The 72,089-nt window shown below is 42.2% G+C and overlaps 1 protein-coding gene and 3 pseudogenes across 1 annotated transcript; 2 read left to right on the plus strand and 2 right to left on the minus strand.

Moving 5' to 3' along the window:
* Window positions 1–6,954, minus strand: part of LOC117508965 — a 14,280-nt pseudogene extending 7,326 nt beyond the window's left edge.
* An 8,512-nt stretch (window positions 6,955–15,466) lies between these two features.
* LOC117508967 lies at window positions 15,467–17,745 on the plus strand (annotated as a pseudogene).
* Window positions 17,746–20,654: 2,909 nt separating this feature from the next.
* LOC117508968 lies at window positions 20,655–34,700 on the minus strand (annotated as a pseudogene).
* An 8,562-nt stretch (window positions 34,701–43,262) lies between these two features.
* On the plus strand, window positions 43,263–45,594 carry LOC117508969 (uncharacterized protein K02A2.6-like). The gene is given in 3 exon segments (XM_034168797.1): window positions 43,263–43,966; window positions 43,968–44,745; window positions 44,809–45,594. Coding segments are annotated over 3 exon segments (2,268 nt in total).
* The last annotated feature ends 26,495 nt before the right edge of the window (window positions 45,595–72,089 follow it).

The raw sequence follows: 72,089 nt of genomic DNA on the forward strand, positions 1-72,089 counted from the left end.
CAGCAAACTTTGAGCAAAGCTATCCAGTGGCAGGCGCATGCACGTGCACCCGGGGACGCACACATAATGGCCCATGCAACGTTTATCCATACATACACGTGTGCCACGCGCACTGCGCACTTGCGCACACATGCGTGTGAGGAAGACCGTGCTCCATGCGTCTGTGTTTGCCATCCATACATTTGGAGTTCAGGCAGTCTTCAGAGCCTTTCATGGCCATCTGACAGCAGTTTGTGTCGTCTACATACGCTCTGGATGTGATCTGACAGGTGTGGACGAGGCACTCTGTCTGCGCGCCGACACTGCTGGCCACGCCTCTTTTCTTCCTGACTGCATCGGATTATGGCAATATTTGCCGTGTCATGCATGCTTCTGGCAAATTCTTGCTGTGTGTGATGGGGCATAATACACAGCTGTAATGCATGTACGTGTACATGAATGCACTAATTCAATTTAAATAGGAAACAAATCTATTTTAGTCACATATTTCAACAGTGCGCATCAGTCTTGTTCTGTTTCATTGTGTGGTACTGATGCAGGAAAACAGCCAGTGAACCAGCGGTGCAAATTTGAAAAGGACCTTAATTCCTTACCCTTAAATATGCAAAGTCTATTTTATTCATGAAGATTATCAACACTGTGTCATGAATGTACAGCTTGCAGATAAACAATAGCAGATGATATAAACAATGCACATCCAACGTGAGCTTGCACCGCCACTTGACAATACTCATAGTTTTATATATTCGTATTTTGGATATGTAAAGACTAGAGCTGGGCAATGATTAAAAATTTTAATCGCGATTAATCTCATGATTTCCATCATTAATTGCGCTTAATCGCATTGTTATTCACAAAATCCAAAAATGAATTCAAAAGTAGTGTATAGCACAATTTTATTTTAAATGTTTTTGCCATATGAACGAAAGTGCCATCATGTTTGTTCTCTAAGCACTTAACATAATTTTTTATGCAGTTGCAGTTCAATAAAAATAAATTATGGTAACCCAATGATGTCCACTAGTCCCCAGTGAGAGCAACAGCACTTTCACGTTGTAAAGTCCTCTCCTTTATGGTGCATTGTGAGGGAATCTCATATGTGTCGTCATTTGTTGCAATTCTCAGAATGTCTCTCAGCCTGACATCCTCCACAACACTAAACTGGCCTGCAGTCTGGAGCAATCCATTCCGCTGTTGCATTTGCGAGCCTCTCTTGCCTTTGTTTATCTATTGTCCTGCACGCTGCATCTAATGTAGTCTGCCGTAGCCTTGTGCCGCCGTTTGTTTTGTTGAATGATTTGCTGGTATCAGCTGTGTGTGCTGAATTTAGGTGATATTTAAGACTCAAAGTACTCTGCTGATAAGAAAATTCAGCTTTGCAGTGGCTGCAAATAACTTTGGTTCTGTCAACAACGCTGTATGGAAGCACTTTAAAATGAAAACGGTCATGTAAAAGTTCCTTTCCCTACTCCATGTTGATTGGTTTATATGTCAATTTTTTTTCTTTTCCGGTGTCGGGGACTCGTCACACCGGTTCCTGTGAGTGCAGCAGCAGCCAGCGACCGAATTGCAAAGCAAAAGCCTGTGAGCAACAGACTTGTACAATAAAAAACAAACAAACAAAAAACAACGGCATTAACGTACGATAAAAAATTTTTTTGACGTAAATTAATCCGTTAACGCACTAATAACTCGTTAGCTTGCCCAGCCCTAGTAAGAAATAATGTTTTACATGCATAATTATATAATTTAATCACATAAACATCAGACCTTCCATGGCTCAAGGCTGTTTAAACTGGCACAGCTTTTCCCACTGAAGGGTCCTCTTCCTGGCACACACTTCAACATGTCATCAAGGGCATATGCCAGTGCATACACGGCCTTGTACACATTGTACTCTGCCCTGAGATTTGAAACATCCAACAACTCACTCTCTACTTTCTGTAGATCTTCATATCCAGTGCATAGTGCTCCACTACCTTCCACCCAACCTGCTGGAAATGGGGCAAATCTACACTGGAATGTGAATTCCCAAAACTGCTTGACCTGAAATGTTTCAAAACATAACAGAAATACAGAACAAACGAAATGTCATATTACAGTTTAATACTGCACTGTAATTTTCATGTCTCACCACATTATGTCCATAGCTGCTGTTGTGTTGTTGGCCAGGATGTATTTTTATCAGGAAACTCCTTCAGACTGGAATTTCTCCACGTCGGATGTCAATGCCCAGTGTTCCACTCAAGTATGGGCTGAGTTCAGGGGTCTGGAGCACCGCATATGATGTCCATGCTTCACTGGCTATCCACTGCAGACCTGTCACATTCTGGTTTATCACCTGTACATTGTTACACCAAAAAGAAGAAATAAAATTATCAAATGATGAAAAAAAACTATTTCACAACATATTCAGAACTTTCGGAACTTTGGAATAAAATAAACAAAACAAAATAAAACAAATCTGATTTCTCAGCCAGTCAACCCATGCAACCGAAAGGGTGTAGGTAGAAGCAAACTTATATACTCCTACCCCTTTTACCTCAGGAACTTTACTAATCACAACAATACCAAAACAAAACAAATTGAGCAAAACAGCAAACACAGACATCTTAAATAATTCATAAACTTAAATTCCTCATCATATCCACACCAATAACAGCACACATCACTATAACCAAAAAAAAAAAAAAAAATTAATAACTCAATTGTCCATACTTTAACCAACAGATATATCGCTTCAACCATGAATGAATTTTCAGAGAATTTAGACAGTTTTCACATAGTCAGAAAACATCTGTTTCCTTATATTGGCGTTTAAACTGAGTGACATTTGGACATCGCTTATGTTCCTTTGCAGATTATTCCATATTTTAGGGACACAAGTAGAAGAAACACAAAAGCCTTTCCTGGTCATCCTTGTGCCAGCAATTTTAAAATGATACCACCCCCTTAAATTATATGATTCCTGTCTCTCCATAAAAAAATTCACTTCTGAGGGGGCAGTTGCTTATTTTTTCACTTTATACATTTAATTGCAGCAGTTTTAAATGTAATTCATATCGTAAAGTTTTAATATTTTAGATTTACTAAACAATGAACTGGTGTGATCTCAATAACCCACATTGTGAACAGTTCTTAATGCTCTTTTTTTGAAGAATGAATAATGATTGCAATGTAGTTTATAATTATTGCCCCAAACATCAGCACAGTAAGTCAAGTAGGGAACAACCAATGAACAATACAGAGTATGAAGTGCTTTGCAATCAAGAACATGTCTTACCTTATTTAGTACTGCAATACTTTTTGACACTTTCTTTTCAATATGTTGAATATAAGCTTTCCAGTTAATTATTTCATCAGTGATAACACCTAACAACTTATTTTCTTTGACACGCTCTATGATTACCCCTTGTACATTTAACCAAATTTGTATGTCTTTGTTGTAATTCCCAAATAACATTATTTTAGTTTTAGACAAATTTAGTGATAATTTATTAATATCAAACCATCTCTTTAACTTTATCATTCCAATATGTAAATTGGACGGTAACTGCTGCAGATTTTCTCCTGAACAAAACAGGTTTGCATCATCTGCAAACAGAACTGCCTTAAACAGATTGAAACTTAATTAATCATTAATGTACAAAATAAATCCTTTTCGTCCCCACACAGAACCCTGAGGAACCCCACAAACCATGTCAAGATAAGAAGAGCAGCAAATCCCTGAGTTTAACAAACTGTTTCCTGTTGTGTAAGTAACTTTTATTCAGTTCAAGCACCACTCTGATCCCAGTACAGTTCCATATATTTTGAAATAATATGTTGTGATCTATGTATCAAAAGCCTTTCTCAGGTCAATAAATAAACTATTACCATTTCCCTTTGGCCATATGACTGCTGCTATCTCTTACTGAATCAAGCATAGCCAGTGCAGTGGACCAACCTGCTCTAAAACCATATTGACTTTCGTCCAGCAAGTTATGTCAGTCTATAAATTTATCCAATCTGCTATTGTAAAGCTTTTCCAATATCTTAGAAAATTGTGACAATAGCCTTTTATTTGTAAAGATGTTTACTACCAGATTTAAATAAAGGTATCACTTTTGCCACTTCCATACTGTTTGGAACAATTCCAGCTGAATGTGAAGTTATTCTTGAAGGCCTTGTGATTTTTAGATATAAATTTAAACTGTACATAGCATTAATGAAATCCTCTGTCACTTTATGCTGATGCCGATATAAAAGATCAATATTTATACTGTATCTCCACAAACAAATACTTGCTTGTTATACATCTGTGAAAAGTATTTCTCAATCCATTTTTGAAACGCTTCAATTTTAGACCCCGGAGTTCTACATATGCAAGTAATAATGATATTTTTACCTTTTTCCCATGAATATTCAAGTGTCATGCCTTCCAACAGATTTTCCACTGCCATTGTCAAATGATCTTTAATTTTGTATTTAAGCCTTTTGTCAACATACAATGCAACTCCTCCTCCTCTATTTTGCCTATTCAAATGATTGAATTCATAACCTTCCAATTCGTAATTCCTATCAACGTCTGCAAGCCAAGTTTCCGATATGGCAATTATATCAAAAGGATGACAAAATTGTTTTAAATAATCCTTGATATTCACAAAATTTTTGTACATACTCCTGCTGTTAAAGTGGATGATTGATAGTTTCCTGTCATTTGAAATGCAGTTGTTGTGTTGTTCATCTGTAATACTAACAATTACTATTTCTAAAGGAATAGAAATTATTATCTTGATCTAGCTCAGATTCCATATCCTGTATATGGTGCACAGTATACTGAAAAGGTCGTAATTCCTGCACAGAAGTAAAATCAAAGGAATCAGCTGTCATCATATAATAAAAAGTCCACAAACCAACCCCCCCCCCCCCCCCCCAAAAAAAACCCCAACAACAACAAAAAAAAAACAGTCAAATTAGGTCTCACTACATAACACACATAATATGCAGACACTTACATGCAGACACTGTGGTTAAGAAAGCCCGGCAGAGACTCTACTTCCTGAGAAGGCTGAAGAAGTTTGGCTACTTATACTGACTATTTTTTTTTTTTACATATGCTTATATTTTCTGTATTTATATTGCATACTATTAGTACTTCCTGCGAGTTTGAACAGTCCTTCTCATCCTAAGCATTTCATTACACTGTTGACTCTGTGTTAACCTGCATATGATCAATAAATTATCTTGTATATGAGTCATTTTCCAAAATTGCTTATACCAAAGTTCATTTGACAGCACAAATATAACCCTAAATAAACAAACAACACAATATAAAGTAAATTTATCAGCAACACAAGTTTTTTTTTTCATTAAAATTTAATTACTGTGGATCATGCTTTTTTAGTGACTCTCCCAAATTAAGATGTATTTCTAACCTCATCCATGATTTGAATCATTTGACTCTGATGTGCAAATGCAATCACCACACGAGCTGTCGATTTCTTTATTAGTTCCACGATTCTCTTAATTCAGCTGGATTCTTGCTAAAAGGCAAAACTCCTAAGTAAGCAGACAACCTTCACCAGACTCAACCAAGTCTGACTGGAAAGCTCGGGCAGCATGGAGTCCATAGTCATCATCATGACCAACAGGCCAACCCAGGTCCAGCACAAGTGTTTTAAAATATTAATTATGGCAGCACCTAATTACACAGAGAAATTAGAGATTAGTTTGCAGACCTCAGTGTTATTTTCAAAACTAGATCTGTATAAAGATGTGTTCTTTGTGTTTTTTTATTTAGTTTAATGTGTCCATTATGTACAGATCAAGCTTTGTTTCACTGCATCAACATGCCATACTGTCTGTTTTGCATTTTCCTTGAGCAGATTAACATTACTTGGAAAGCATCACTTGGGTAGTCCGGAAGGAAGGACGGAAACTTTTTTCGGTCACTCAAGCAGGAACAAGTTGAAAAGCTAACTCACCCTGCACAAGATAAAGACTGTAACCCCTACAAAAGCTGAAAGCATTCAGAAATAATATTTTTGTTTCAGTTTTTAAATGTTCTTTATTCCTATATTAGTCTGAAGAAATTCAAAGAGAATAATAAAACTGCAGTGAAATGATGATGATGCAGAAAACTTACCATTGGCACTCTGTACAAACCTAAGACAGATGAGATGGCAATAGAATGTGTAGAGAAAGTATCACCCACAATTCCCAACACTGGAGGGTTCCTACCACCTGTTTCATTGAATATAAACTCTTTATCTTGACCACTGACTAAAGACAAGGCCAGCACGGAATCCAACTCCAAGTTCAACACAGTTATCGTAAAGCTTGTATCCCAGAGTCACATTAGGAAGCAGGTTGGAATTTTTGTTATCTCCTCAATAGCAAAAGCCATGGTCTGAGCCTGTCTGAATCCTCGACATTAAAACTGAGAGAAATATATCATCATCAGTTTTGTCATTTTTCTGTTCAAACATTTATCTCTCATCAACAACAAAAGTAAAAAAAATCCTCAGGGCTATTTCAGCTTGCACATTGCAGGAATTAAAGCAATTGTTAGTGTTTATATAACAGCCACAGTGGTTCACTTCAAATTATAAACAAGAATGCATAATCTGGTGAATGTTTTTTAAACCAGATATGCTATTCAATAACAACAATTCTACTACTACTACATTAATAATAATCATCATCATCATTTATACCATTTTTGAAATGTGAAATATTGAATGCTGTGCCATGCCACACTCACCTGTAGCACATTGATTGTGGGGTTCAAATTTAAATGAAAGGTCAGGAACAACTGAGAATAAATTAATATAAACACCCACCAAGAACCACATCTCCAGACTTGTGCATCGTATTCAGGTGCAAGTATCCCTGTAACTGACAGGAGGAAGCAGAAAGAGACCCAGCAGAGCAAAAGTTGCAAAACAACACGTTGTACATGAATAACATCACAATTACAGACAAATAACCCATTGTGTCTGTTCTCCTGTTTATCCCTTGTCTAAGATAAGCCATCAAATGTTTTTTTTACTGGGTCATGCATGCCCTTTTATTGACCTGCATTATTCCTGAAATGTCATCCACAGGGGCAGGACCCAAGATCCAATTAATTTCACACAGATTTTCTATTGATGTGCATAATGTATGCAAATCAGATAACATCTGACAAAGGTCATGTCACAAACTCTGTTAACTAGCCAAAATTTGAGGTCTTTTGAAAATGGCCAGGCACATCCCCATGCAACCAGAGGAAGAACTCCAACCTGAAACGAACTTTTCAATAATTTTTATACGTAGCTAAAATGTTCCTTCTTGAATGAACAACATTGAATAATAACTCTACATTTCTATTCAGTAACACCGTTGGTCCCCATAGAACATCTAGTAATTAATAAAATTACAAAAAAAAAAAAAAAAACAGATCATTCTCAATGTTTGTGTTTTATTCATAGTCAGTTTTATTTCGATTTCATTTTAAATTTTATTCTATTTTAATAAATGACTTAAATCCATCCAATCAATTTTCCACCTACTCCAACCAAGGGTCAGGGCGGGGTGTGAGGTGGGGTAAGCCCTGGACAGGACATTGACTTAAATGTCACACTAAATTCTACATCATTCTGCTGAAATGGAAACTGTGAAGCACGTTAAAAGAAATATTCAATGTAAGAACAGATCGGAGACCCGTCAAATAGGGATGAGTGAGTACATTACTATCTGTATCTGTTCAACCATCTAAATTATCTGTATCTGTACTCGTAGTGGGCGGGGCCTAAAGCGGAAGTGGGCGTGGTTTAACCCAAAATGTCTGGGGCTTAAGTCAGTACATTATTTTAAATCTGAAATTGATATGGAGTGATCAGAAGTTGCAATATTTATTGTTTTTGAAAACTATTTACAGAACACCCCCAAAAGTGAGATTCAAATCAATGTTTCTGATCACAAAAGTAAGAGAACTATTTTTTATGAACTCAGAACATGAATATTCTGAAGTGTTTGAATGAATATTTACAGAACATCCTCAGAATTGAGATTCAATGTTTTTGATCACAATGCCAAAGGAACTATTTTACAGAATGTTTTTTTATAAACTCAGAGCATGAATATTCTTAAGTGTAAGTGTTATGTATGAACCTAGAGATGTCCTACTAATACTTACCACCAGAGGGCAGACTGCCATTAGGGCATATAGGAAGGAACCCTGAATGTAACCATAGCTACCAGTTAGGTCAATAAAAGGAAGTGAATGAACCAGCAGGAAGTTGTCCTCCGTGCTCTGTGTGTCGAGTAATAATGTTTACTTAGTTACACTTTAAGGGAGCAACATAATATAAATTGGCGATGAGTCGTGTTTCGGAATACTTTCATCGACTGGCTGTGAAAGTTAGTCAGCTTGGTGCAAGTTTTGGACCGAAATGAACACCCGCAATTTTGGATAGCTAATGTGCTAATCAACTATGAGCCAGCCATCATCGGATGACCCGAGTACAGCTAGTGCTACGTCAACGATTCAAGGGCATCGAGTGCTTCAAGTTCATCTACAGTGCAAATAATCCCAGGAACACGTATGATGGCTGGAATATATGGACATATGGACGTTTTCGATGAGTCTGGGGAGCAATGGGCAACATATATTGAATGTTTTGAGCATTATGTGGGCTAATGACATTCACGAGACTAAGAAAGTTTCAGTACTGTTCAGTGTGGGACCTAAAATGTATGGAGTGCTTCGTAGCTTAGTAGCTCCCGTGGCACCTGGTACAAAGACTTACGAACAGGTAGTGACTGTGCTTAAAGATCACTTCACACCGAAACCGCTTGTTATAGCCAAAAGGTTCAGGTTCCACAAGCGAACTCAGGGGAAGGAGAAACGGTAGTGCAGTATGTAGCAGTGCTCAAGAAGCTATCGGAACACTGCGAGTTCGGGGCTGTTTTGAAACAAGGTTCGGTCAGATCGGCACACAGAAATGATCACACAGACTGCATTTTGCTAGAACAAACAGGCGTATGTTTATTCCCCACAAAAGCAGTTACATCAAACACAAGTGGTTGCAGCGCATAAAATATCTCTTTCTCTCTTACCGTAACGCCTTTAAGGTGGAGAGCCAACACCTTCGGCAGAGTGCGCTTGTCAACCAGCTGGGCGTTCCCCACGTAACCCGCAGCAGACTCTATCGGAGCATGGCTCTGCCCCCTTTTCTAGTGTGTGCGCGAAGGGAGGGTGAGTGGCCATCTCAAACTCCCAGGTGCACATAATTCCTTTAATCAACAGGCATCTGAAAGTTATTTCCTCTTGCAAAAACATAATGACCCCAGCTCTTCACTCCCAGTTCAGAATGACCCCAGTATGCTTCACTCCCAGTCGTTAGTGGATATAAAAACAAATTAACAAGTACATCATTAGGGTTATTTTAAGACAGGGGCAAAACAACATAATCTTTTCTCCACACATTCCACTCTTGGTGTTTTGCACCAGTCAATTTATGTAACCACTAGCAGATTCAGGTAATGCTGGGCTCCAGCCTATTCCAACGATTATGTCCTGCCATAGCATTTCCCACATTTCTTCTAGTGATTCACAAACAAAATTTTGAGTAATATAGTCTTGATTATACCTGTTCCAAACAATATACTCATATACAAAACCCGATGTTGTGGGGTCTAATGTGACATTATATTGGTTTACTCCAAAGGGATCATGACATAGCAAAGATAACTTCATCTCATACGCTGAAATATTACCCATTCCACCTCTCGCCGTAAACGTATAACATAAACACATGTAAAAATATTACAAAAAGTCATAAAACATATTGCTATAATTAATAAATTAAGGGCGGCACTATGGTACTCCTGGCAGTGATGGACATCCCTGAAAAGATATCCCACCAATGGTGTGCTGACGCTTGCTGTACTAATTTTGCCACATGTTTTACCCGTTCGCTAGCTATCAATGTAGACACCATGAGACTGGAGACATTGGACGTATGTGACTATTAATTACTGAATTTCCGTAGATTGTTCCAATGCGCATTTGAAACGCTCCAGGGAAAGACTCCATGGGGAATGCAATACATCCCATTGTACCGAAGTCAGCCGACTTGATACAGAATAATTAGTCAAACGATATGTCCGGTCTCCCCAATGCCATAAGTGCACATTATTCAAACAGCCAGTGTACGGAACCGAAGGTACCTGTGAATTGTTTGTCATTGTTGCAACACACAGAGCATGTGGGCCGATCTGCCACAACATTTCTCTTGGTGTTTCCCTAGTCCAGTCACAAAGTACAACCTCTGAGTCGGTTAGACATGGATTAGCATATCCAGTTTGCAGCACACAGGCCATACCCTTATCCGTTATATCACACAGTTTAGTATCAAAAGTCGTATTGGTTTTTGGTTCTAACCACTCTCCATATGCAAAAACCAATAACCAGTAGCCGTTATTACAGGTAATACCTGATATTTACAAACAACCTTTGGTTGTGTCACATTGTACTGGGTCCAATGCCCAGTACACACTGTTTCATTGCATTGTGTAAATTCTGGATGTAACTTTAGCCATAAAGCATTAGTTATGTTCCAAATCCGTCTCCAATCATAGTAGTTCCCTGCAGTAACTATACGCTGGAATCGTTCTTTTTGAGCTTCTGCATGGATTGTTTGCATTGCACATGCTGTCCAATTACTTATATGTGACAAGTTTTTCAGTGAATCATAAGTTTCATTCCATATAGTTTCATTTGCCATTGAAAGCTTTTCTGCCACAAATCTGCATTTTGCAATTGTCCTACCAATGCTGTTGGTAACCACTCTCCTATCTGATGTAATACTTGATATGAATACTGACCTGTGTTTGACAGCATGGTTCTAGTTACTTCATTGTCCACAGTATTTGATACTCCTAGGACAGTTCCTGTTCCTCCTAATAAAGTGTCATATCACGCTCTTCGGCGTCTTTTACAGGTTGGAATTTTTGGAAAGGTAACTTGCCAATATACCTTTGTCTTTACTGTTGCTTGTGCCAAATAGGTGCAGGTATCAATTAAAGGTGCAACCTGGGTTTGTGTTGCCTTAGCCTCTGTTGGTAGTACCCACAGCATGTACAGGAATGATCTCCTCCCTTTAATTTCAGTACTATTACTGATCATTACTTTACTCCACGGTTTAATAGTCCAGGTGGTTCCATTGACATTACTACATGAATAACTTGTCATATTAAAAACACACATGTTCACCCTAGCACGAAGAGTGACATTACATCCCATAGTAAATACTGGTATATGGTGTCTGGCAAAACAGTTCACACATCGCCATAGTTTGCAATCACTAGTGAGATTAGCCACTCTACATGATTGGTTTGCTGAGCAGGTGTAATCATCTTGCGTTCTGTTGTTGGCAGAGTTCTTCCATCCTGTTTGGCAAGTTCGTTTCCTTCTGTCATCCCCCAACAACTGGAGACCATGGCACCACCTACAAGGAGGAGTATGACCCAGCAACCGACACCTCCAATTCCGGGACTTCCACTGGTTGCCATGGCGGCGCCCACCTCCTGTGGTTCTTGATCGCTCCGATCAGCAACTCCCACCAGGGCATCAAGCCTAGAACACAAGGGTAACTACGGGTAGAATGACGACGATTAGTCTTCTCTTACATAACACTTTGATACACGCACATTTACCCATTTTTCTTCACCCTGACAGAGTATATAACAGTTGCATCATTCCCTTGAGCTATAATTTCTGCCGCTTTAGGCGGTCCGTTAGGTTGTTTAACCCAAACTTTGGCACCTGCTTGATCTGAGGAACCAAAGCCTTGCGTTCCTTGTGTAGTTATTACTACAGGTTTTGGTATCTCTTGTACCATCCCCATTTCACAGGGTTTAATTATCAATTGAGCAATTTTGTCCCCTTTGTTTAATATTAGGGGTTGTTCTCCAAATAATCTACAAACCACTCCAATTTCACCTTGATAATCTGCATCTATCACTCCAGCTTGAATAGTCAGCCCTTTGAGTGATAGACCACTTCGTGGCAGGACGTGCCCATATGTACCTTTCGGACATTGTAGGCCTAGCCCTGTTTTTACCACTTGAATTTGATCAGGTATCAATGTAACGGTTGTCAATGTCCTTAAATCTAATCCTGCTGAGCCCGGAGTTGCCCTAACAGGTAACTCCGCTTGTGGATCAATTTTCCACATTTTGATGCTTTCTGTATTACTTCTCCTGAAATCATTCTTATCAAAGGCGTGGATCCCGACCCTATAGGTCGATTGTTCAACTGATCCACAGCAGTAGTCAAGTCTTGTTTCCATTGTCGCATAGTGCGATCTTTTGACAGCTTCAATAGGGTCTCTTTAAGGAGCCCATTCATTCGTTCTACTAGTCCCGCCGCTTGCGGGTAATAGGGAATATGATAAATCCATTCATTAATTGGAGTTACTACCACCATATAGGTTTTAATGGGCATGTTTCCAATTTTAAGTGGTATCTTTATACTTTTTCCATAAACCATTTATCCTCCTAACCCAGTTAGCGGAACTACTGGTCCCTTCATTTTTTCTGGATTGCCATGAATTAATGAGGCCTCCGCTCCTGTGTCCACTAAAGCCGAAGTAACTTGAACTGATTTAATCCAATAAATTTCCAATCGAACATAGGGCCTAATATCACTTGTGGACCATTGTGTTAAATCTCGGCGGGCCACAAGAGCTTGACCATTTTCCTAATCCTCATCATAACAATCAAGACTCCGGGAACGCCTTCCCTCATTCTTTCCTTTCTTTCTATCTTTCTTGACCTTACGCGTAGCAGCTATGTGCACCATGTCGTCATCAGAATCCTCCTCCTCTTCCTCCTCAATGGGAGGGGCACTCGGCTTAACTCCTTTTTCTCCTACCTGCATGATCACCATATGCACAGCCTTCAACTCCGCCCACTGACTTTTTCCTTCTCCTAATTCTTCTAAAGATTGACCTAATTGTGGGTTGAAAGCTCCTGCTTTCCATCGCCTTTTTCCTGCTTGATATTGACAGATCCATCAGTAAACCATGCTCGACTTCTCTCATCATCTGACAAATCATCCCACTTTTTCCCGCTTTTACAGGAGATTCCTCCAATGGTTGAACTTCAAAAGGTTCCTCATCTTCCTCAGGAGCATCAGCTACTTGTTCATGCAGCAATGACACCCCTTTTTCACCTGGTTTTACACGCTCTGACACATACCATTTCCATTTTATTACACTAGCCTCCTGGGCAGTCCCTATTCGGTGAGTGGTAGGATTACTCATCACCCATGTCAAAATAGGTATGTGTCCTCATCATTACTTCATGTCCCACTGTTTGTAATTCAGTTTCAATTAACGCCCAGTAACATGCCAAAAGTTGCTTCTCAAAAGGTGTATAACGCATACCTGCGTCCGGGAGTTTTCTCGACCAGAACCCTAAAGGTTTTCGTATCCTGTTTTGTTTTTGCCATAAGCTCCAATTAGCATAATCATTTAGAGCAGACACTTGAAGTTCTACTGGTCCTGATTGCATTTTTCCTAAGGACACAGCCTGCTGTATGGCTTCCTTTGCCATATCAAATGAGCATTGTTGTTCCTCCCCCCATACAAACTTTAACTGTCCCTCCAACTGTTTTACCTGTTGTTCTAACTTCGTCACTTTTTGTGACTTAGCACATTCTGACGAACGGACTGTGTCTAAAGTTAAGACTCGCTCTTTCCAAGCCTCTGCACAAATCCACATCATCCTGAATACCTCCCAATGGAGCTTTCTCTCTAACCTCCACCCGTTTTAACATCTCACATAAAACTGGTGGAGTCGCGGTGGGAATTGCTCCAGTCCACGGCCCAGGGCGTCCCCGCGTCTCCGTAGAAGCTGGCCTATTTCTTTAAAAGTAATCCCATCCCACCCGGGACTACCTCTTCCTGCTGAGATGCCACCTCCGCATCTCTCTTTCCTTTCTAAAACAAGACATTTCTGTGTATCATTTCTGAGCGTAACCGTATCCTGCCGACAACGCCAAAAATGTTTTGAAACAAGGTTCGGTCAGATCGGCACACAGAAATGATCACACAGACTGCATTTTGCTAGAACAAACAGGCGTATGTTTATTCCCCCAAAAGCAGTTACATCAAACACAAGTGGTTGCAGCGCATAAAATATCTCTTTTCTCTTACCGTGACGCCTTTAAGGTGGAGAGCCAACACCTTCGGCAGAGTGCGCTTGTCAACCAGCTGGGCGTTCTCACGTAACCCGCAGCAGACTCTATCGGAGCATGGCTCTGCCCCCTCTTTTCTAGTGTGTGCGCGAAGGGAGGGTGAGTGGCCATCTCAAACTCCCAGGCGCACATAATTCCTTTAATCAACAGGCATCTGAAAGTTATTTCCTCTTGCAAAAACATAATGACCCCAGCTCTTCACTCCCAGTTCAGAATGACCCCAGTATGCTTCACTCCCAGTCGTTAGTGGATATAAAAACAAATTAACAAGTACATCATTAGGGTTATTTTAAGACAGGGGCAAAACAACATAATCTTTTCTCCACACAGGGGCTTACCTAGAGGACGCTCTGAGAGACAGATTTGTATGCGGATTGAAATGCGAAGCTGTGCAGAAACGCCTTCTGACTGAGGAGAATCTCATGTTCAAGAAAGCAGTTGAACATGCAGTGTCAGCAGAGACAGCAGCACGCGATGTACAGCAGTTAAGCAATTCCCTGAAACTGAATGCAGTGTTTTCGCAAGCTGGAAAATGCCGCCGCTGTGGGAAAGCAAATCATAGTGATGATGACTGCTGGTACAAAGACCGCGAATGTCACCAGTGCAGGAGGAAAGGCCACACGAAAAGAATGTGCAGGAGTAGATCAAAAAGCAGTCATGAAAGAGAGCATAAACACAAAGAGGGAAAGCCTGAACAGAAAAGCCATGCACACAAACACACCGTGAAAGATAGGAAGAAAAAAATCTGTTACGTGCGGCGAATGAAATTAAAGTGAAGCGACGAAATCAGACAGTGACAATGATTTGGGACTGTATGCAGTGTCAGAAAAAGGGAAATATTCACACATATCAGTAATGCCAAAAGTCAATGGAAAGAAAATGGAGATGGAATTGGATACAGGGGCGGCAGTGTCATTGATTCCTTGGGAACTGTACAAATGAAAGCTGCACAAATTCCCTCTGCAACCCACTGATATCATGCTCAAGACATGCACAGGAGAGGCTTTGGCACCAGAAGGAGTCATTAAAGTGCAAGTGGAATTGAACAAGCAACGTGCTGTCTTGCCACTGTACGTGGTGAAGGTGGATGCTCCACCATTGTTTGGCAGGGAGTGGCTGAGAGCCATTAAACTGAATTAGAGAGACTTAAAGACTGTACATGCAATTGAGCACAGACAGACAGCTTAGAGACCATGTTAAAGAGACACTCTGCTGTTTCTTGATACGTTAGGCACCATGAAGGGAGTGAAAGCCAGGCTCACTCTCAGACCAAACAGTGCCCACAAATTCTGCTCACCACGCAACGTGCCATATGCTCTCCGACCGCGAGTGGAGGCCGAGCTGAAACGCCTGACTGAGCTTGGCGTCATCTCACCTGTGGCGCATAGTGACTGGGCTACGCCCGTGGTGCCCGTGAACAAAAAGGATGGCACTGTGAGACTCTGTGGGGATTTCAAAGTCACCCTCAACCCAGCTCTGTGCATCGACAAGTACCCAATCCCCCGTATTGAGGACTTGTTCGCTTCTCTCACTGGAGGTCAACGCTTCAGTAAGCTGGATCTGTCCAATGCGTATCTACAGATGGAAGTAGAAGAGAGCTCCAAGAAGCTGCTGACCATCTCAACACAGAAAGGACTTTTCTGCTTCAACCGCTTACCGTTTGGGGTAACGTCATCGCCTGCCTTGTTCCAGAAGACAATGGACCAGGTGCTCCTCGGACTGCCACACACTCACTGCTACCTGGACGACATACTTGTCAGTGGTCTGACGAGCAGACACACCTGAAAACCCTGGATGCAGTACTCAGCAGGCTTAAGGAATACGGCCTGCACCTCAAGCAAGAGAAATGTCTCTTCTTCCAGGAGTCCATGGAATACCTGGACCACATCATCGAGCAAGTCACGGAGAAGGTATGCGCCATCATGGAAGCACCAGCACCAGGCGATGTAAGTCAACTTCGATCTTTCCTAGGAATGCTTAACTATTATGGACGCTTCATCCCTGACGTGGCCACTGTGCTAAAGCCATTGAACGAACTGCTGAACAAAGAAAAGAAATGGCAGTGGACGTCAGCCTGTGCATCAGCGTTCCAGAAAGCTAAGACACTCCTGGTATCACAAGAGGTGCTCACACACTACAACCCTGAACTGCTCTCTGCCTCGCTTGCGACGCTTCACCCTATGGGGTCGAAGCTGTCCTCTCTCATGTCATGCCGGATGGCGATGAAAAACCCATCGCCTATGCATCCAGAACTCTCAGCAAAGCAGAACAAAATTATGCTCAGATTGAGAGGGAGGCGTTAGCGATAGTCTTTGGAGTACGCAAGTTCCACCAGTACCTGTATGGCAATACCTTCACTCTACTCACTGACCATCGCCTGCTTACAACCATCCTCAGTCCAGTGAAAAGCACACCATCCATGGCTGCAGCTCGCATGCAACGCTGGGCGCTCCTGCTCTCCGCTCACAATTACACCATCGAGTACATGAAAGGGGCCCTACATGCCAACGCTGATGGACTGTCGAGGTTACCGCTTCCTCATGCCCCCAGTGAGAAACAAGGTGCAGTGGAGGTGTTCTACACATCACAGTTGGACACATTGCCAGGCAGCAACGCCGAGATCAAGCGTCACACCATGTCTGACTCCACCCTTTCCCGTGTCATGGAAATGGTCACAACTGGCTGTTTTCCAGCTGCAAAGGACGCAGGTGACGAGCTGTCTCCTGACTCCAGCGCCATGATCTCACTGTGCAGCACGGATGCCTCATGTGGGGTTTGAGAGTGACTGTGCCCCCAAACTATGCCCCCGGGTGCTGAAAGAGCTACACTCAGCACACCCAGGTGTAGTAAGGATGAAGAGCTTAGCTCACAGCTACGTGTGGTGGCCAGACATTGACTCCCAGATCGAGCACCAAGCAAAGACACGCCACTCATGTCAGCATGTGCAGAAAGACCCTGGCCTAGCACCCTTACACCCGTGGATGTGGCCATCCAGTCCCTGGGAACGGATACATGTGGACTTTGCCAGTCCATTTGAAGGGCACATGTACCTGGTCGTGGTGGACGCACACTCCAAATGGCCTGAGGTACACATCATGGATAGCACCACATCCAGCAAGACCATCCAAGTGCTTAGGGGATTTTTTAGTCGCTATGGCATTCCACACAGTCTTGTGAGTGACAACGGCCCTCAGTTCTACTCTGAGGAATTCAGCATGTTTCTGAAAGCCAATGGAGTCAAACACATTCGCTCAGCACCGTACCACACTGCCTCCAATGGCTTGGCAGAGCGATTTGTGCAAACCTTCAAGCACGCTCTGAAATCTTCCAGAGGAACTACACCAGTGCAACAGCATCTGGATACGTTCCTCCTGACATACCGCAACACCCCTGATGCAACAACCAAGGAAAGCCCTGCAATGCTGTTCATCGGACACAAGTTGCATTCTCGATTGGATTTCTTGAAACCAAGTGTGGCTGGAGCAGTGCACCAGTCACAAGAGGCTCAACAGTAACGACGCCAGCTACACTCTAAACAGAGACAGTTTGAAGTTGATGAGCCAGTGCTCGTCCGTTATAGGAGGGGGGAGGATAAGTGGACGCAAGCTGTGGTGATCGAGAAGACCGGACCAGTCTGAGTTCTCCGTTGTCACTACCTCAGACAACCACACCTGGTACCACACTTGACCCAAATACACCTCAACAGAAGGAGGCTACTGATACAGTTCCACACACACCACATGCACCACTCAAAACACCCAAGACACCACAGTCCACAGAAATGGCACACACAGAATGTACAGAGACAACAGGGACTGTACGACGATATCCTGTGAGGATCACACATCCGCCAGTCCGTTTCAGGGATCAGTGAATGTGTAAAAAAAAAGAAAGAAAGAAAAGAAATGAAAGGAAAACAAAAACAAAAAAAAACAAACAAACAAAAAGATGATGAATGTTGACATGCCAGGATGTTGTAAAAAAAAAAAAAAAAAGTTTAATGTTTGCCTTTGCAGAATGTTGTTCAATGGTTGAGTTTTGAAACTTTGAAGTGATTATAAGCCGTAACATAACTCTCCTCTTTTCTGTTAATGTTATTGAGAAGTAAAGAAAGAAATAATCTCAGGTAGTTTAAATAGAGTTTATGTATTTTATATAGTCTCATGTAGTTTAAAGGGGATATAATGTCTTAAGTTGTTTCAGAAGAAATGTTTTTGTTATTGACAACAAATCTTAGTGGGGAGGAGATATGTATGAACCTAGAGATGTCCTACTAATACTTACCACCAGAGGGCAGACTGCCATTAGGGCATATAGGAACCCTGAATGTAACCATAGCTACCAGTTAGGTCAATAAAAGGAAGTGAATGAACCAGCAGGAAGTTGTCCTCCATGCTCTGTGTGTCGAGTAATAATGTTTACTTAGTTACACTATAAGGGAGCAACATAATAGTAAGAATGAATAACAGAACAGCCCCAGAACTGACATTCAACCGAGTAAGAAATTATGAACTACTAAGTATGCATGAACAAGAGTTGTCATATTCAACACGTTTCTTTTTTTTTATTTTATGATCAAATTGTGATTTTTCAATTGTTTCTTTATTTTTACTACCTAACGTTCTTGGTGTTTTTTTTCCACACAAAGTTAAACAATATTGATTAATCTGTGTGTGCATGACTGTCTGTCTTTGTTTGTCTGTGTGTTGACTGAGTGACTGTGTGAGAGGGAGAGAGAGAGGTTGTTCGACTGACCAATTTATTTTTATGAACTGCAGTGAGAAAGTGTCAGATACTGTATGCAGCCATATTCAATAAAAAAAAATTAATATAGGCTACTTTGTGTGTTCAGCTACATGTGTGTATGTGTGTAAGTGGTCTGTAAGAGTTTATTTTTTAATGATCTGTGTGAACTTGGTGATTCATTCAAACATCCAGTGATGGCAAACAGGAAAAGAGTATGCCAGCCTTGTTCACTGTATTCTTCTCAAATGCACCACGTTCAGTATGAGCAAAGTTTTCCAACTGACTCTATATCACCCAACCAAACGAAGAGCAAACAAACGGTTTAAAAAATAATTAAATAAATTAAAAAACTTGACCGTAGTTTAGGTAGTGACCGACACAACAGGAGCTGTTTTCAACTCTGTCTTGTCAAAAGCACTGCGTAAGATACAAAACAAGTTCACCAAGTGTGTTCACCAAGTATTTTAAATATCAGACAAACTGAAAAAGAGGCGAGCTGAAGAAAACTTACTGACAGAGCAAAGTGAGGCAGAATCCAGCCAAGCACAGAGAGAATCCTGTGTGTGTGTGTGTGTGTGTGTGGTGTGTGTGTGTGTGGAGTGTGTGTGTGTGTGTGTGTGTGTGTGTGTGTGTGTGTGTGAGAAGCTGCAGAGAGATGTGTCTGTGTAGGGGGGGTGGGCGCTGTGTGTGACTGGCCAATCACAGAGCATGAAGTCAGTCAATTAGCCAATGAGAATTTTCCTTCATCAAGGGCACAGATATCGATGAGTTTTACTCATCATGCTCGTACTCGTCAAAAATGCTTTATCCGTACGGGATACTCGTCTGAAACGAGTATCTGGCTCAACCCTACCGTCAAATACACTTTAAAAATTTAATCTCATACAAGCACAGCAGTTACAAAGCAACACACACAAGAACATTACAAAGAAATGCTCCTTCAGCGGTTGAGAGCCAACCCTAATTATCTTATTTTACTATTTGTAGAGTTTTTTTAAAGATGTGTCAAAAAAAAAACTTCTGCAGTCTGCTGTTAATTTTATGTCTGCATGCAATATTCCCCTTCAAGGGAATAGACATGTTTACAAGATACAAGATACAAGATAATTTATTGATCTTATGCAGGTTAACAAAGAGTCAACAGTGCAATGAAATGCTTAGCATGAGAAGGACTGTTCAAACTCGCAGGAAGTACTAATAGCATGCAATATAAATACCGAAAATATAAGCATATGTAAAAAAAAAAAAAAAGAAAAAGAAAAAAAAAATAATAATAGTCAGCAGTAGTCAGGTTGTAGTATTCACAGGTTGTAGTATTGTTCATATTGCACATAGTATTATTGCACATGACATATTGCACAGTTGTGTAGCAAGTTATTGCACAGGTAATAATAAATAGTAAAAACTGAGATGAGTTATCAAAGGTAAGGTGGTGACATACAAGATACAGTCACATTGATAACAGCAACAGACATATAGTGTTAAAGAAGTGGCTTAGTGCAGTGTTATTATCATAGTTCTGTGTTATTTAGAGTTCAGTAGTCTGACAGCCTGTGGATAGTAACTGTCCCTGAGTCTTTTGGTACGGGCTGGCAGACTCCTATACCTCCTGCCAGAGGGTAACAGTTCGCATAGTCCTTTTGCGGGGTGAGTGTGATCCTTAATGATGCTGCGTGCCTTACGCTGGCTCCACTGCATCTGCATATTTACCAGGAGAGCTGATATAAGTTGGGACAAATGCCACCCACACAGCACAGAATATCAGCATGCTGAAAGTGATGAGTTTAGCCTCATTAAAACTGTCAGGAAGATTCCTGGCCAGAAATGCAAGCAGGAAGCTGAGGACAGCCAGAAAGCCAATGTAACCCAATAACACTGCAAAACCAACTGTGGATCCAACAACACATTCATAAACTATTTTGTCATTGTGATATTGAGTGTTTTTATGAGGAGCTGGAGAGGAAGAGACAAGCCAAGCAGTGCAGATTACTGCCTGGACAGAACTCAAAGCCAGAACTGTCCCTCTCTGTTGTCTGGCACCAAACCATTTCAATTGGCTCCACCTCCTGGTTTGGAGGACTTAAACACAGCCAGAACCACCATGGTTTTTACCAGGATACATGAGACACAAAGCACAAAGCTGATCCCAAAGGTTGCATGTCTCAGCTGACATGTCCACAGCTGAGGCCGGCCAATAAACAGCAGTGAGCACAGGAAGCAAAACTTTAGTGAAATTATGAGCAGGAAGCTCAGTTCTGAATTGTTGGCTCGTACTATGGGTGTACTGTGATAATATGTGAAGATCCCAAGGACAACAGCACAGAAAAATGTCCCCAGCAATGAGGCAGCAGTCAGGCAGATACCCAGAGGCTCATGGTAGGACAGGAACTCAATTCCTTTTGCAACGCACTTGTCATGCTGGGGATTAGGCCAAAAGTCCTCTGGACAACTGGTGCAATCCATCGAGTCTAAGGAGAAAATCTGTCATTTTATTTTCAAAAAGATGCATTTTTTTCCACTTATACCAACCTGTTTCATTGCTGATCTTTCCGTCAGAACATGGCATGCAGTCAAAACAGCACAGAGGCTCACCCTTCTTTCTTGCTATGTGTGTTCCAGGTGGACAGCTTTCACTACAGACTGACCGGGGAGGCTACAGAAAGAGAATTAATTTTCTTTCTCTCTGATACTTTCACACTGTTAGTTACCTTTTCCATAAAATCATGTAAATATGGCATGTGACCTCTTTGAACTGTAAGTTCCAGTAGATTCTGTCTTCTTCAAGTTTGAGCTCTTCACCTTTCCAGGCTGACTTCTGAACCACACCCACATTTTCAACCTTTATTTTTCCATTGGGGAGCCTCCACCAGTTAACAATATCATAGATTGGTAAGGAATCACCATTCTCATCAAATAACACCTGGTCACCAAATGGTGTGGTGAAATTGACATTTTGTAAGTAATGCACAAGCTGTACAAAATAAAATAAGGAATAGAAAATAACTCAGGCATAAGTCAATCAATCCTCTGAGAGATTAAAAACAAGCAATAAGGTTTGTTGGTCTCAGATGAAGCCCACCCTAAGCAGAAAGGTTGCAGTTTTTTGACTGCACATTTGATGTTGCCTTCAAATGCAAGCGGGTTACAATTTAAGTCCCTTTTAAAACATACAACTTTGAAGCAGAAATAAACATGTTTGCAGCCTGGCACAGAAAAGCAGTTTCCATGTCTGCAGATATTTTTCCCACTCCATGAGAACTGCACAAGGGATGCATTTTTTCAAACATCTTAGTTTAAGACATTTTAATTAATCCATAAAGTTAGACATAAAATTAGGGGCCTGGTCATTTTAAGTGACAGCTGCTGAGCCCAGCAACTCTGACTCTCACAGCGCCCGGAGCTCACAGGTTGCCCGCTCCAGCTGCCACTTGTTGTGGAGGACTATGTCTTCTGTTTTGAGCATTTTATGACAAATAACTGGAATAATATGGCTTGTTGTGTGGTGAAATGTCCAAAAGTATCATTTAAGACATCCCTGCTGCAATATTTCACTGAGTGAAATTCTTGTCTCATATAATATTTTATATAACGGCTGAGTGGATCCTTGTCATTTGATTGGTGGGTTGTATGTCATGTGGCATGAATTATTCATACCATTTGCTGTTGTGTTTCATTTACCGTGCAATAGTTCTTTTTTAGGGTGCAATTTTAGTGCTTCATGAAATGTGCTATTGCACGCTTTAACCACTGCGAGTGCTCACGCGACCAGGGGCGGCGTTTAGCTAAACATGTCAGAGTTTGTTTTCCTGGCAGACAACAATTTGAAGGAGCTTATTGTCACTGCTAATACTTCTAACACACACACACACACACACAAAAACAAATCCACTACACTGTAAGCCGTCTGGAGGCATGAAGAGCTGTTAGGATGAAAAGCTGGACACATTTCTGAAGTGATTTTTTGCTGGACTGAGGAGCTGCACGGAGTCTTTTTTTTCTTTGGAAGTGCACAAAGTCAGTGCATGGCGTCATGGAATACATTGTCGTAATTTTGGAATTTAGAGTTTGTTTTGGACTGTTATGCATCAGTTGAACACCAAAATGTAAGTACCCTTTCTGTTGTTTATGAATTAATAAAATATCAAATGACAAGGATCTAGTATAGCCACTATATTAAATAAATAATGAATGTTTTGTCATTCTTTCAATGGAACGAATATTTCATGAGGTGAACGATGGAATGTACCATTCAACAAGGCAATGCTAAGTTGAATGGTATATTCGTACCATTGGATTCATATATATTCATTATAGTCAGTATTATGTACAACCCCAATTCCAATGAACTTGTGATGTTGTGTAAAATGTAAATAAAACAGAATACAATTATTTGCAAAACCTCTTCAACCTATATTCAATTGAATACACCACAAAGACAAGATATTTAATGTTCAAACTGAGAAAATGTATTGTTTTTTGCAAATATTTGCTCATTTTGAAATGGATGCCTGCAATACGTTTCAAAAAAGCTGGGACAGTGGTATGTTTACCAGTGTATTACATCACCTTTCCTTCTAAAAAACACTCAATAAGCATTTGGGAACTGAGGACACTAATTGTTGAAGCTTTATAGGTGGAATTCTTTCCCATTCTTGCTTGATGTACGACTTCAGCTCTTCAACAGTCTGGGGTCTCTATTGTCATATTTTGCGCTTATAATGCGCCACCATTTTCAGTGGGGGACAGATCTGGACTGCAGGCAGGCCAGTCTAGTACCCGCGCTCTTTTACTACAAAGCCATGCTGTTGTAACACATGCAGAATGTGGCTTGGCATTGTCTTGCTGAAATAAGCAGGGACGTCACTGAAAAAGATGTTGCTTGGATGGCAGCATTGTTGGAGCACCAAACCTGGATGTACCTTTCAGCATTGATGGTGACATCACAGATGTGTAAATTACCCATGCCATGGGCACTAACACACCCTCATACCATCACAGATGCTGGCTTTTAACCTTTGTGCTGGTAACAATCTGGATGGTCTTTTTCCTCTTTTGTCCGGAGGACACGACATCCATGATTTCCAAAAACAATTTGAAATGTGGACTCATCAGACCACAGCACACGTTTCCACTTTGCGGATGTCCATTTCAAATGAGCTTGATGTATGGCTTTCACTTTGCATGGTAGAGTTTTAACTTGCACTTGTAGTTGTAGCAACAAACTGTGTTAACTGACAATGGTGTTCTGAAGTGTTCCTGAGTCTATGCAGTATGATCCTTTACACAATGATGTCGATTTTTTAATGCAGTGCTGCCTGAGGGATCAAAGATCACAGGCATTCAATGTTGGTTTTTGGCCTTGCCACTTACATGAAGAAAGTTTTCCAGATTTTCTGAATCTTCTGATTATATTATGGACTGTAAATGATGGAATCCCTAAATTCCTTGCAATTGAATGTTGAGAAACATTTTTCTTAAACTGTTGGACTATTTTTTCATGCAGTTGTTCACAAAGGGCGATCCTCTCCCCATCTTTGCTTGTGAACAGCTGAGTCTTTTGGGAGGCTCCTTTTAGACCCAGTAATGACACTCACAATTCCCAAACGCTTATTGAGTGTGTTTAAGGAAAGGTGATGTTAACACAGTGGTAAACATACCACTGTCCCAGCTTTTTTAAACATGTTGCAGGCATGCATTTCAAAATGAGCAAATATTTGCACAAAAACAATAAAGTTTATCAGGTTGACATTAAATATCTTGTCCTTTGTGGTGTATTCAGTTGAAGAAGATTTGCAAATCATTGTATTTTGTTGTTATTTACATTTTACACAACTTCCCAACTTCATTGGAATTGGGGTTGTATAATATATTAACATGTTAAAGCAGATACTGGTAGCTTGATCCGTTAGGTCAAATTATGTAGGATTACTGAGAAAATAAGCAGCTGACTACTCATAAATCAGAGCAAACCATGATGAGAACCACCACATAGTCCCCAAAATATGACTGAATAAACTGATAAATGGCTGATAAATGGATAGATAGATAAGTAACCGCCAGTGCTGCCATATGGTGACGTGCACATATCGGCTTCATATTCTTTGCATACATTGTCGTCACATATCCACAATTCTGTGCACAATATATATATATATATATAGGTATACAAGGTCTGTTAGAAAAGTTTCCGACCTTTTTATCTTTTTCAAAAACCATATGTATTTGAATCACGTGTGATGGCATCAGCCAAGCTTGAACCTTCGTGCGCATGCCTGAGTTTTTTCACGACTGTCGGTTGCGTCATTCGCACTGTGTAGCAGGCTTTGTGTGAGCAGTGGTCCACCCCTCTTGTCGATTTTTATTGCGAATAAATGTCTGAACGATTTGGAGCTTTGCTGCAATCATTTTTTCCAGAAACTGTGAGAGACCACCAGGTGGTAACCATTCGGAAAATTCAAATGGCTTTGAGGGACGATTTTATGGGGATTACACAGATTAAGGAGTGCTCCAGCCGGTTTAAAGACCGCCCACAGCTGCTGAGAGCGCGTTGTGCTCCGAGCGCCGATCGACATGCTCAGACCCTGCTGAAACAACCAGATCATTTCCAACGTGAAGGCTTTGTTGATCCGGGACGTCGTCTGACTTACACAAAAATGGCGGGAGACGTGGACATCAGTACTTTTTTTGGCACATTCCACTGTTACAGGAGTTTTTTTCATGGAAAGAAAAGCGGACGGATGCGCCACCGTGCCGCTCATGGCGCGGCACAAAACCACCTCCGTGTTGGTCTCACAGGGCGGCTTTGAGATGGCTTTCAGACGGCTGTTGTGGGTTTTCAGTCGTGTGACTAACCGAGAAATTGTGGATAAGCCTGGACATGCCAGAACATGTCCTGTGAGGCTTCATCACGGCGGTTGCTTTGCGCCATGCAGCTTCCACCTCGACGCGCGGAATTCCTCCGCACATCTGTCTCAATGTGCTGAAAAAGTGCTGATGTCCACGTCTTCCGCAATTCCTGTGCTAGTCAGAGGACGTCCCGGATAAAACACAGCGTCCAGTTTGGAAATGAATGACACATTCCACTGTTACAGGAGTTTTTGTCATGGAAAGAGGAGCGGAGGAATTCTGCGCGTCGCAGCGGTGCGGCATGGTGCAAAGCAACGCCGTGATGAAGCCTCACAGGACATGTTCTGGCATGTCCAGGCTCATCCACAATTTCTTGGTTAGTCACACGACTGAAAACCCACCGACAGCCATCTGAAAGCCATCTCAAAGCCGTCCTGTGAGACCAACACAGAGGTGGTTTTGTGCCGCGCCATGAGCAGCACGGTGGCGCAATCCTCCGCTTTTCTTTCCATGAAAAGCCTCACGTTGGAAATGATCTGGTTGTTTCAGCGGGGTTTAAGCCTGTCAATCGGCGCTCGGAGCGTGCGCGCTCTCAGCAGCTGTGGGCAGTCTTTAAACCGGCTGGAGCACTCCTTAATCTGTGTAATCCCCATAAAATCGTCCCTCAAAGCCATTTGAATTTTCTGAATGGTTACCACCTGGAGGTCTCTCACAGTTTCTGGAAAAAATTGATGCAGCAAAGCTCCAAATCATTCAGACATGTATTCGCAAAAAAAAATCCGACAAGAGGGGTGGACCACTGCTCACACAAAGCCTGCTCACAGGCGAATGACGCACTGACAGGCGTGAAAAAACTCACGCATGCGCACGAAGGTTCAAGCTTGGCTGATGCAATCACACGTGATTCAAATCCATATGGTTTTTGAAAAAAATAAAAAGGTCGGATACTTTTCTAACAGACCTCATATACCTAAAAAGGCATACACCTTTTTAAGGTTATTTCAACTTTCAACTGAATTAATGCCACAAGATGTCTCTAGTTAAGTTGAAATAATTTAAGTTGAAATAACTTTAAAAAAATCTATGCAAATTGTTCCATCAATTTTTCTCGTTGAGACAGTTGTTCATTTTTCAAAGAGCAGTAAATTGTAGTTTTTGACATGATTAAAAATCTGCGGATGTACAAATTGGAATCAGCCTGAAAATTGCATTTTTTATTTTTTAACAGCCAGTCAGCCACACTGCTGGCATTAATGCCACAATCACACACAGCTGGAATCACGCAGTGTGGTGTCGAAATTATGAATCGGCGCACATCCAGAAGTGTCAGATTTCAGTTCCAAAACATTTTGACAGCCATCTGCAGAAGCTCACACAGTTGGTCAAAATCAGCCAGCAGCCCCGAGTGTGACGCACATGTTCAAAACTCTCCGGGCGCGGTCGAGATGGGACACCTATCTGACAGTGCTCCATGTGTTGTCTGATGACCATCTGACTGGAATTTTCATATTCCGAAGGTGGCAAAACGGGATCTGAAATGATTTGAGCGCATACGAGAAAACCTTGAGATAGATCTGGCACCGCAAAGCCTGCCGGTATGACCTGTGCCATGTATACTAATATCCACCCCCACCCCCCGCCCGATGTATGTGGCATGTTTCATCATGATAATAATTATGAATTATCATCATGTACAGTGAATGGGCAACGTAAATAATGTGAACTATTGTCTCCATCATAACACAGGCAGCTACCTCTGCGTGGTGCGCTGTTACACCATTAATAAACATGAATCTCACCTCAAACAGTGCTCCAGAGTGTTTCACAGCATGCACGTGGGCGTGAAGCCGGGACAGCCGCCAACAGTTAAAATCTTCTTACCCAAAAGAAAATAAAATAAGTCCATGTGATATTCCAACCACTGTGGTGTCCAAAGTTGCATTGTGCTCCTGAAGTGGTGCAAATAAGAAAAAAGAAAGTTCCCTGGAAAGGCGCTCTGTCTGAGGGACTGCATGGACCAATGCCAGCAAACTTTGAGCAAAGCTATCCAGTGGCAGGCGCATGCACGTGCACACCGGGGACGCACACATAATGGCCCATGCAACGTTTATCCATACATACACGTGTGCCACGCGCACTGCGCACTTGCGCACACATGCGTGTAGGAAGACCGTGCTCCATGCGTCTGTGTTTGCCATCCATACATTTGGAGTTCAGGCAGTCTTCAGAGCCTTTCATGGCCATCTGACAGGCAGTTTGTGTCGTCTACATACGCTCTGGATGTGATCTGACAGGTGTGGACGAGGCCTCTGTCTGCGCGCCGACACTGCTGGCCACGCCTCTTTTCTTCCTGACTGCATCGGATTATGGCAATATTTGCCGTGTCATGCATGCTTCTGGCAAATTCTTGCTGTGTGTGATGGGGCATAATACACAAGCTGTAATGCATGTACGTGTACATGATGCACTAATTCAATTTAAATAGGAAACAAATCTATTTTAGTCACATATTTCAACAGTGCGCATCAGTCTTGTTCTGTTTCATTGTGTGGTACTGATGCAGGAAAACAGCCAGTGAACCAGCGGTGCAAATTTGAAAAGGACCTTAATTCCTTACCCTTAAATATGCAAAGTCTATTTTATTCATGAAGATTATCAACACTGTGTCATGAATGTACAGCTTGCAGATAAACAATAGCAGATGATATAAACAATGCACATCCAACGTGAGCTTGCACCGCCACTTGACAACTCATAGTTTTATATATTCGTATTTTGGATATGTAAAGACTAGAGCTGGGCAATGATTAAAAATTTTAATCGCGATTAATCTCATGATTTCCATCATTAATTGCGCTTAATCGCATTGTTATTCACAAAATCCAAAAATGAATTCAAAAGTAGTGTATAGCACAATTTTATTTTAAATGTTTTTGCCATATGAACGAAAGTGCCATCATGTTTGTTCTCTAAGCACTTAACATAATTTTTTATGCAGTTGCAGTTCAATAAAAATAAATTATGGTAACCCAATGATGTCCACTAGTCCCCAGTGAGAGCAACAGCACTTTCACGTTGTAAAGTCCTCTCCTTTATGGTGCATTGTGAGGGAATCTCATATGTGTCGTCATTTGTTGCAATTCTCAGAATGTCTCTCAGCCTGACATCCTCCACAACACTAACTGGCCTGCAGTCTGGAGCAATCCATTCCGCTGTTGCATTTGCGAGCCTCTCTTGCCTTTGTTTATCTATTGTCCTGCACGCTGCATCTAATGTAGTCTGCCGTAGCCTTGTGCCGCCGTTTGTTTTGTTGAATGATTTGCTGGTATCAGCTGTGTGTGCTGAATTTAGGTGATATTTAAGACTCAAAGTACTCTGCTGATAAGAAAATTCAGCTTTGCAGTGGCTGCAAATAACTTTGGTTCTGTCAACAACGCTGTATGGAAGCACTTTAAAATGAAAACGGTCATGTAAAAGTTCCTTTCCCTACTCCATGTTGATTGGTTTATATGTCAATTTTTTTCTTTTCCGGTGTCGGGGACTCGTCACACCGGTTCCTGTGAGTGCAGCAGCAGCAGCCAGCGACCGAATTGCAAAGCAAAAGCCTGTGAGCAACAGACTTGTACAATAAAAAACAAACAAACAAAACAACGGCATTAACGTACGATAAAAAATTTTTTTGACGTAAATTAATCCGTTAACGCACTAATAACTCGTTAGCTTGCCCAGCCCTAGTAAAGAAATAATGTTTTACATGCATAATTATATAATTTAATCACATAAACATCAGACCTTCCATGGCTCAAGGCTGTTTAAACTGGCACAGCTTTTCCCACTGAAGGGTCCTCTTCCTGGCACACACTTCAACATGTCATCAAGGGCATATGCCAGTGCATACACGGCCTTGTACACATTGTACTCTGCCCTGAGATTTGAAACATCCAACAACTCACTCTCTACTTTCTGTAGATCTTCATATCCAGTGCATAGTGCTCCACTACCTTCCACCCAACCTGCTGGAAATGGGGCAAATCTACACTGGAATGTGAATTCCCAAAACTGCTTGACCTGAAATGTTTCAAAACATAACAGAAATACAGAACAAACGAAATGTCATATTACAGTTTAATACTGCACTGTAATTTTCATGTCTCACCACATTATGTCCATAGCTGCTGTTGTGTTGTTGGCCAGGATGTATTTTTATCAGGAACTCCTTCAGACCTGGAATTTCTCCACGTCGGATGTCAATGCCCAGTGTTCCACTCAAGTATGGGCTGAGTTCAGGGGTCTGGAGCACCGCATATGATGTCCATGCTTCACTGGCTATCCACTGCAGACCTGTCACATTCTGGTTTATCACCTGTACATTGTTACACCAAAAAGAAGAAATAAAATTATCAAATGATGAAAAAAAACTATTTCACAACATATTCAGAACTTTCGGAACTTTGGAATAAAATAAAACAAAACAAAATAAAACAAATCTGATTTCTCAGCCAGTCAACCCATGCAACCGAAAGGGTGTAGGTAGAAGCAAAACTTATATACTCCTACCCCTTTTACCTCAGGAACTTTTACTAATCACAACAATACCAAAACAAAACAAAGTGAGCAAAACAGCAAACACAGACATCTTAAAATAATTCATAAACTTAAATTCCTCATCATATCCACACCAATAACAGCACACATCACATAATCCAAAAAAAAAAAAAAAATTAATAACTCAATTGTCCATACTTTAACCAACAGATATATCGTCCTTCAACCATGAATTGAATTTTCAGAGAATTTAGACAGTTTTCACATATTCAGAAAACATCTGTTCCTTATATTGGCGTTTAAACTGAGTGACATTTGGACATCGCTTATGTTCCTTTGCCAGATTATTCCATATTTTAGGGACACAAGTAGAAGAAACACAAAAGCCTTTCCTGGTCATCCTTGTGCCAGCAATTTTAAAATGATACCACCCCCTTAAATTATATGATTCCTGTCTCTCCATAAAAAAATTCACTTCTGAGGGGCAGTTGCTTATTTTTCACTTTATACATTAATTGCACAGTTTTAAATGTAATCATATCGTAAAGTTTTAATATTTTAGATTTAATAAACAATGAACTGGTGTGATCTCAATAACCCACATTGTGAACAGTTCTTAATGCTCTTTTTTGAAGAATGAATAATGATTGCAATGTAGTTTTATAATTATTGCCCCAAACATCAGCACAGTAAGTCAAGTAGGGAACAACCAATGAACAATACAGAGTATGAAGTGCTTTGCAATCAAGAACATGTCTTACCTTATTTAGTACTGCAATACTTTTTGACACTTTCTTTTCAATATGTTGAATATAAGCTTTCCAGTTAATTATTTCATCAGTGATAACACCTAACAACTTATTTTCTTTGACACGCTCTATGATTACCCCTTGTACATTTAACCAAATTTGTATGTCTTTGTTGTAATTCCCAAATAACATTATTTTAGTTTTAGACAAATTTAGTGATAATTTATTAATATCAAACCATCTCTTTAACTTTATCATTCCAATATGTAAATTGGACGGTAACTGCTGCAGATTTTCTCCTGAACAAAACAGGTTTGCATCATCTGCAAACAGAACTGCCTTAAACAGATCTGAAACTTAATTAATCATTAATGTACAAAATAAATCCTTTTCGTCCCCACACAGAACCCTGAGGAACCCCACAAACCATGTCAAGATAAGAAGAGCAGCAATCCCTGAGTTTAACAAACTGTTTCCTGTTTTGTAAGTAACTTTTAATTCAGTTCAAAGCCACCACTCTGATCCCATACAGTTCCATATTTTGAAATAATATGTTGTGATCTATTGTATCAAAAGCCTTTCTCAGGTCAATAAATAAACATATTACCATTTCCCTTTGGTCCATATGACTGCTGCTATCTTCTACTGAATCAAGCATAGCCAGTGCAGTGGACCAACCTGCTCTAAAACCATATTGACTTTCGTCCAGCAAGTTATGTCAGTCTATAAATTTATCCAATCTGCTATTGTAAAGCTTTTCCAATATCTTAGAAAATTGTGACAATAGCCTTTTATTTGTAAAAAGATGTTTACTACCAGATTTAAATAAAGGTATCACTTTTGCCACTTCCATACTGTTTGGAACAATTCCAGCTGAATGTGAAGTTATTCTTGAAGGCCTTGTGATTTTTAGATATAAATTTAAACTGTACATAGCATTAATGAAATCCTCTGTCACTTTATGATGCCGATATAAAGATCAATATTTATACTGTATCTCCACAAACAAATACTTGCTTGTTATACATCTGTGAAAAGTATTTCTCAATCCATTTTTGAAACGCTTCAATTTTAGACCCCGGAGTTCTACATATGCAAGTAATAATGATATTTTTTACCTTTTTCCATGAATATTTCAAGTGTCATGCCTTCCAACAGATTTTCCACTGCCATTGTCAAATGATCTTTAATTTTGTATTTAAGCCTTTTGTCAACATACAATGCAAACTCCTCCTCTATTTTGCCTATTCAAATGATGAATTCAACCTTCCAATTCGTAATTCCTATCAACGTCTGCAAGCCAAGTTTCCGATATGGCAATTATATCAAAAGGATGACAAAATTGTTTTAAATAATCCTTGATATTCACAAAATTTTTGTACATACTCCTGCTGTTAAAGTGGATGATTGATAGTTTCCTGTCATTTGAAATGCAGTGTTGTGTTGTTCATCTGTAATACTAACAATTACTATTCTAAAGGAATAGAAATTATTATCTTGATCTAGCTCAGATTCCATCCTGTATGGTGCACAGTATACTGAAAAGGTCGTAATTCCTGCACAGAAGTAAAATCAAAGGAATCAGCTGTCAATATAATAAAAAGTCCACAAACCAACCCCCCCCCCCCCAAAAAAAAACCCCAACAACAACAAAAAAAAAACAGTCAAATTAGGTCTCACTACATAACACACATAATATGCAGACACTTACATGCAGACACTGTGGTTAAGAAAGCCCGGCAGAGACTCTACTTCCTGAGAAGGCTGAAGAAGTTTGGCTACTTATATGACTATTTTTTTTTTTACATATGCTTATATTTTCTGTATTTATATTGCATACTATTAGTACTTCCTGCGAGTTTGAACAGTCCTTCATCCTAAGCATTTCATACACTGTTGCTCTGTGTTAACCTGCATTGATCAATAAATTATCTTGTATATGAGTCATTTTCCAAAATTGCTTATACCAAAGTTCATTTGACAGCACAAATATAACCCTAAATAAACAACAACACATAAAGTAAATTTATCAGCAACACAAGTTTTTTTTTTCATTAAAATTTAATTACTGTGGATCATGCTTTTTTAGTGACTCTCCCAAATTAAGATGTATTTCTAACCTCATCCATGATTTGAATCATTTGACTCTGATGTGCAAATGCAATCACCACACGAGCTGTCGATTTCTTTATTAGTTCCACGATTCTCTTAAATTCAGCTGGATTCTTGCTAAAAGGCAAAACTCCTAAGTAAGCCAGACAACCTTCACCAGACTCAACCAAGTCTGACTGGAAAGCTCGGGCAGCATGGAGTCCATAGTCATCAATCACTGACCAACAGGCAACCCAGGTCCAGCCAAAGTGTTTTAAAATATTAATTATGGCACGCACCTAATTACACAGAGAAATTAGAGATTAGTTGCAGACCTCAGTGTTATTTTCAAACAGATCTGTTAAAGATGTGTTCTTTGTGTTTTTTTATTTAGTTTAAGGTGTCCATTATGTACAGATCAAGCTTTGTTTCACTGCATCACATGCCATACTGTCTGTTTTGCATTTTCCTGAGCAGATTAACATTTACTTGGAAAGCATCACTTGGGATAGTCCCGGAAGAAGGACGGAAACTTTTTTCGGTCACTCAGCAGGACAAGTTGAAAAGTAACTCACCTGCACAAGATAAAGACTGTAACCTACAAAAGCTGAAAGCATTCAGAAATAATTATTTTTGTTTCAGTTTTTAAATGTTCTTTATTCCTATATTAGCTGAAGAAATTCAAAGAGAATAATAAAAATGCAGTGAAATGATGCTGATGCAGAAAACTTACCATTGGCACTCTGTACAAACCTAAGACAGATGAGATGGCAATAGAATGTGTAGAGAAAGTATCACCCACAATTCCCAACACTGGAGGGGTTCCTACACATGTTTCATTGAATATAAACTCTTTATCTTGACCACTGACTAAAGACAAGGCAGCACGGAATCCAACTCCAAGTTCAACACAGTTATCGTAAAGCTTGTATCCCAGAGTCACATTAGGAAGCAGGTTGGAATTTTTGTTTATCTCCTCAATAGCAAAAGCCATGGTCTGAGCCTGTCTGAATCCTCGAACATTAAAACTGAGAGAAAATATATCATTCATCAGTTTTGTCATTTTTCCTGTCAAACATTTATCTCTCATCAACAACAAAAGTAAAAAAAATCCTCAGTGCTATTTCAGCTTGCACATTGCAGGAATAAAAGCAATTGTAGTGTTTATATAACAGCCACAGTGGTTCACTTTCAAATTTAAAACAAGAATGCATAATCTGGTTGAATGTTAAACCAGATATGCTATTCAATAACAACAATTCTACTACTACTACTATTAATAATAATCATCATCATCATTTATGACCATTTTTTGAAATGTGAAATATGAATGCTGTGCCATGCCACACTCACCTGTAGCACATTGATTGTTGGGGTTCAAATTTAAATGAAAGGTCAGGAACAACTGAGAATAAATTAAATATAAACACTCCACCAAGAACCACATCTCCAGACTTGTGCATCGTATTCAGGTGCAAGTATCCCTGTAACTGACAGGAGGAAGCAGAAAGAGACCCAGCAGAGCAAAAGTTGCAAAACAACACGTTGTACATGAATAACATCACAATTACAGACAAATAACCCATTGTGTCTGTTCTCCTGTTTATCCCTTGTCTAAGATAAGCCATCAAATGTTTTTACTGGGTCATGCATGCCCTTTTATTGACCTGCATTATTCCTGAAATGTCATCCACAGGGCAGGACCCAAGATCCAATTAATTTCACACAGATTTTCTATTGATGTGCATATGTATGCAAATCAGATAACATCTGACAAAGGTCATGTCACAAACTCTGTTAACTAGCCAAAATTTGAGGTCTTTTGAAAATGGCCAGGCACATCCCCATGCAACCAGAGGAAGAACTCCAACCTGAAACGAACTTTTCAATAATTTTTATACGTAGCTAAAAATGTTCCTTCTTGAATGAACAACATTGAATAATAACTCTACATTTCTATTCAGTAACACCGTTGGTCCCCATAGAACATCTAGTAATTAATAAAATTACAAAAAAAAAAAAAAAAAACAGATCATTCTCAATGTTTGTGTTTTATTCATAGTCAGTTTTATTTCGATTTCATTTTAAATTTTATTCTATTTTAATAAATGACTTAAATCCATCCAATCAATTTTCCACCTACTCCAACCAAGGGTCAGGGCGGGGTGTGAGGTGGGGTAAGCCCTGGACAGGACATTGACTTAAATGTCACACTAAATTCTACATCATTCTGCTGAAATGGAAACTGTGAAGCACGTTAAAAGAAATATTCAATGTAAGAACAGATCGGAGACCCGTCAAATAGGGATGAGTGAGTACACTACTATCTGTATCTGTTCAACCATCTAAATTATCTGTATCTGTACTCGTAGTGGGCGGGGCCTAAAGCGGAAGTGGGCGTGGTTTAACCCAAAATGTCTGGGGCTTAAGTCAGTACATTATTTAAATCTGAAATTGATATGGAGTGATCAGAAGTTGCAATATTTATTGTTTTTGAAAACTATTTACAGAACACCCCCAAAAGTGAGATTCAAATCAATGTTTCTGATCACAAAAGTAAGAGAACTATTTTTTATGAACTCAGAACATGAATATTCTGAAGTGTTTGAATGAATATTTACAGAACATCCTCAGAATTGAGATTCAATGTTTTTGATCACAATGCCAAAGGAACTATTTTACAGAATGTTTTTTTATAAACTCAGAGCATGAATATTCTTAAGTGTAAGTGTTATGTATGAACCTAGAGATGTCCTACTAATACTTACCACCAGAGGGCAGACTGCCATTAGGGCATATAGGAAGGAACCCTGAATGTAACCATAGCTACCAGTTAGGTCAATAAAAGGAAGTGAATGAACCAGCAGGAAGTTGTCCTCCGTGCTCTGTGTGTCGAGTAATAATGTTTACTTAGTTACACTTTAAGGGAGCAACATAATATAAATTGGCGATGAGTCGTGTTTCGGAATACTTTTCATCGACTGGCTGTGAAAGTTAGTCAGCTTGGTGCAAGTTTTGGACCGAAATGAACACCCGCAATTTTGGATAGCTAATGTGCTAATCAACTATGAGCCAGCCATCATCGGATGACCCGAGTACAGCTAGTGCTACGTCAACGATTCAAGGGCATCGAGTGCTTCAAGTTCATCTACAGTGCAAATAATCCCAGGAACACGTATGATGGCTGGAATATATGGACATATGGACGTTTTCGATGAGTCTGGGGAGCAATGGGCAACATATATTGAATGTTTTGAGCATTATGTGGTGGCTAATGACATTCACGAGACTAAGAAAGTTTCAGTACTGTTCAGTGTGATGGGACCTAAAATGTATGGAGTGCTTCGTAGCTTAGTAGCTCCCGTGGCACCTGGTACAAAGACTTACGAACAGGTAGTGACTGTGCTTAAAGATCACTTCACACCGAAACCGCTTGTTATAGCCAAAAGGTTCAGGTTCCACAAGCGAACTCAGGGGGAAGGAGAAACGGTAGTGCAGTATGTAGCAGTGCTCAAGAAGCTATCGGAACACTGCGAGTTCGGGGCTGTTTTGAAACAAGGTTCGGTCAGATCGGCACACAGAAATGATCACACAGACTGCATTTTGCTAGAACAAACAGGCGTATGTTTATTCCCCACAAAAGCAGTTACATCAAACACAAGTGGTTGCAGCGCATAAAATATCTCTTTCTCTCTTACCGTAACGCCTTTAAGGTGGAGAGCCAACACCTTCGGCAGAGTGCGCTTGTCAACCAGCTGGGCGTTCCCCACGTAACCCGCAGCAGACTCTATCGGAGCATGGCTCTGCCCCCTCTTTTCTAGTGTGTGCGCGAAGGGAGGGTGAGTGGCCATCTCAAACTCCCAGGTGCACATAATTCCTTTAATCAACAGGCATCTGAAAGTTATTTCCTCTTGCAAAAACATAATGACCCCAGCTCTTCACTCCCAGTTCAGAATGACCCCAGTATGCTTCACTCCCAGTCGTTAGTGGATATAAAAACAAATTAACAAGTACATCATTAGGGTTATTTTAAGACAGGGGCAAAACAACATAATCTTTTCTCCACACATTCCACTCTTGGTGTTTTGCACCAGTCAATTTATGTAACCACTAGCAGATTCAGGTAATGCTGGGCTCCAGCCTATTCCAACGATTATGTCCTGCCATAGCATTTCCCACATTTCTTCTAGTGATTCACAAACAAATTTTGAGTAATATAGTCTTGATTATACCTGTTCCAAACAATATACTCATATACAAAACCCGATGTTGTGGGGTCTAATGTGACATTATATTGGTTTACTCCAAAGGGATCATGACATAGCAAAGATAACTTCATCTCATACGCTGAAATATTACCCATTCCACCTCTCGCCGTAAACGTATAACATAAACACATGTAAAAATATTACAAAAAGTCATAAAACATATTGCTATAATTAATAAAATTAAGGGCGGCACTATGGTACTCCTGGCAGTGATGGACATCCCTGAAAAGATATCCCACCAATGGTGTGCTGACGCTTGCTGTACTAATTTTGCCACATGTTTTACCCGTTCGCTAGCTATCAATGTAGACACCATGAGACTGGAGACATTGGACGTATGTGACTATTAATTACTGAATTTCCGTAGATTGTTCCAATGCGCATTTGAAACGCTCCAGGGAAAGACTCCATGGGGAATGCAATACATCCCATTGTACCGAAGTCAGCCGACTTGATACAGAATAATTAGTCAAACGATATGTCCGGTCTCCCCAATGCCATAAGTGCACATTATTCAAACAGCCAGTGTACGGAACCGAAGGTACCTGTGAATTGTTTGTCATTGTTGCAACACACAGAGCATGTGGGCCGATCTGCCACAACATTTCTCTTGGTGTTTCCCTAGTCCAGTCACAAAGTACAACCTCTGAGTCGGTTAGACATGGATTAGCATATCCAGTTTGCAGCACACAGGCCATACCCTTATCCGTTATATCACACAGTTAGTATCAAAGTCGTATTGGTTTTTGGTTCTAACCACTCTCCATATGCAAAAACCAATAACCAGTAGCCGTTATTACAGGTAATACCTGATATTTACAAACAACCTTTGGTTGTGTCACATTGTACTGGGTCCAATGCCCAGTACACACTGTTTCATTGCATTGTGTAAATTCTGGATGTAACTTTAGCCATAAAGCATTAGTTATGTTCCAAATCCGTCTCCAATCATAGTAGTTCCCTGCAGTAACTATACGCTGGAATCGTTCTTTTTGAGCTTCTGCATGGATTGTTTGCATTGCACATGCTGTCCAATTACTTATATGTGACAAGTTTTTCAGTGAATCATAAGTTTCATTCCATAGTTTCATTTGCCATTGAAAGCTTTTCTGCCACAAATCTGCATTTTGCAATTGTCCTACCAATGCTGTTGGTAACCACTCTCCTATCTGATGTAATACTTGATATGAATACTGACCTGTGTTTGACAGCATGGTTCTAGTTACTTCATTGTCCACAGTATTTGATACTCCTAGGACAGTTCCTGTTCCTCCTAATAAAGTGTCATATCACGCTCTTCGGCGTCTTTTACAGGTTGGAATTTTTGGAAAGGTAACTTGCCAATATACCTTTGTCTTTACTGTTGCTTGTGCCAAATAGGTGCAGGTATCAATTAAAGGTGCAACCTGGGTTTGTGTTGCCTTAGCCTCTGTTGGTAGTACCCACAGCATGTACAGGAATGATCTCCTCCCTTTAATTTCAGTACTATTACTGATCATTACTTTACTCCACGGTTTAATAGTCCAGGTGGTTCCATTGACATTACTACATGAATAACTTGTCATATTAAAAACACACATGTTCACCCTAGCACGAAGAGTGACATTACATCCCATAGTAAATACTGGTATATGGTGTCTGGCAAAACAGTTCACACATCGCCATAGTTTGCAATCACTAGTGAGATTAGCCACTCTACATGATTGGTTTGCTGAGCAGGTGTAATCATCTTGCGTTCTGTTGTTGGCAGAGTTCTTCCATCCTGTTTGGCAAGTTCGTTTCCTTCTGTCATCCCCAACAACTGGAGACCATGGCACCACCTACAAGGAGGAGTATGACCCAGCAACCGACACCTCCAATTCCGGGACTTCCACTGGTTGCCATGGCGGCGCCCACCTCCTGTGGTTCTTGATCGCCCGATCAGCAACTCCCACCAGGGCATCAAGCCTAGACAACACAAGGGTAACTACGGGTAGAATGACGACGATTAGTCTTCTCTTACATAACACTTTGATACACGCACATTTACCCATTTTTCTTCACCCTGACAGAGTATACTAACAGTTGCATCATTCCCTTGAGCTATAATTTCTGCCGCTTTAGGCGGTCCGTTAGGTTGTTTAACCCAAACTTTGGCACCTGCTTGATCTGAGGAACCAAAGCCTTGCGTTCCTTGTGTAGTTATTACTACAGGTTTTGGTATCTCTTGTACCATCCCCATTTCACAGGGTTTAATTATCAATTGAGCAATTTTGTCCCCTTTGTTTAATATTAGGGGTTGTTCTCCAAATAATCTACAAACCACTCCAATTTCACCTTGATAATCTGCATCTATCACTCCAGCTTGAATAGTCAGCCCTTTGAGTGATAGACCACTTCGTGGCAGGACGTGCCCATATGTACCTTTCGGACATTGTAGGCCTAGCCCTGTTTTTACCACTTGAATTTGATCAGGTATCAATGTAACGGTTGTCAATGTCCTTAAATCTAATCCTGCTGAGCCCGGAGTTGCCCTAACAGGTAACTCCGCTTGTGGATCAATTTTCCACATTTTGATGCTTTCTGTATTACTTCTCCTGAAATCATTCTTATCAAAGGCGTGGATCCCGACCCTATAGGTCGATTGTTCAACTGATCCACAGCAGTAGTCAAGTCTTGTTTCCATTGTCGCATAGTGCGATCTTTTGACAGCTTCAATAGGGTCTCTTTAAGGAGCCCATTCATTCGTTCTACTAGTCCCGCCGCTTGCGGGTAATAGGGAATATGATAAATCCATTCATTAATTGGAGTTACTACCACCATATAGGTTTTAATGGGCATGTTTCCAATTTAAGTGGTATCTTTATACTTTTTCCATAAACCATTTATCCTCCTAACCCAGTTAGCGGAACTACTGGTCCCTTCATTTTTTCTGGATTGCCATGAATTAATGAGGCCTCCGCTCCTGTGTCCACTAAAGCCGAAGTAACTTGAACTGATTTAATCCAATAAATTTCCAATCGAACATAGGGCCTAATATCACTTGTGGACCATTGTGTTAAATCTCGGCGGGCCACAAGAGCTTGACCATTTTCCTAATCCTCATCATAACAATCAAGACTCCGGGAACGCCTTCCCTCATTCTTTCCTTTCTTTCTATCTTTCTTGACCTTACGCGTAGCAGCTATGTGCACCATGTCGTCATCAGAATCCTCCTCCTCTTCCTCCTCAATGGGAGGGGCACTCGGCTTAACTCCTTTTTCTCCTACCTGCATGATCACCATATGCACAGCCTTCAACTCCGCCCACTGACTACTTTTTCCTTCTCCTAATTCTTCTAAAGATTGACCTAATTGTGGGTTGAAAGCTCCTGCTTTCCATCGCCTTTTTCCTGCTTGATATTGACAGGATCCATCAGTAAACCATGCTCGACTTCTCTCATCATCTGACAAATCATCCCACTTTTTCCCCGCTTTTACAGGAGATTCCTCCAATGGTTGAACTTCAAAAGGTTCCTCATCTTCCTCAGGAGCATCAGCTACTTGTTCATGCAGCAATGACACCCCTTTTTCACCTGGTTTTACACGCTCTGACACATACCATTTCCATTTTATTACACTAGCCTCCTGGGCAGTCCCTATTCGGTGAGTGGTAGGATTACTCATCACCCATGTCAAAATAGGTATGTGTGTCCTCATCATTACTTCATGTCCCACTGTTTGTAATTCAGTTTCAATTAACGCCCAGTAACATGCCAAAAGTTGCTTCTCAAAAGGTGTATAACGCATACCTGCGTCCGGGAGTTTTCTCGACCAGAACCCTAAAGGTTTTCGTATCCTGTTTTGTTTTTGCCATAAGCTCCAATTAGCATAATCATTTAGAGCAGACACTTGAAGTTCTACTGGTCCTGATTGCATTTTTCCTAAGGACACAGCCTGCTGTATGGCTTCCTTTGCCATATCAAATGAGCATTGTTGTTCCTCCCCCCATACAAACTCCTTTAACTGTCCCTCCAACTGTTTTACCTGTTGTTCTAACTTCGTCACTTTTTGTGACTTAGCACATTCTGACGAACGGACTGTGTCTAAAGTTAAGACTCGCTCTTTCCAAGCCTCTGCACAAATCCACATCATCTCCTGAATACCTCCCAATGGAGCTTTCTCTCTAACCTCCACCCGTTTTAACATCTCACATAAAACTGGTGGAGTCGCGGTGGGAATTGCTCCAGTCCACGGCCCAGGGCGTCCCCCGCGTCTCCGTAGAAGCTGGCCTATTTCTTTAAAAGTAATCCCATCCCACCCCGGGACTACCTCTTCCTGCTGAGATGCCACCTCCGCATCTCTCTTTCCTTTTCTAAAACAAGACATTTCTGTGTGATCATTTCTGAGCGTAACCGTATCCTGCCGACAACGCCAAAAATGTTTTGAAACAAGGTTCGGTCAGATCGGCACACAGAAATGATCACACAGACTGCATTTTGCTAGAACAAACAGGCGTATGTTTATTCCCCACAAAAGCAGTTACATCAAACACAAGTGGTTGCAGCGCATAAAATATCTCTTTCTCTCTTACCGTGACGCCTTTAAGGTGGAGAGCCAACACCTTCGGCAGAGTGCGCTTGTCAACCAGCTGGGCGTTCTCACGTAACCCGCAGCAGACTCTATCGGAGCATGGCTCTGCCCCCTCTTTTCTAGTGTGTGCGCGAAGGGAGGGTGAGTGGCCATCTCAAACTCCCAGGCGCACATAATTCCTTTAATCAACAGGCATCTGAAAGTTATTTCCTCTTGCAAAAACATAATGACCCCAGCTCTTCACTCCCAGGTCAGAATGACCCCAGTATGCTTCACTCCCAGTCGTTAGTGGATATAAAAACAAATTAACAAGTACATCATTAGGGTTATTTTAAGACAGGGGCAAAACAACATAATCTTTTCTCCACACAGGGGCTTACCTAGAGGACGCTCTGAGAGACAGATTTGTATGCGGATTGAAATGCGAAGCTGTGCAGAAACGCCTTCTGACTGAGGAGAATCTCATGTTCAAGAAAGCAGTTGAACATGCAGTGTCAGCAGAGACAGCAGCACGCGATGTACAGCAGTTAAGCAATTCCCTGAAACTGAATGCAGTGTTTTCGCAAGCTGGAAAATGCCGCCGCTGTGGGAAAGCAAATCATAGTGATGATGACTGCTGGTACAAAGACCGCGAATGTCACCAGTGCAGGAGGAAAGGCCACACGAAAAGAATGTGCAGGAGTAGATCAAAAAGCAGTCATGAAAGAGAGCATAAACACAAAGAGGGAAAGCCTGAACAGAAAAGCCATGCACACAAACACACCGTGAAAGATAGGAAGAAAAAAATCTGTTACGTTGCGGCGAATGAAAATTAAAGTGAAGCGACGAAATCAGACAGTGACAATGATTTGGGACTGTATGCAGTGTCAGAAAAAGGGAAATATTCACACATATCAGTAATGCCAAAAGTCAATGGAAAGAAAATGGAGATGGAATTGGATACAGGGGCGGCAGTGTCATTGATTCCTTGGGAACTGTACAAATGAAAGCTGCACAAATTCCCTCTGCAACCCACTGATATCATGCTCAAGACATGCACAGGAGAGGCTTTGGCACCAGAAGGAGTCATTAAAGTGCAAGTGGAATTGAACAAGCAACGTGCTGTCTTGCCACTGTACGTGGTGAAGGTGGATGCTCCACCATTGTTTGGCAGGGAGTGGCTGAGAGCCATTAAACTGAATTAGAGAGACTTAAAGACTGTACATGCAATTGAGCACAGACAGACAGCTTAGAGACCATGTTAAAGAGACACTCTGCTGTTTTCTCTGATACGTTAGGCACCATGAAGGGAGTGAAAGCCAGGCTCACTCTCAGACCAAACAGTGCCCACAAATTCTGCTCACCACGCAACGTGCCATATGCTCTCCGACCGCGAGTGGAGGCCGAGCTGAAACGCCTGACTGAGCTTGGCGTCATCTCACCTGTGGCGCATAGTGACTGGGCTACGCCCGTGGTGCCCGTGAACAAAAAGGATGGCACTGTGAGACTCTGTGGGGATTTCAAAGTCACCCTCAACCCAGCTCTGTGCATCGACAAGTACCCAATCCCCCGTATTGAGGACTTGTTCGCTTCTCTCACTGGAGGTCAACGCTTCAGTAAGCTGGATCTGTCCAATGCGTATCTACAGATGGAAGTAGAAGAGAGCTCCAAGAAGCTGCTGACCATCTCAACACAGAAAGGACTTTTCTGCTTCAACCGCTTACCGTTTGGGGTAACGTCATCGCCTGCCTTGTTCCAGAAGACAATGGACCAGGTGCTCCTCGGACTGCCACACACTCACTGCTACCTGGACGACATACTTGTCAGTGGTCTTGACGAGCAGACACACCTGAAAACCCTGGATGCAGTACTCAGCAGGCTTAAGGAATACGGCCTGCACCTCAAGCAAGAGAAATGTCTCTTCTTCCAGGAGTCCATGGAATACCTGGACCACATCATCGAGCAAGTCACCGGAGAAGGTATGCGCCATCATGGAAGCACCAGCACCAGGCGATGTAAGTCAACTTCGATCTTTCCTAGGAATGCTTAACTATTATGGACGCTTCATCCCTGACGTGGCCACTGTGCTAAAGCCATTGAACGAACTGCTGAACAAAGAAAAGAAATGGCAGTGGACGTCAGCCTGTGCATCAGCGTTCCAGAAAGCTAAGACACTCCTGGTATCACAAGAGGTGCTCACACACTACAACCCTGAACTGCCTCTCTGCCTCGCTTGCGACGCTTCACCCTATGGGGTCGAAGCTGTCCTCTCTCATGTCATGCCGGATGGCGATGAAAAACCCATCGCCTATGCATCCAGAACTCTCAGCAAAGCAGAACAAAATTATGCTCAGATTGAGAGGGAGGCGTTAGCGATAGTCTTTGGAGTACGCAAGTTCCACCAGTACCTGTATGGCAATACCTTCACTCTACTCACTGACCATCGCCTGCTTACAACCATCCTCAGTCCAGTGAAAAGCACACCATCCATGGCTGCAGCTCGCATGCAACGCTGGGCGCTCCTGCTCTCCGCTCACAATTACACCATCGAGTACATGAAAGGGGCCCTACATGCCAACGCTGATGGACTGTCGAGGTTACCGCTTCCTCATGCCCCCAGTGAGAAACAAGGTGCAGTGGAGGTGTTCTACACATCACAGTTGGACACATTGCCAGGCAGCAACGCCGAGATCAAGCGTCACACCATGTCTGACTCCACCCTTTCCCGTGTCATGGAAATGGTCACAACTGGCTGTTTTCCAGCTGCAAAGGACGCAGGTGACGAGCTGTCTCCCTGACTCCAGCGCCGCCATGATCTCACTGTGCAGCACGGATGCCTCATGTGGGGTTTGAGAGTGACTGTGCCCCCCAAACTATGCCCCCGGGTGCTGAAAGAGCTACACTCAGCACACCCAGGTGTAGTAAGGATGAAGAGCTTAGCTCACAGCTACGTGTGGTGGCCAGACATTGACTCCCAGATCGAGCACCAAGCAAAGACACGCCACTCATGTCAGCATGTGCAGAAAGACCCTGGCCTAGCACCCTTACACCCGTGGATGTGGCCATCCAGTCCCTGGGAACGGATACATGTGGACTTTGCCAGTCCATTTGAAGGGCACATGTACCTGGTCGTGGTGGACGCACACTCCAAATGGCCTGAGGTACACATCATGGATAGCACCACATCCAGCAAGACCATCCAAGTGCTTAGGGGATTTTTTAGTCGCTATGGCATTCCACACAGTCTTGTGAGTGACAACGGCCCTCAGTTCTACTCTGAGGAATTCAGCATGTTTCTGAAAGCCAATGGAGTCAAACACATTCGCTCAGCACCGTACCACACTGCCTCCAATGGCTTGGCAGAGCGATTTGTGCAAACCTTCAAGCACGCTCTGAAATCTTCCAGAGGAACTACACCAGTGCAACAGCATCTGGATACGTTCCTCCTGACATACCGCAACACCCCTGATGCAACAACCAAGGAAAGCCCTGCAATGCTGTTCATCGGACACAAGTTGCATTCTCGATTGGATTTCTTGAAACCAAGTGTGGCTGGAGCAGTGCACCAGTCACAAGAGGCTCAACAGTAACGACGCCAGCTACACTCTAAACAGAGACAGTTTGAAGTTGATGAGCCAGTGCTCGTCCGTTATAGGAGGGGGGAGGATAAGTGGACGCAAGCTGTGGTGATCGAGAAGACCGGACCAGTCTGAGTTCTCCGTTGTCACTACCTCAGACAACCACACCTGGTACCACACTTGACCCAAATACACCTCAACAGAAGGAGGCTACTGATACAGTTCCACACACACCACATGCACCACTCAAAACACCCAAGACACCACAGTCCACAGAAATGGCACACACAGAATGTACAGAGACAACAGGGACTGTACGACGATATCCTGTGAGGATCACACATCCGCCAGTCCGTTTCAGGGATCAGTGAATGTGTAAAAAAAAAAGAAAGAAAGAAAAGAAATGAAAGGAAAACAAAAACAAAAAAAAACAAACAAACAAAAAGATGATGAATGTTGACATGCCAGGATGTTGTAAAAAAAAAAAAAAAAAGTTTAATGTTTGCCTTTGCAGAATGTTGTTCAATGGTTGAGTTTTGAAACTTTGAAGTGATTATAAGCCGTAACATAACTCTCCTCTTTTCTGTTAATGTTATTGAGAAGTAAAGAAAGAAATAATCTCAGGTAGTTTAAATAGAGTTTATGTATTTTATATAGTCTCATGTAGTTTAAAGGGGATATAATGTCTTAAGTTGTTTCAGAAGAAATGTTTTTGTTATTGACAACAAATCTTAGTGGGGAGGAGATATGTTATGTATGAACCTAGAGATGTCCTACTAATACTTACCACCAGAGGGCAGACTGCCATTAGGGCATATAGGAACCCTGAATGTAACCATAGCTACCAGTTAGGTCAATAAAAGGAAGTGAATGAACCAGCAGGAAGTTGTCCTCCATGCTCTGTGTGTCGAGTAATAATGTTTACTTAGTTACACTATAAGGGAGCAACATAATAGTAAGAATGAATAACAGAACAGCCCCAGAACTGACATTCAACCGAGTAAGAAATTATGAACTACTAAGTATGCATGAACAAGAGTTGTCATATTCAACACGTTTCTTTTTTTTTTATTTTATGATCAAATTGTGATTTTTCAATTGTTTCTTTATTTTTACTACCTAACGTTCTTGGTGTTTTTTTTTCCACACAAAGTTAAACAATATTGATTAATCTGTGTGTGCATGACTGTCTGTCTTTGTTTGTCTGTGTGTTGACTGAGTGACTGTGTGAGAGGGAGAGAGAGAGGTTGTTCGACTGACCAATTTATTTTTATGAACTGCAGTGAGAAAGTGTCAGATACTGTATGCAGCCATATTCAATAAAAAAAAATTAATATAGGCTACTTTGTGTGTTCAGCTACATGTGTGTATGTGTGTAAGTGGTCTGTAAGACTGTTTATTTTTTAATGATCTGTGTGAACTTGGTGATTCATTCAAACATCCAGTGATGGCAAACAGGAAAAGAGTATGCCAGCCTTGTTCACTGTATTCTTCTCAAATGCACCACGTTCAGTATGAGCAAAGTTTTCCAACTGACTCTATATCACCCAACCAAACGAAGAGCAAACAAACGGTTTAAAAAAATAATTAAATAAATTAAAAAACTTGACCGTAGTTTAGGTAGTGACCGACACAACAGGAGCTGTTTTCAACTCTGTCTTGTCAAAAGCACTGCGTAAGATACAAAACAAGTTCACCAAGTGTGTTCACCAAGTATTTTAAATATCAGACAAACTGAAAAAGAGGCGAGCTGAAGAAAACTTACTGACAGAGCAAAGTGAGGCAGAATCCAGCCAAGCACAGAGAGAAATCCTGTGTGTGTGTGTGTGTGTGTGTGTGTGTGTGTGTGTGTGTGTGTGTGTGTGTGTGTGTGTGTGTGTGTGTGTGTGTGTGTGTGTGTGTGTGAGAAGCTGCAGAGAGATGTGTCTGTGTAGGGAGGGGTGGGCGCTGTGTGTGACTGGCCAATCACAGAGCATGAAGTCAGTCAATTAGCCAATGAGAATTTTCCTTCATCAAGGGCACAGATATCGATGAGTTTTACTCATATCATGCTCGTACTCGTCAAAAATGCTTTATCCGTACGGGATACTCGTCTGAAACGAGTATCTGGCTCAACCCTACCGTCAAATACACTTTAAAAATTTAATCTCATACAAGCACAGCAGTTACAAAGCAACACACACAAGAACATTACAAAGAAATGCTCCTTCAGCGGTTGAGAGCCAACCCTATTTATCTTATTTTACTATTTGTAGAGATTTTTTTTAAAGATGTGTCAAAAAAAAAACTTCTGCAGTCTGCTGTTAATTTTATGTCTGCATGCAATATTCCCCTTCAAGGGAATAGACATGTTTACAAGATACAAGATACAAGATAATTTATTGATCTTATGCAGGTTAACAAAGAGTCAACAGTGCAATGAAATGCTTAGCATGAGAAGGACTGTTCAAACTCGCAGGAAGTACTAATAGCATGCAATATAAATACCGAAAATATAAGCATATGTAAAAAAAAAAAAAAAAGAAAAAGAAAAAAAAAAATAATAATAGTCAGCAGTAGTCAGGTTGTAGTATTCACAGGTTGTAGTATTGTTCATATTGCACATAGTATTATTGCACATGACATATTGCACAGTTGTGTAGCAAGTTATTGCACAGGTAATAATAAATAGTAAAAACTGAGATGAGTTATCAAAGGTAAGGTGGTGACATACAAGATACAGTCACATTGATAACAGCAACAGACATATAGTGTTAAAGAAGTGGCTTAGTGCAGTGTTATTATCATAGTTCTGTGTTATTTAGAGTTCAGTAGTCTGACAGCCTGTGGATAGTAACTGTCCCTGAGTCTTTTGGTACGGGCTGGCAGACTCCTATACCTCCTGCCAGAGGGTAACAGTTCGCATAGTCCTTTTGCGGGGTGAGTGTGATCCTTAATGATGCTGCGTGCCTTACGCTGGCACCGACTGTGGTAAATATCCTGGATGGTGGGAAGACTGCTGCCAGTGAGGTCCCAAGCCGTGCACACCACCCTCTGCAGTGCTTTCTGACTCTGGCTGGTGCAGCTCCCGTACCACACTGTGAGGCAGCCCGTCAGCACACTCTCGATGATGCACCTGTAGACGTTCGTGAGGATGGTGGTGTTCGTGCTAGACTTCTTCAGCCTTCTCAGGAAGTAGAGTCTCTGCCGGGCTTTCTTAACCACAGTGTGTGCATGTAAGGTCCAGGATAAGTCCTCGGTGATGTGGACGCCGAGGAACTTGAAGCTGCTGACCTGCTCCACCTCGGTGTTGTTAATGTGGATGGGGGAGTGCTGACCTCCACGCTGTCTCCTGAAATCCACTATCATCTCCTTAGTTTTGCTGACATTCAGAGAGAGGTTATTCTCCTGGCACCAGCTGGTCAGTGATTTCACCTGATCTCTGTAGGCAGTCTCGTCATTGTCAGTGATGAGGCCCAAGATGGTGGTGTCGTCAGCAAACTTGAGGATCACGTTAGAGCAGTGCTTGGCTGTACAGTCATACGTGAAGAGGGAGTAGAGAAGTGGACTGAGAACACAGCCCTGAGGAGCACCCGTGCTGAGGACAAGTGTGGAGGAGAGGTGTCTGCCGATTCTCACCGCCTGTGGTCTGTTAGTGAGGAAGTCCAAGATCCAGCAGCATATGGACTTCTCCAGGCCTAGGGCAGTGAGCTTGGTGACCAGTTTGGAGGGGATTATGGTGTTGAATGCTGAGCTGTAATCAATGAAGAGCATTCTCACATACGTATTCCCCTTCTCCAGATGGCTAAGGGAGCTATGAACTGCCAGAGCAATGGCGTCCTCTGTTGACCTGTTTGCTCTGTATGTGAACTGCAGGGCGTCTAGGGTGTCAGGGAGGGAGGCACAGATATGTTTCTTAATGATCCGCTCAAAGCACTTCATGATGACAGATGTGAGTGCTATGGGCCGAAAGTCATTTAGGCAGGTTGCTGTGGGGGTCTTTGGGATAGGACCAATGGTGGAGGTCTTGAGGGTGGTGTGGCACAATAGACAAGCTCAATGACAGATTGAAGATGTTGGTAAACACCTCGGCGAGTTGGTCAGCGCAGACTCTCAGCACCCGCCCTGGGATGCCGTCGGGCCCGGGAGCCTGACGAGGGTTTACTTTCTTGAACCCGTCTCACTGTAGCTGTGCCTATGTGGAGTGTGGCGTCCTCACTGTCCACATGTGGTATGGTGACAGGTGTGGTGTTGTCTGCATCAAACCGGGCGTAGAAGGTGTTGAGCTCGTCCGGGAATGATGCGCTGGACATCTCCACAGACCTGCTCCTCCCCTTATAGTCCATCATGCAGTGGAGGCCATACCACACCTGCCGCGCATCGTTGCTCTGTTGGGCAGATTCGACCCTCTTCCTATACTCCCGCTCCCGCCGTTTACCAAGTAAAACGGTAATGATTCAGCTTATTTTGTCAGACAACAGCTCATCCAAGGTTGAATGAGCAAGCAATAGTCTTAAAACACATGTAGATAATAAAATTCTTATAACAAAGCTTTTACAAACAAGAGCAATCAGAGATTTCTGACGTGTGTCAGGGGTTGACGAGGACTCAAAATAAAAAGATATGTGAGTCACATCATGTCCCGGACTTTACCTGGATCCGGATCCCACAACACAATACAATAAATGCATACTGATCCAGAATTGTCAGACTGATCAAGATGTTGCAGTTGTCATGGTTATGTATACTCTCTCTTGCGTTGTGTGATGAACTAGGCAAAGATCTTTAGTTTTTGGCACCAGCACAGTGTTTATTCTGATAAGAACAGAAGCAGAAAAGGTCTCTCACAGGCACTCTTTCAAAAATAAGCTCCAGCACTGCACAGAGAAGCCTGGTGTTTTCTAGCAGAAAATGTACAGTAAATGTGTACCTGATAAGAACAGAAGCAGAAAAGGTCTCTCACACCCACTCTTTCAAAAATAAGCTCCAGCATTGATAAACATAAAAAAAAAGAATAAAAATTGAGCTAAAAGTCCAGGATGCTACACCATGGGGAACAGAAGGTTTTAGCTTTTTATACCACAAGTTCAGCCTAAATGGCTCAAAAACAAATAAATATAATCATAGAAAAGTTTTACAGAAGTCTCGGAGACTCTCTCAACCATGTCAGATGGAAAGGTATTACATTTATAAAGAAAAATGGACTTTTATAAAGTATTTTTGCTGAGCTTATCAACACATACACTTCAAGTCTGCATAGGCGCCAGCAGAGGGCGCTTATAATACACCAAGTCTCCATGGATATTTAAAACTTAACAAAAAGCATTTAAACAATTTACAGAGTAAAATAAAGGGCATTTTTATACCATGAGGTGACAAGTGGAATCTCTAACTCCTTTACACTACCCCTACTGATCTCCACTTGCCCATCCCAACAAACAAACATACAACCCCCCCCCCCTCAAAAAAAAACCCAACAACAACAACAAAAAAAAACAATAACGCAAGTATTGAGAACACCTTGAACCAAAAACATATCAGGTACCAACAAATACTTTGTACACACACAACCATCATAAAGAGAGTGAAAGAGGAAAAAAAATATATAAAAAAAACAGTTACCTAGGACTGTATGTGACACTGATTCCCAGAAATCTAGTCACTGACTATTCCCAAATAATTACAATGAGAAAGGGGAGCTAATCCTTGCAACACCCATAGGAAAACATACCTTTTTACATGTTAAGCAACGAGGTATCAAACATTACACAGCACTAAAAAAAAAAAAATCTCACATCAATCAATCAATCAATCAATCAATCAATTTTTTTATATAGCGCCAAATCACAACAAACAGTTGCCCCAAGGCGCTTTATATTGTAAGGCAAGGCCATACAATAATTATGTAAAACCCCAACGGTCAAAACGACCCCCTGTGAGCAAGCACTTGGCTACAGTGGGAAGGAAAACTCCCTTTTAACAGGAAGAAACCTCCAGCAGAACCAGGCTCAGGGAGGGGCAGTCTTCTGCTGGGACTGGTTGGGGCTGAGGGAGAGAACCAGGAAAAAGACATGCTGTGGAGGGGAGCAGAGATCGATCATAGTTTCCCAAGTAAGAGAAATGGTCTCATTACAAAAACAAACCAAAAGAAAATATCATCATTCTCCTCAAAATCCCAGGACATAACACTAGTGTCCAACAAAAACCTTCTGTTACATTTGCTGAATAAGCCTCACAACAGGTCTAATGACTCTCCCATATCTGGTATGAAAATTTACTACCCTGTCACAGCAGGAACCCTTGTGTTGAGATTGTCCTGCCTCAGATAAGACCTCAGTGCCCGTATCTAAGAACTGTGACTCAAGTCCATGTTCAGAGGTCACAGGCATAAGGTCAGACTTGTCAGCAGGACAGCCAGTGTCAACGGGCACATCAGCAGTCATGTCAGGTAAGTCAGCAGTCAAAGGAACATCAAGTAGATCGGGTTGGTCGTCCCCAGTGGAAGCAGGTAATTGAGAGATCTATGAAACAGTCCTGTCCACAGGTTCACTCTCAGGCAGTGTAACAGAGCATGGAACATCACAGACCTGTAATGAGCCATCCGTAGCTCCAGTGGTAAGATCACTCAGACAAGAACCATCATCATCATCAGACAGTCTGAACTGGCAGAAAATTAACAGGAATTATGAGGTTCCTGTGGACCATTTTCTCCTGATCCACAGCACTGTTCTTGATCCTGAAGGTGTGAGTGTTGTCATGTTTCTCCACAACAGTGTAAATGTGATTCTACGAACAATCAGCAACCTATTTCACCTTTATTGGCCAACAAGACTCTGTCTCCAACCTCAACCAAAGCACCTTTGAACTTTTTGTTGTAATAGTCTGTCTGTCTCTGTTGTTTTGTGGTGGAGGCATGAGCAACTCTCACAGCCTCTGCTAAGTCATGTCTGAGACTCAGCACATAGTCATCATAGTCCACTGCCTGATCATCCATGAGAACAGACCCAAACATCTCATCAACCGGCAGCCTGGGAGTTCTGCCAAACATCAGTTGAAACAGGGCAAAAACAGAACCCTCATGCACTGTAGCATTGTAGGAGAAGGTGAGAGATCTCAGCAATCAAGGCCATCTGTGTTTGGCTTTAGGGGGAAATGCTCTGATCATATTGCCAAGCGTGTGATTGACGCTCTCTACAGCACCATTCCCCATCAGGTGGTAAGGCATTGCATGTGACTTTTGAACATCAGCAACATTGAGCATATCCGCAATCAGGCTGCTTTCAAAATTAGCACCTTGATCTGAGTGTGTCCACTCGGTAAAGCCGTAAACACAGAAAAAGTTATCCCAGAGTTGTTGGGCAACAACCATGGCTGATTGGTTCGGACACAGGTAGGCCTGCGCCAGTTTAATAAAATGGTCAGTAACCACGAGCACATCAAGTGACTTGTTGGAGGAGTCCTCAGCAGACCAAAAGCCTATGCAGACTAGCGCAAGAGGTCTGGATGTGGCCACACTTTAAAGCTGTGTGCTCTGGCCTCAGGCTCAGGGCACTTACCACACACACAATGGCGACAGCACTTCACATAGTCTCTCACATCTCTCTCCATCCCATGTCAGAAGAACCTTTGTCTTGTATAGTGTCAATATAGTATGCGTCTCTGACCCTGATGACCTGCCTTATCATGAACACCCTTAAGGACTTCACCTCTCAGTGCAGGGGGCACAACATAACGGTAGGTCTTTTTCATAGTAACAGGGTCCTTCGAGACACGGTAGAGAACACCTGCCTTGACTGTCAGCTTATCCCAATGTCTGAGAAGTCTGAGAGCTTCAACAGGCTCACATGAGCGCTCTCATCTTGATGGACATCTCTGACGTTCCACAAACAGGAGAACATGACTCAAGCAAGGGTTAGCACGTTGTACATCCATCAGCTTGTAGGGGACAGAGTCACAGGATGAATATAATAATGTTTTGGAATATTGAAAATTATCGCTTGTGGATAATTTTACCTCAGGGCACCACCTAGTTCAAAGGATAGGTCATTGTAATTTAAGCATTCATTAATTGATTAGTCTCAATTTAATTAATCAGTCTCAGTTTCTAAAGGATAAGCTCTGCAGGTCAGATCCGACACCCTCTGTAAAACCATACAAAAATCACAGACAACTTCACTTAAGATATTTATTTAACCCTGGCAGGAGTTAAATAACAGGACATATCACAGTGATTGATTTAATGATTACAACCATCAATGAGCAATGATTATATGATGTTCTGATAGTTTGGTTTCATAGCGGGAGTTTTAGGAATAAGATTCTTCCTAATTTAACAGGTAATTTACATTGGTATGTGTTAACCTGAGAGAAGATTAATGATTTTGAATAGAGTTAAATAAAGCCACTCTGTTTATCTGACAACATAGCCCGGTCTTACTTTGCGCAGTGTAGCGGGTCTCTGTGAGGTCCGAAGCTGGAATCGTCTGGTTCAGTCGACGCCCTGTCCGCCACACAGCTTCGTCAGGGACCTTGACAAAGAGGCTCTGCCGGTCCGACCCGCTCGGTCTCGTCAGTGGCGGGGATGATTTCTGTTACTGTGCTGTGGTTTCACGGCGGCAGTTCAAGTCGCTGTTGAGCGTCTCAGCTGACCTGGATGTTTTTCTCTGCAGTGCTCAGGAATCTGGCTTGTCAGAATAAAGGTTTGAGCATCTTTATTCTCTATCAAAAATCAAAAATTAATCTTTCGTCATCATCTTTTTGGAAGCTTGGTCGAATCAGAATTCAATTTAAAAATAGCTGACTTTAGAAGAAAAATGTTCATGAAAGGAATTTGGAGTTTGAAGAAGAAAAGGGTTTTAATTTGGAAATTCGAAAAAGGAAGTTAAATGCGCCGGCGCGTTTGACTTGACAAAGGTTGCAAAAGTTATCTGTCAGAAAAATAAAGTAAACTGTTGTCGGTACGCCAAACAAGAATGAGTTTTAAGTAGCATGTGGCTTTAGACAAAGGGTCATAAATCTTGACGGCTGAGGCAGCGTCTTTAAACCCAAGGAAAAGAAGAGAGAAACGCGTAAGAGCAAGAGCATAAGAGAGCGAATTCCCAGGCGTGAGCTCTTTTAAAGGTTTAATAAGCTCCACCCCCAAGAATTCTAATGTAGTTTCTGGAGTTTCCTTTGTCTAGTTTTATATATATAAATCAGCGTGGTTCCAACATTCCGCTTTGAAACCAAACCAAGTCCTGCAGAATAAATCTTGTAACTGGTTTACCTGGAATTATATACCACACACACACACACACACATATATATTTATATATATATATATATATATATATATATATATATATATATATATATATATATATATATATATATATATATATAAGAACACACTAAGTAAACATTCCCCAATGAACAGAGCATAACACATCAAATATAATATTTTCATGCATAAATAGAAAAGAGTGACATGTTTCCTTTTCTCTTTTTTTTTTCTTTGTTCTTTTGCTACAACAATACAATGAAATTTCCTTTTTAAAATGAGGTTAGGAGTTTGGAGTCTTGCTGGAAATCAATCCTGTCCTTCCCAGATCATCCCACAGAGGTCACTCTTGTTCCATGGTTAGATTTGATATTTATCTAGCAGAGCTGTGAAAGGGGTGCTGAGTTCTGTCTGGTTTGGGGAATTGCTAAGAATTCACAGCTACGTGTGGAATGCACTTTGGGGGAGTTTTAAATCCTGAATATGGTTGGTATTGTTGACAGATCCAAGCTGAGCAGGGCTTAAAGTGTCTCCTCTTTGACACCTGGAGATATACCAGGCCCTGCTGTAAGAGGTTTATTTTTCTTTGAAAAAACCCAATGGCCTCATCTTAAAGCAAGCTTAAGATGTTGGCTGTTTGATCACAGCTTTCCGCTACATTCCCCCACTCGATTCGACTTTGGGTCTCCAATGTTGAATCGCCAAGACGAGGAAGGCTGTGACGGTTGGTGGGTGATGTCTTCCACTGGTGGTGAGGCTGAGGACGGTTAGTGTCAGACTAGCAGAGTGGCTTAGGGTGACTACTACATGCTAAAGTGGTTTGACTATGGTACCATATCCTACATTTGCCTAATTATTCACATTATTTGCGGCATGTTTGGCTACTCCAAATTTAGTAGCTCAGATACCTGGTCAGCTTCGTGTTCTTGGTCCAAATTTGGGTTAGCTTCAATATCTTCAGATGGTTCGGTCGCACGTCGTTTTCTTCGGGCTTGTCTGGCAAGGGCTCGAGAACACCTGGTTATACCGTTCTGAAGGGTATTGGCGTATCTGCGCGCCCACAGAGCTAAGCCGAGGGTGGTCAAGTAACCGACGATTGTGTGTACAAATAACAATGTGTCAGGAGTAGACCAAGCATACGATAGGGCTTGGTAGGGTTTGATATCTTGATTTCGAATCTCTTTCAAAGTTTTATCTATTGGGGCCACGTCGATGACTTGAGAACCCTCATACTGGATTTTTTCCAGAGTCTTTTGGTCTATTTCGATTGCGGTTTGATTGTAAAAGTCGGACACTTCAATGGCTCCTTTGTATTGGTCAGGATGCAGGTGATAGAGCGATACCTCACCAATATGGTGAGGGTACCGTGACCCACAAAGTTTTTTGTGGGAGTTCGATACGAGTCGACGTGTCATGACGGTCGTACACCAGTAGGGCTGATTTTTCGGGGGTGTTGACTAACCAGCGTTGTCCTACTATCTCTACCTGAGTGTCCGTGACTTGGCGGAACGGCGTGATGGTCGTTGGACAGCGATTTGTCCCAGTAAGTGTTTTGAGACCGCAGATGCTGGCAGTGTCATCTCAAATGAACGGTTTGCTGTGACACAAATAATGGATGTCTTTTGTGACAGTGCACATTTTGAGATTCGGCACTAAGTATAGCTCAGGATTAGCATCGCTGAAAGCCACTACGGGTGGTGTGTGAATCTTAAGGTGATTGTCTCCTTGCCAGAGACCTACGTTCACAACACTTTTGAGCCTGTTGATGTTTTCAGTAGTGACAATCGGTAAGTTAATTAGAAACGCCATTTCAAGATCCTCTGGATCTACATAGATTGGGATTGAGCTTCCTAATGCATACGCGAGGTGAGCTTGTAACAGCGTGACTAGACTATGAGTTGCGGACTCGAGAAGTTGGTGGACCAGGGTTAAAGGGACAATGTAGGGTGGAATCCTACCGACGGCGAGGCTGTCAATGGAAGATCCGACGTCCCTGGTCATGTCTGCCATGAGCATAGTCAACATCTGTGTGTGTGCATAGTTTTGCTGCAACACTGACGTTAGTTGGTCAATTACACCCACGGTCTTTTTGAGCACGTTGGTATGGGTGTTTAGGATTACCACGGTGTCTCGTATGGTTTGTCCGATGGTCTCAAGACCTTCTCTCTGTATGTTAAGCTGAGCCTGTATTTCAGGGATTACCTCTTGGAGCTCGCTAACGTGTCTCTTTACCGTTGATAGTGTGACGGTGTTAACTGCTCATAAGCCAAAACTGAAGAGGGATCCTACAGCTGAGGCTGCCATTAGCAGACCTCCAATGAACCTCTTCTTTCTTTTGTTGAGTCCACTCAGTTCTGCTTGTGTTACCATGGACTTCTCCATCTGGCGTAGCATGTGGACTATGTCTGCCTCAGCATGCTTCAGGACAGACTTGGTCCACTGGCTACCTGCCCAGGAGACCAGGTTCACTGTACTGCTGGCGAAGTTGGCCCTGTACACTTCTGTGGGGTCGAGCTTGACAAACACTGTCAGGTTTGACCTCGCCTAGACATACCAGAAAGAACTCAGAGAGTTGAGATGTCTTTAGTGAGCTTTGCAAAGGAGAGACTCAGCAGAGGCTGGCAGCTTTGTGCAGTTTTCTAACTGTGACATCCTTGCGAGGCCCTTTTATTGTGTAAAGAAAACAAAGATAAGGGTGGCTACATGAGTCCACAGTTGCAACATGTGCTATTAGTCATGTGCAGATACGTTTGCAAACAACTGAATCATTCCAATCTTACGTACAGAGTGAGCGATTTTGCTGAAGCTTGCTAAATGTCAAACTGTAAACAGGCTGAGTTGGCTCCTGCAGCTGTGCTATCTATCTGGGAATATCTGAGAGAAACAGCTTGCAGAATTTAAAAGAGCAGATGTAATAATAAGATAATAAATGAATCATGTTTGTACAGTACATTTTATCTAACAAACACCCTCTGTGTGTGCAGGTGGCAGTTTGTTATCAATAAGCCGGGCTGGTCCTTCAGGACGATGCCTGATTCTGGTCCGAATTCAACCACGTTTGAGGAGCTGTTGGCGACGGTTGCGCTGAGGAGCAGCAGGGTCACGAGCCAGGTCATCCTGGCAAACACAACAAACATGGTTAGAAATTTGTCTTAAAGTGGTCAGAGATTTTCTTTTGCTTTTCTGGCTTATAGTACAGAGTTTAAGCTATCTGACTGATTCTTAAATAGAGTGTTAGGCTGTCGCCTCTTTTTCTTTTTGATGTTGAGGCCGGAATTCACGTGGTGGTTCACCCCCACTATGGTGGTGCTGGTGAGATCACCTGAGTTGTTTTATTTGTCCTGTTGGAAGTTAAAGTTATTTTCTCAATTTGTCTCGATCGGTGTGATTCGATTGTTTGGGACGCGGCAGGTGCCGATATTCATTCTTTGCGTCCTCTCGACCTAATGAGTGGTTTTAAGTTCCATCGGCGACTGTGACATCCCCAGCGAGTCCCCTGGGGGTTTTGTGAGGCTTAATTTGGCTGCGGTGTACCCACTTGAAAACTGGTTCTCTTTGACCCTTGCTGACCTTGATTTGGTATACGACGGCAGAGAGTTTGTCAGTCACCAAATACGGTCTGGTCCAATGGGGTAGCAACTTGCGAGTTAACCTGGTTGTTTTCTGGCTGGGTTGCCCGAATGAGTAGTACCAAACCTTATCCCCCACTTGTATCTCATGGTGGGATGCCTTCTGGTCATAGTAGGCTTTTCGACCTTCTGCGCTTTTGTTCAAGTGTTTTTGAGCAAAGGAGAATGTGGCTTTCAGATGTTCAGTCAGGTCAGTCATGTATTGTTGAGCCGTATACGCTGTCGCAATGTTTGCCTCCCCTGGCTGGTACAGCAGGTGGAGGGGGGGCGTCATTTGATGGCCTGTCATCATTTGAAAAGGGGAGAACCCCATCGATTCGTGAGGGGTCGCCCGGATGGCCATGAGGACCAGGGGAAGTTTCACATCCCAGTCTCTGTGGTTGTCGGCCACATATGTGCGCAGGATGGTCACCACAGTTCGGTTGGCCCTTTCCACCTGTCCTGATGACTGAGGGTGGTGGCTGATGTGGAAGTTCGCCTTTACCTCCAGCACTTGCCAAAGCTGTTGCATGACTTTGCTGGTGAAGTGGGTGCCTCTATCCGAGTTTATGTGGATAGGTAGTCCAAATCATGAAAAGATGTGATTCATCAACAAATAGGCTGTCGTCAAGGCTGTATCATTCAGAGCCGGTACACATTCCAGCCATTTGGTGAAGTCACATGTGCCAGCGAGGAAATATTTGTTTCCTCTTGCAGACTTCGTGAGGGGTCCTACCCAGTCGATTTGTAGATCTGACCAAGGGAAGGAAATACCTCTTTTTTGTAAGGGAGCTTTGTGAATCGGGTTCACAGGTTGGAATTGGCAGACCAAGCAGCCTTTGATGTAATCGCTTACATCCTTCTGCATTTTTGGCCAATATGCCACCTGTCGTATTGCATTGTATGTTGCTTTCGTTCCTCTGTGACCTGCGCATGCTGAATCGTGTCCGTGCATCAACATCACCCCCCGGTGGTTGCGAAGAACCACTAACACAGGTGAAGAGACATCCTTGGAAGCATAGAAGAAGATGCCATGGAGCACTTGTAGGTTATCTCGGGCATGGTACAGCTGTTTTAAGTCAGGGACGGAAGCAAAATCATCCTCAGTGAGTGGGTGAACTTGAGGATCAGTGAGGTGTAGCACTATTTTGTTTATGGCCGGATCCAGAGACTGGAGTGAAGCCAGGTCGGAGTCAGAGAAAGCTGGAGCGACCGAGGCTGTTATGGGGATGGGGGCTGTGGCCGGGTCTGCGGTAGCAGTCCTGGCACGAGTCACCACTGATACAGCATGGGTGGGTGGGGCAAAAATGCCTCATCGAATGCCCACGGCATGCCGTCCAGAGCGCCTGTGTGTCAGCCAAGTCATTAAATTCTTTGTCTTGGCCTGGTGTGCGGGAGTGACCTCTGACCTTTTTCCAGTATATCTGGAGGTCGTGCGTAGTTATGAGGTGATCACAAGCCGCAAACAGCTCTTTGTGTTTGACCAATTTCTTGTTGGAGGTCATGAAACCATTGTGTTTCCAGCAGTGTAGATGGCACAAGAAGCTAAGGCGTGCATAGTTCGAATCTGTGCATAGCACAAATGTCTTGACATTTTGCGCCACAGCTAACTGGCATGTTATGAGTATGCCTGCAATTTTGGCATACTGAGAGGACTGTGGTCCCAGCTGGAATTTTTGTGGCTCATGTGGTGTGTTGTCAATCCACGCGACCCCCACTCCTGCCCGGGCGACTGTTTCGTGGTGAAATAAGCAGCCGTCCACGTACGCAGTGATCATGCCTTGGTATGCATTTTGGTCGAAATAGTGGTGATTAGGGGAGTCGGGTGGTGACATGTCTTTGTTAAACGGGTTTGCAGCCGGTGTGTCTTCGGTGCAGCGCTGGCAAGTAGCTAACCCTGTGCCCAGGGTAGTTTTGCGGCCTTGTGCGTTCCACACCTCCATGTCAAAGCTTTGCAGTGCCATCAACCACCAGGCATCTCATGAGTTTGTTACTACACCTTCTCGCAGTCTTTGACTGTTAAGGAATGTCACTGGTTGGTGATTGGTTTCTACAATGACTTTTTGTCCGTCCAGATAGTTGGTGAAATGTTTCACAGCCCAGACTGTTGCTAGTAGGGCTTTTTCGCAGTCACTGAATTTAAGTTCCGGCGGTTGTAGCGTTTTGCTCGCGTATGCGACCACATGCCTATCTTTGTCGTACATCTGGTACAGTCCTGCGTTTAGGCATTGATTGGAGAATCCCACCTCTAGGTGGAATTCCTTGCTACAATCAGGGTATGCTAGGCATGGGGCTGTGCAGAGTTTGTCTTCAGAGCCTGCATGGCCTGTTCTTGGGGTTCACCCCATAGGAACGGCGTATCAATTTTGAGCAGGTCTGTCAGTGGTTTTGCCAAATCTGCATAGTTTTCAATGAATTGGCGGGAGTAGTTGCACACTCCCAGAAAGCTGTGCAGTTCTGTTAGGTTCATAGGCATTTTGATGTTGGTGATCCCTTGGACTCCTCCAATTTGTGGTTGCACTCCATCTGGTCCGACAAGGAGGCCCACATAGTTGACCTTGACACCATTGACACTTTGAAAGTGAGATTTTTGCACCAGCATTCGTGAGTTGGCTCAGGATGTGGTCTATCTCATCCAAATGTGTGTCTAATGTTAGGTTTTGCATTAGGACATTGTCAACATAGATAAGGGTGCCTCGCTCATTTGCATCGGGGCACGCCTTGTTCAAGAAGATGTTAAATTCTGCAGGTGAGTTGGCATAGCCAAATGGGCACCTGGTGAAAGTGTACTGGCGGTTGGCGAAGGTGAATGCCAGTTTGTGTTGATCGTCTTCATGGACAGGGATTGTCCAGAACCCGGAGGCCACGTCAAGCGTTGAAAAGTATTTTGCATCTTTTACTTTAGGAAGTTCCTGCTCTAACCGAGTCGTCGGCCATCGAGATAGCAACACCTGTTGGTTGAGTTTGCGGTAATCGATGGAAAGTCTCCACTTACCATTTGGTTTGATTACCGGCCATACAGGGGCTGAATAGGTGCTGTTGCACGGTCTTATGATCCCTTTTTCCAATAGATCATCTATGATTTCCTTTACGGGTTCATAGGATGCCAGAGGAATTTTGTACTGTCGCACGAAGGTGGGCGGTACATTTGGAGGAGGTGGGATGCGCACAGAGTGGATGTGGGTGAGTCCACAATCCAACGAATCATTAGCAAAGGATGCTCGGTATTTATAGAGTAGGTCTCTTAGACGTCCTCATTCCTCATCATTGTTTAAGGCATCTGCTGCTGCTATGACTTCTATCTGAGATGCAAATTCAGAATGAGAACCTGGGTTAAGGTTCAGAGCTGGTTCAGTGTCATTTCCAGCATTCGTTTTGTTTTTAGAGTCGACCGTGAGGACTGTAAGGGTCTGGAGGACCATGTGGTCAAGGTCATCAAGGTCTCTTCTGCTGACAGTGTCTTCCTTGGAGATGTTCGCTGGAAATACAGTGATTGCTCCTGAGGGTTTGGAAAAAACAACCCCCTGTTGTGAACAGGGAAGAAGCGATGGAGGGACTTGGCCAAGAACTGGGATGTTCAGCTCAAAGTCCTGGAATTCAGTGCTGATTAACCAACCCAGTGGGGTGGCTTTGGGAATCAGGATATCTTCGCCAGTGTCGTTATGCACCATCAAGCGAGTTGCCCATCTTCCTAGGCTCAGAAGTGGAGTGGCTTCCAGAGATAGTCCCAGTTTGGTGAAGAGCTGGGATGGCTGGAAGACTGCCTGTGAGTGTCGGAGCCGTTGTCCTGGATGTATCACAAGGTGGAGTGGTGCATTTTTCAGGTTGGTGGGTATTGCGATGTGACCATCACTCACTATCTGACATGCGTCGGGGATCAATTGTCCAGACCTTAGATACTCCGGATCAGAGTAAGCGGGTCATCGCGTGCTCTGGTTAAGGACCAGAGGACCTGATTGACTCTGTCAATCTGCACCTCCAATCTGACTGACTCACAAGTTTTGTGACTGGTTAAGTAGCTAATTTAACTAGTCCCTTGGAGGCACGAATACAGTGATTACAATAATTGGAATCTTGCATTTTTGCAATATGTATCCGGGTGACCAGTTTAAATCTGTAAACTCGCAGAATTTAACTGTCACAGAGGCCTTACATTAACATGAATTTCTCATGTGAAAATAACACAGCGCTTTCTTTTTCTTTTCTTTCTCTCTCACTTGCACACGCACACAGTTGAATAAAGACAGATTAAGTTGCTCTATACGCTTCCAACTTAATTGACTGTATTTTCTGTATGACTCACAGAGGTTCAGACCTGATAAGTGGGCCTTACACGGGCTTGCACCAATATACTGTAGGGGACAGAGTCACAGGATAAATATAATAATGTTTTGGAATATTGAAAATTATTACTTGTGGATAATTTTACCTCGGGGCACCACCTAGTTCAAAGGATAGGTCCTTGTAATTTAAGCATTCATTAATTGATTAGTCTCAATTTAATTAATCAGTTTCAGTTTCTAAAGGATAAGCTCCGCAGGTCAGATCCGACACCCTCTGTAAAACCATACAAAAATCACAGACAACTTCACACGTTTAATATATTTATTTAACCCTGGCAGGAGTTAAATAACAGGACATATCACAGTGATCGATTTAATGATTACAACCATTAATGAGCAATGATTATATGATGTTCTGATATTATGGTTTCATAGCAGGAGTTTTAGGAGTAACATTCGTCCTAATTTAATAGCTAATTTACTTTGGTATTTGTTAACCTGAGAGAAGATTAATGATTTTGAATAGAGTTAAATAAAGCCACTCTGTTTATCTGACAATATAGCCCGGTCTTACTTTGCGCAGTGCAGCGGGTCTCCATGAGATCCGATGCTGGAATCGTCTGGTTCAGTCGACGCCCTGTCCGCCACACAGCTTCGTTAGGGACCTTGACAAAGAGGGTCTGCCGGTCTGACCCACTCTGTCTCGTCAGTGGCGGGGATGATTTCTGTTATTGTGCTGTGGTTTCGTGGCGGCAGTTCAAGTCACTGTTGAACGTCTCAGCTGACCTGGATGTTTTTCTCTGCAGCGCTCAGGAATCTGGCTTGTCAGAATAAAGGTTTGAGTGTCTTTATTCTCTATCAAAAATCAAAAATTCGTCTTTCGTCGTCGTCTTTTTGGAAGCTTTGTCTAATCAGAATTCAATGCAAAAATAGCTGACTCTAGAAGAAAAATGTTTGTGAAAGGAATTTGGAGTTTGAAGAAGAAAAGGGTTTTAATTTGGAAATTCGAAAAAGGAAGTTAAATGCGCCGGCGCGTTTAACTTGACAAAGGTTGCAAAAGTTATCTGTCGGAAAAATAAAGTAAATTCTTGTCGGTATGCCAAACAAGAATGAGTTTTAAGTAGCACGTGGCTTTAGACAAAGGGTCATAAATCTTGACGGTAGAGGCAGCATCTTTAAACCCAAGGAAAAGAAGAGAGAAAAGCATAAGAGCAAGAGAGGAGTGTAAGAGAGCGAATTCCCGGGCGCGAGCTCTTTTAAAGGTTTAATAAGCTCCACCCCCAAGAATTCTGGGTAATGTAGTTTCTGGAGTTTCCTTTGTCTAGTTTTATTTGAAAGGTCCGCTGCACTCTGGCATCCGATCATCAGAAGTCAACTTCCTGTTCTTCACAGGTGAGCTCTTTTTACCTTTGGCATGCTGTGGCTTTCTCATGCCTGATGTCAGGGGAAAGAGAGGCTTGCTGATGTTGGAGAAGCCCTCAAAGAACTGTTGGTAGAATCCAACCATTCCAAGAAATGATCGCACTTTGGTGGGAGAGGGGCTGTTGCTACTCTCATCCATTAAATCCTTCTTAGTCAGATCAGTCTCTCAGGTCTCTCACAGCCACTCTTTCAAAAGCTTCAGCATTGATAAACATGAAAAAAAGAATAAAAATTGAGCTAAAAGTACAGGGTACTACACCATGGAGAACAGAAGATTTTAGCTTGCAAAATATACCACAAGTTCAGCCTAAATGACTCAAAAACAAATAAATATAATCATAGAAAAGTTTTACAGAAGTCTCAGAGACTCTCTCAACCATGTCAGATGGAAAGGTATTACATTTATAAAGAAAAATTGACTTTTATAAATTATTTTAGCTGAGGTTATCAACACATACACTTACCACAGTGTATGCGTTGTGCTTGGTGTGTTCTGGCAGAAAATATACAGGTTGCACCACTGAAGTCTGCATGAGCGCCAGCAGAGGGCGCTCATAATACATCAAGTCTCCATGGATATTTAAAATTCATCAAAAAGCATTTAAACAATTTACAAAGTAAAATAAAGGGCTTTTTTTTTTACCAAGAGGTGGCAAGTGGAATCTTTAACTCTTTTACACAATCTGATATTTAATTCACAAGCTGAAACAAAATAATGTCTTCCTGATCTTGGTTTTACATCGTGATGACATATGTTTCTGCTGCAGAACCTGCATACTGATCCGGATCACTCCCAACATCCAATGCTAACAGGGTCTTCCTTTGTACAGTAGCCACATGTGCTTTAAATTTTGTCAAGATCCATCAAGCAGATTTGACAGGATCCTTGAAATGGTGAAAATATAAGAAATGATCCAGAATTGGGATCTTGATCCCAATACACTGCAAAATGTAAGGGAGTCTTCCATGGTCTAATATCTACCTGTGGTATGAATTTGGTGAGAATCTGTGAAGTAGTTTTGAGGTAATTCTTCATGCATAGTGCAAATTTGTTCGAATTATGATAAAACAGCGCGAAACAGTTCGAATTAATGCACCACAAAACATTGCGCTGATGGGCAGATGTGCACAATCCTGGTGCGATGGTTCATGCACGTGACGGTGTCTTTCGAGCAGGAACACAGCGGGAGCTGCTGCAGCTGCTCGCACTGTTGGACGAGGTGCACCACATTGCGCTGCCGATGTGGAGGAAAATAAAATAAAAACCAGCTGTATAATTACTGAATATCATTGGATTGGTATAAATAATACATAAAAGGGGGACGCAATACAGAACCCCGCTGTTAAATAACCCTGGTTAAATAATAATAATAAAAAAATGCCACTCACAGGATTTGAACCCACACACTCTGATGGGCAGAGAGGAACTTTACCACTGCACCACAGTCACTGTCCCATAACAGAAGCATAAAATAGTTAAAACCACCAAGCAGTCAAAAGTATTTTCTAAAAAAAAAAAACTGTGATAACTGACCAAATGGTGTTTGGTACGGCATATTTCTACTGATATGTGACTGAAAGTGTCGTATATTTGTCGTACTGTTGGGCTGTCATATGGTCCTGTGGTGCGCCACTTACTGTCCTGTCAGAGAGATGTGATGTTCAGATTGCCTGCTGCCTGTCCACATGAACTGGTGGTCCGGTCCAGCTGGAACAGCCTGTCAATGTGCACACTCTCCAGCCCGTCGCAGAAGTGATATATGTTTTCATGTATTTCGATGTGAGGACAGCAAGCATACATACACGCATGTCCATCAAAACACGGTGCGTGTTCTACAGCTCTGATGTCCAGGACCAAAGTTGTCAACAGCTGCCACACCCCCGTCCGTTCAGCACACAGACCAAGGTGTCACTCTGTGATCAGATGAGAGGCACCTCGCCTGCAGGGGGGCAAGTGAACCACACGCATGTACGTGTGTGGGGGAGAGCAGGGGGGAGCGCGCGACACACGCACGCATGTGTTGTGGGGGGAGCCGACACTCAGGCATGTCACATGTGCGCTCTGCAACTCCACAGTTGTGGGGCACTGATTTCACATCCAGCTCATCAATGATTGTCTGCTGATTGTTTTCGTGATGATATTATGAATGGCCACACATTTTCTAAGTGCCAATCGAGCGGTGTTAGATGTTTGTGTGTTAGCTGGAATTTGGCTGACACCTGCCTTGACAGGGTTCGATGGGCTCGCACAGCACACACTCTGTATTTCAGCCACTGGTGTGCCCAAATAACTGTAGCAACAAGTGTACGAGGTGTTCGAGGCAGCTACGAATGTACACGTTTTGCATGTGATTCATGCTTCATGCGCACTTTGACCAAATTCACACGATTTGTGAAGGGGCCCTAACATTTGCCTATTATTACAGAAAACTGGTTGAGCATTCTCGTGACACCCTTGGCCTTCTCTCTCATCCAGCTTTTGAGCACTCTTCTTGGTTGTGAAGAATATATTATGCAAAAGAACACGTTTATTGATTGTTTCCAGTTTATGTGTCGACTACTTATGCATTTTATTGATAAGGTGTACTGTTTTCGTTTTATTTATCCACTGTTTGTTGTGTATTAAGTGGTTTCCATTGTATATGCATTATATTAGCATAACCTAAAGTTATCTTTTGTAACTGATAGTAAATGCTGTTATTGTGTAACTGCTGCGTACCTGCTGAGTATGTGTGAAGGACGTAAGATATAACTGTTTGGGTGAGCTGGTTTAGAAACTGTGTAGACAGACTGTGTGTTGGGTATTTTCTCCTCCAAACATTCTTAAAACCTTTGATAAGACAAACAGAGTCAAGAAACACCAGTGAGACAGAAAGTCAAATTTATCTCGCGCGGAGTGCAGTCAGGCTGTACACCAAGGCTACACTAAAGTCTGGCCTGCTCTCCCGCTCTTTTTATTAGAGAAGCCCTCATCACATAAAAAAAACTTGTCCTAAGGGGGGGGGGCGACGCCAGACAAGTTTCTTCCCGTAACATAAACACATACGTCAATAAGCGCAGCTGTAAGGGAAAACAGTTTCTTTCTTTTACTCTCATCGTCGAAGGTCAGCACATCCCGTTCATCTGTTGCAGTTATCAGCTGTTCTGCATCTGCCTGGAACACTAAGCATCACATCACAACAGTCAAAACAACCTTCAGTTCTTTTACTCCCAGTTCAGCCTGACCCCGTCATGCTTCACTCCCAGTCGTTAGCGGCTACAAAAACAAAGTTGTATAATAATAATAAGTACATCCAGCTCTTCATTCCCAGTTCAGATTGACCCCAGTATGCTAAAACAAGGTTGAATAACACGTACAGTCTCAGGGTTAGGTGCAAAACAGCACAACACCGTTCTCATGAGAAAGAAGACAAAGGTACAAATGTTTAACAGTGATAACATATATACAAAATCTTTAACATTCCCCTCCTGTTTATCGCCTGTTAAACATACAGTAGGCATCACCCAGCTTAGCACTTCTTTTTGAGATTTTCACTAAGAGGTTCATCATGGTATGTTCTATAGGCTTACACCCCAGAGGTGATGTCATCATTGTCACCATCATCAGTGTCTGGGTCATCATACTTCCATTGGTCTGGGTACAGGTCATGAGAGTCATCTTCCTCCTCGTTGTCGTCTTGCCCCAGGAGTGGATATGATGCTGGTCCCCCTCCTGGTCCTGGACTTATTGCTGTGGTTATCATTCTATTTACAAGGCCTCGGAGACATGGAATACAACAACATCCACACAATGTTAGAATTGCAGCAAATACTGCTATAGACACTAATAGTGAAGAAATCAAAGACCTCCATTTTCCCATCCCTTCCAGCCACCAATCCCAGCCTTCGGTGTTTACTCCACTGTGCTCTTTCATCTTCCTGTTCAACGTCCTCAGCCCGTCAATGGCTTGAGTGAGACTGCCATCTGCAGCTGTGTTGTTGGGAATGAATGTGCAGCATTGTTCTCCGAACATGGCACAAACACCTCCTTTCTCTGCCAACAACATATCCAGAGCAATACGGTTCTGGAAGGCCATAAGGGACGTGGCTTCTAACTGTGAATGGACAGCCTTAAATCCTTCCTCAGTCCAATTTCCTAATTTCTGTACATTGTAGTGGATGTAGTTTATTGTGTCCACGTTTTTATTAATTGAACACCACCAACAGATGGAAGATTCGAATCCAGCTGCTATTTGATCAACCAGTTTATACTCATCAGGCACTCCTCTGGGGACTCCTATTGCATCAATATATGTTGGATTTCCCACTCCTTTCCAATCTCTTTTTACTCTATGTCTGGCTATGCCTTTCTGCCAATCTTCAGGAATAAGAGAGGCTGCATATGTCGTAACGTCTTCAGGGGTCATGGGTATAGCTTTAACCGGTAACAATAATGATATTAATGCACAATAACCTGACACATTTCGTGGCAGTCTGTCAAAGATTCTGTTATCACCACACCACCACCATACGTCACTCCTACCGACAGGTTTGAATATGGGAGTACTATGGACCACATCCTTACACCAGGCAGTGTGGTTTAAGCTACCCAAAGTCTTACTTGTCCCTGTCAAGTGTACACATGTATGGTTAGCATGCCCAACTTTGCTTGAAAATAAAGGTTTGATCTTAGTCAATTTGGTCAATGGATAGATCTTGTCCCACTTAGAACAATTGTTGTTTGCTGCAATGTATGTCTGTGTCATAACAGTCAGCAGACAGTCTTTGGGTAATGCTGCCGGTATTACCTGTAATATAGGTCTGGGTCCCATACATACAACACAGTCCTTCTTTGCAGCTAGTCCTGCTTGTTCTGCCATTAAAAGCCAATTGTTATTTTGTCCACTAATTCCTGTAGTTACTAGGAACCAGTCATCTGCCTTCATGTCTTTTGTGCCTTGTACGGACGTCCCCTTTGCTTGTATGGGCACCCCCTTTGCTTGTATGGACACCCCCTTTGACGTACTCAATTCTGTCAATATTGGTTGCTGTACTCTATCTGTTTCACAGAGGAAAAAATGGAAATACGGATCTTTTCCTGGTTTGTATACCCAAAGGAGGAACAACCAACAGTCTCCCTTTATATCAGGTGGGAATATGGTTCCTTTTTCTGTGGTATTCACCACTATAAACAGCTTATCATCTGTTTGATACATTTTGAGAATTTGACTCTGGTACTTAGCCCACTCGGTTTGTGCCCATCTTGGTGTCCATCTACTCCATTCATCGGCTACCAACGTTTCCCATCTCTTATCTTGTTGATCATTGGTCATATACCATGAGAAACTATTTCCGTAATTAGTCCCTCTGTCACCATCCCATATTCCATGGGTAAGAGCACTATATGGTACAGAGATGACCACAGAAGCAGGCTTGTACACCAAATCGGTACGCATTGTTCCTATCACAGCTATGTACTGTGGCATTTATTATCGGACTGGGGTCTTCGTTACTTCTTTTTGGTCTCTGCAATCTGCGGAGGTGATCCTTATCATCATGTCCCGTGCTTATGGCGTTTAATAATAAGCCCAATCCAAAAAAGAAAAGTAGCATAACAAGGACTGTCCATGGGGTCCAGAAACCCTCGTTCTTTTTGTTTTTTTCTTTCGCCATTTCTGCACACTACAGCACACCTATGTTCAGAACAGTGGCTTCTTAATGTCTTCTGCTAGCTTTCGTGTCTAACCTGGATCTTAACACCAAGCTCACACACTATTACTAGTCTTGTCCTACTGTTCTTACTGTTTGTCTGTGTCTGCAGAAATGACTTTCTTACAGTGAGTTAAATGAATCCATGTACTTCTTTCCCCAATTTTCAAGGCTGTGGGTGTTGTGAGTAGTACTTGATGGGGCCCTTCCCATTTAGGTGAATGCCAGTGTTTTCTCTTGATGCTTCTTATCAACACCCAGTCTCCAGGTACCACTTTAGGGTCCTCCTGTGGAGAAATGGGATCATCAGTGTTTGAAGCTCTCCCTCGTTGTCTTTCTAACATCTTTCTCATGTAATCTGCCAAATTGGCTTCCTCAGGTACATCCCAAATTTGCCCATAATATGGCAATCGATATTTTCTGCCAAACAATGTTTCATACGGTGTCAACCCCATGGTACTAGTTATGTTTATATACATTTTTACCAAATCTACACAATGTGTCCATGGTCTGCCTGTTTCCTCCATTGTCTTTCTAAGTCTGTTTTTTACTGTTCCATTCATCCTTTCCACTAATCCGGCACTTTGTGGATGATAAGCACAATGATTTTTGAGATTAACCTGTAGTGCTTCTCCTACGTATTGCACTATTGTATTAACAAAATGCGCTCCATTGTCTGAATAGACTGTTTCTGGTATTCCAAATCGTGGAATGATGTCCTTGCATAATGCTTTAGCCACTGTAAGTGCATCTGCATGTTTTGTAGGGAACAATTCTACCCATTTTGAGAAGGCATCAATTATGACTAAACAAAATTCCTTCCCTTCATGTTTGCTCAGCTGTATATAATCCATATGAATCACTTGAAAGGGATATTGTGGTGTTGGAAATTTGCCTCTTTGGGGTCTCAAATTGCCTTGTGAGTTGTGTTTTGCACATATCATGCATGCTCTACAATGCTGTTTTGCATATGCATCGAACCCATGAAGACAAAAAATAGATTGCAATTGCGATATCATACCCCCTGATGAGACATGCGTCACGCCATGGCTCATAATAGCTGCCCATTTAAACATATTTTTTGGCAATATGGGTTTCTTTTGTGGTCATACGTACAAATCATTTGCATATGTAGCCCCTTTATTTAACCACATTTGTTTTTCTGTTGCAGTTGCCTGCCGTTGCATGTCAGCCAGCAGTGTATGACCTAAGTGCAAATCTGGAGTGGTTTCCTGTACAACAAAAATAGAAGAAGCTGCTGCTGCCTCTTTTGCTGCTCTGTCAGCAAAATCATTTCCTTTTGAAACACTGTCAGAGCCTTTGGTGTGAGCCGCACATTTGCATATAGCAATTTGTTGGGGCAATTTCACAGCTTGCAGTAGTGCAGTTAGGAGAGCGGCATGAGTCACTGGCTTTCCAGATGATGTCACCATTCCACGCTCTTCCCACAGTTTTGCAAACACATGCACTGTGCTGAAAGCGTACTGGCTGTCTCTATAAATTGATACAGCCGTACCTTTAAACAGATAGCAAGCTGCAGTTAAAGCAACTAATTCAGCTGCTTGTGCTGAAAATGACGATGGCAATGAAGCAGAATCCAATACTTCTGAATTTGTGACAACAGCATATCCAGATTGTGTTTGTCCATAAGCATTTTTAGTGGAAGAACCATCCACATACACAATTGTACTGTTTGGGATGGGTGTGTCCTGGAGGTCCGGGCGTGCTTTCGTACAGACTGTAGCTACATCAAGACAATTGTGCGGCTCACCATCCTCAGGTAAAGGTATCAATGTGGAGGGATTCAATGTTGTACAGCGCTCTACTGTAAGGTGTGGTTGTGATAATAGCAAGGACATGCACGAAAGATGTCTTGCTGGGGACAAAAGGCTCATGTTTGTCTGCAACAGAAGTGCAGAAACTGCATGTGGAACTTTCAATGTCAGCTGATGGAATAGAACAACATTACTGCTGCTTTGAACAGCCATAGAGGCTGCAATGACAGCTTGTACGCATGGTGGTAGAGCACTTGCCACTGCATCCAATTTAGATGAGTAGTAGGCAACTGGCCTTAATTTCGAGCCATACACTTGTACCAAAACACTAGTCATGAACTTATTCTTACAATCAACTGTTTGAATGAATGGTTTACTGTAGTCTGGTAGTGCCAAAACTGTGGATGACACTAATGTTTGTTTTACTTTTACAAAAGCTTCCTCAGCATCTTTGTTCCATTCCAACATGGTTGACATTGAAATATCATCCTTG

Source organism: Thalassophryne amazonica, chromosome 4 (assembly GCF_902500255.1).
Source record: "Thalassophryne amazonica chromosome 4, fThaAma1.1, whole genome shotgun sequence".
Taxonomy (NCBI): Eukaryota; Metazoa; Chordata; class Actinopteri; order Batrachoidiformes; family Batrachoididae; genus Thalassophryne; species Thalassophryne amazonica.